General features: G+C 39.4%; 1 protein-coding gene across 1 annotated transcript; it reads left to right on the top strand.

Annotated features, from left to right (window-relative positions):
- Positions 1-11,226: 11,226 nt before the first annotated feature.
- NXPH2 (neurexophilin 2) lies at positions 11,227-35,198 on the top strand (the record flags this gene model as incomplete). The annotated part of the gene is made up of 3 exons (XM_079710696.1): positions 11,227-11,370; positions 12,606-12,683; positions 34,455-35,198. The coding sequence occupies 3 exons, from the start codon at positions 11,227-11,229 to the stop codon at positions 35,196-35,198; spliced, it is 966 nt and encodes a 321-aa protein (XP_079566822.1).
- Positions 35,199-72,089: the final 36,891 nt, after the last annotated feature.

Genomic DNA, 72,089 nt, shown 5'->3' on the forward strand with positions numbered 1-72,089 from the left:
CTGTACTTGAAGCACCGGCTATTCCCTGTCAAAGTCATCTGCCCCTCCAGCCGCAGTGTTGCTATGCTTCCATCGTTATTATTTTTTCCTCAGGTTAGTTTATTCAAGCAATGTGGGGATGAAGGTGGCAGAGTTGGAAGGTAACACAAGAAAAATTTTGAATCTCTTGTAATTCTGGTGGTGGACGCTGTGTGTGGGAACCAGGAGGTGATACGATCTATGGGCCAACGTTAGAGTTTTGCTCAAGTCAGGACTGAGTCTGGAACATACCAAAAGATAAAGAAACAGCCTCTAGAAAATGGTAAAGTAGTCTCAGTGTTGCGGAGAATTCTCCCTACATTCCTCCACGCTTGCCTTGCCCTACGCCAGAATAAGAGACCCCCCCACCCCGCCCCTGCACCTCGCCTCTCCAATCGTGGGCAGCCGGGAAGACACAGTCGCTACAAACAAAGCTAGCTCTGCGCATGCGCGGGGGCGACATTCACGTAGAAGTGAAATGCTCTGAAGTGAATTTCCCCAAATGCCCTAAGGCAGATTCTCTAAGCAGGCCAGAGCCCTCGGTTAAATGAAGCAAGTTTCTGTAGCATATGGATGACACTGCTTTTACAATTTATACTATAGGCCATGAACTCTTTGAAGGAAGGCTTCTTGTCTTATTCATCGCTGTACCTCTCTGAAATATTGAAGAACAATGTCTCATAATGTAAAAGCTATAGGGTTAGACAACCAGGGTCTCAAACCCAGATTCTGATCTCTCCAAGCTTCATTTTCCTCATCTGTACAATGAAGATAATACCCATCTGACCCAAAGACCCGAATCACCAGGCACATCATAAACACTCAGTGAATGGTCCTTTTAACCTCTCTCCTTGTGTGTAGTTCGTGCTCAAAAAATACTGCAGCTGCTCCCTAGGATGTGTTTTTTCTTCCTCTTGCTCATTCCTCTATCCTATCCTTCTTTTTATTCCTATTTCCTTTTTAAAACCCTTTCTGTTTTACTTATTTTGCCTTTTTTTTTTTTCCTTCTTTCTCACATATTTGTACCTTAAGTCTGAGAATTGTACTCAGTTCTGCCATCCAAAGGGCATTCCCTTGTCTGGCTGATGCCATTCCAGGCTAAAGATATCATTGACCTTTCTCTTAAAACAAGGAATAACCTACCCCACCCTGCTCCCACCGACTGGGCCAGCAGATTGCAAACCCTCCAGGGATTAGATTAGCTGCTGCACAGTTAAAATCCTCCCAACCTGAACAGGACTATTACCTGCTATGCTTCCGATTTGATAGCTTTTGTTTTTTCCCCAGAAGGTATTATCATGAATACTTTTACAATGGAGTCTATTTACCATATTTACAATTGTTCCTGCTTGCCTTTGTTGCTCTTCTTAAAATACAGCTCTCTCAATCTCTTTCAAACTGCCTTCTTTCGAGTGAGGGCCAAGGTAACTCTTGCTGGAGGCTCCAGGGGATGAGAACAGATGTGAAATTCTCCTGCAGTTCGAAGATATCAGTGCCACTGTGGTTCAACCACTGATATGAACCAACAGATAATTACAGTTTAAAATTAGTATTTTAATGAACCAGCCTTAGCAAATGTAAAGTGAAATCTCCCAGGCATTCAAGAAATGAGCAGGAGAGAGGACGTTAACTAAGAAGTCCTGCCAACGGATGGTCAGCAGATGCTGGTCTGATGGAGAGCTGAATAGTCCAGTTTTTACGTGCTGCACAAGGCAGGGAAAAGCCCATATTTAAAGGTGAAGAGAAACACCGAAAGAACAATGTCAAATTCTAATCAGTCATAGACCTGAGGCTTCAATCCAAGAACCTCAAATTAAATATCAGTGCAAAATATAGGGAAATAAATTCCTTATCCATTTAAACCTAATGTCAAGGTTCCCTTTTAGAAATTAATGGCATCATTAAATATTTATGTGGTCTGATACCCAGCAGTAATTGTTAGCAATATCATAAACTGTTTCAGCACAATAGAAATGCTAGAAACCAGGTATGAGTAGGTGAAAAGCTTGTTGAATTGTTACGGTTTATTTTTTAAGTGTTTGTAGTGCTAAATATATATTTTACTAAGGGCTTGGTTGTTATACAACTTATTCAATTAGAAGAAAAGTCTTAGGTTATGTTAAAATGGTTTGAATGCTGGATTAAAATGGACTATTAGATGCATCCCTGTGAGGGTAATAAAAGGAACTGGGCTCTGTTTATTTTCCAGGGCTCACTTGCTCGGGGAACTTGGATTAGTTGCTTAAACTCTCTGTACCCTGATAGCTCAGCTGCAAAATGAGGTTATTACAGTTTGCCTTACATGGCTTACTGGGAAATAGGGAAAACGGAATTCAGTGATGTCCTCAAACTGCACGGGCAGCGCAAGGACACAACCAGCACATGAATGGAACAATGTTTCATTATTACACAAGAGTGCACATGTTAGCACACATGCCTCAGTTTATATCTTAATATATTTTGGCCTCCTGCAGGATTTTGAATTCAAGGTTACTATTAACAAGAAAATAAACGTGAACATATTTCCACAGCTGGTGCTTTGCACCCCAGCAGGAGAGGGGCTGGGATCAGGTATGAGACTTGCTAACCCGAAGCTCTGACTCAGTCTAATCCCAGCAGAAAATACCCCTCTTGCTAGCATCTATCTCTCTCAGAAACTGGGCACAGCAAGATCTGCCCTCACTCTTACCCTACCGTGGCCTAGCTCCCTGAACCCACTTAGACCTTGAACCCTATTCATCTGTTCTCACTGCTCTTTCATGTTTTAATTTTCCACCAGCAATGTATAAGAGTTTTTGTTAATCCACATCTTTGCCACCATTTAGTACTGTCTTTTTAATTTTAGCCATTCTAGTGGGTAGGTAGTGCTATCTCATGTGGATTTCATTTTAATTTTCCTGATGACTAATGAGTATTTTATAATGAGCGTATTGGACATTTATATTTCTTTAGTGAAATATATCTTCTTTTGTTCACCTATTTTTTCCCATTTTAAAAAATTGTTTGTCTTCTTATTGTTGACTTGAATGAGTTCTTTACTATAATCTGGATACAACACGTGTAAGATAACTGTATTGTGAATATGTTTTCCCAGACTGTGGATTGTCTTTCATTTTCTCAACAGTGCCTTTCAAAGAGCAGATAGATAATGTTAATTTTGGTGACATACAATTTGATCAGTTTTTTTTCTTTTATGATTCCTGCTCTTTAAATCCTATCTATCTAAGAAAACTTTGCTTATGCCAAGGTCTTGAAAATCATTTCCTCTTGTAAAAAAATGTCTTATAGTTTTAAATTTTACATTTAGGTCTAAGATCCATTAGATCCAGCAATTAAATCTAGTGGATCTAATTATTATGTATAAGAGGTTCATTTGTTCCATGTGGATATCCAGATACTTCAGCACCATTTGTTGAAAAGACCACTGTTTTCCCATTTAATTAGTTTGGCACTTTGATCGAAAATCAATTGACCATCTATTTGTGAGTTTATTTCTGGGCACTTTCTTCTGTTCCATTGCTCTATTTGTCTCTCCATATATCAGTACTTTGGGGCATCCTTTTGTTTTAGGGTAAATTCCTAAAACATGGAATATTGGGTTTGAGGGTATCACAGTTCTTAAGGCTATAGATTCATGTGCCTAAATGTCTCTCTAGGAAGATTGCATCTGTTTATTTTTCCAGGCATTTTTCCAACCTTCAACATTGGTTGTTTCACTTAAAAAACTCCAACCTAACTTTTGGAAAATAGTATGTCATTATTTTTAAATGGATATTTGTGTGTTTATCACAATATTCATTGTCTATTTGTATGTCTTTTCCTGTGAATTATATGTCTTTATCCTTGTGTATGTTTTCATTGTGATTTTTACTCCTTTTTCTTAATGATATGTATTGATAAAATCTCTCTATATGATAAGGTTAGGAAGCTTTTTTCTACCATATTTATTCTAAATAATTTATCAATTTGTGTTTGCATTTTAATTTCATTAGTCAGAATTCCAATACCAAGAGATGTTTAACATTTATTATTTTATTTCTGAATGGACTTTAAAGTCATTTTTTATGTTCTCCAAAAAATCCTGTTTGAATTTTTAGATCAAATTACACAAAATATATACATTTATTTGAGTAGAAGTAATACCTTCACACTATCCATTCTTCCCAGTCAAGCACATTGTATGTCTCCATTTAATGTAGACTTCCTTTATTTCTCTTTGTAGAGTTCTGTAAATTTACTCACAGAAGTCCTAGGCCACCCCTACATACGTTAAATTTTATGTTGCTACCATGAACAGAATCTTTTTCAAATTGCATTCTAACACAGTTAGTACTAAAATATAGAAAACTATTTATCTTTGCTTATTAATCTCTTATCTAGTTACTATGCTGGACTAGTATCAATTTGGAATCTTTTTCATTTCATTTCCTTGGATTTCCTGTTTATCCAACTTATTTTTCTCAGCAGGTAATAATAATTTAGTCATTTCATTGCCAGGAGTTTTTCCAACTATTTTTCTTTATGCCTTATTGAATTGGCCAGAACTTCTGCAACAGTATTAAATAATAATGGTGATACATGATCTTATTAAAACCTCAAATATCATTTACAGACCATATAAAAGTATATTAAAAATGAAGGCAATTTTGAGACTGGAAGAAACATAAAGGTTGTCTAAGTGAATACTTAGTTGATTTATGAATTTCCTTATAACCTCAGATATTCTGCTTTAACATCTCAAGTGATGAAGACAGGGAAACTGACCACCTGTGTTAGTTTTCTAGGGCCACCATAACAAAGTACTACAAACTAGGGGGCTTAAAACAGCAGAAATTTATTCTGTAACAGTCTGCAGGCTACAAGTCCGTAATCAAGGTGTTGGCCAAGAGCATGCTCCCTTGGAAGCCTCTAAGGGAGGAGACTTCTTTGCCTCTTCCAGCTTCTGGTAACCATAGGTGTTCCTGACCTGGTGGCAGCAAAACTCCAATTCTGTCACCCTCTTCAGAGACTGTCTTTGTGTCTCTCTCTTCATGTGGTGTTTTACCTGTGTGTTTTTTCTTCTCTTAAAAAGACCCCATCATATTGGATTAGGGCCCACCCTAATGACCTCATCTTAACTTGATTACATCTGCAAAGACTCTATTTCCAAATAAAGTCACATTCACAGGTAGCAGGGGTTAGGACTTCGACATATCTTTCTGGGAGTACACAGCTCAACCCATTACACCATCATAGGAGCAGGCTGTTCTACTGATGGATAGTCCTCATGGTTAGAAATCACTTCCTTTTACCAACTACAGTCTGCTTACCTTCTGTCTCCATACTTATACCCAGGGCAAACCGTTAGAAATCTCACCTGGCTTCTATTGGACAGCCATTCAGATATACCAAAAAAGTTCTCATAGTTCACAATTTAGATATAGTCATATTTTGATGAAAAAACTCAAGAAACGGCCACAATTAAGGATCTGTAAAGTATATGGCAGCTCGCAGACATAGACCTTACCTTACATTTTTAGCCTGACCAAAGGCTCATAATAGAGACACTCTCACACCTTTGTAACGGTGAGTTTTGTCCTACAGCTTTTGGTAAAGAAGTAGGTGATCAACATTTCTTTTTTTTTTTTTTTTTTGCAGTGCGTGGGCCTCTCACTGTTGTGGCCTCTCCCATTGCGCGGAGCACAGGCTCCGGACGCGCAGGCTCAGCGGCCATGGCTCACAGGCCCAGCCACTCCGCGGCGTGTGGGATCCTCCCAGACCGGGGCATGAACCCCGTGTCCCCTGCATTGGCAGGCGGACTCTCAACCACTGCACCACCAGGGAAGCCCAACATTTCTATTTTTTAATCCTTCTTTTATTTTTATTTTTTCAACATCTTTATTGGAGTATAACTGCTTTACAATGGTGTGTTAGTTTCTGCTTTGTAACAAAGTGAATCAGCTATACATATACATGTATCCTCATATCTCCTCCCTCTTGCATCTCCCTCCCACCCTCCCTATCCCACCCATCGAGGTGGTCACAAAGCACTGAGCTGATCTCTCTGTGCCATGTGGCTGCTTCCCACTAGCTATCTATTTTACATTTGGTAGTGTATATATGTCCATGCCACTCTCTCACTTTGTCCCAGCTTACCCTTCCCCCTGCCCATGTCCTCAAGTCCATTCTCTACATCTGCATCTTTATTCCTGTCCTGCCCTTAGGGTCTTCAGAACAATTTTTTTTTTTAAGATTCCAGATATATGTGTTAGCATACGGTATTTGTTTTTCTCTTTCTGACTTACTTCACTCTGTATGACAGACTCTATGTCCATCCACCTCACTACAAATAACTCAATTTCGTTTCCTTTTATGGCTGAGTAATATTCCCTTGTATATATGTACCACATCTTCTTTATCCATTCATCTGTTGATGGACACTTAGGTTGCTTCCGTGTCCTGGCTACTGTAAATAGAGCTGCAATGAACATTGTGGTACCTGACTGCTTTTGAATTATGGTTTGCTCAGGGTATATGCCCAGTAGAATCCTCCTTTTAATTGACCATGGTGGAGAGAACAGATGGCCTCTCCTAAGTGTTTCAGCCATGTTGAGAGACAAAGCTTGAGAAGCATAAGTGAATTTATGAGGCAGAGCATGAAAAGAAATCAACCAAAGCTATTAAAAAAGGAGATAATATGGAAAACAGGCAAGCAGGGTGTTGTGTTATTAATCGTTAATTCCTTGTTGGAAATTTCTTAAAAAAAGAATATGCATGAAATGGAAATATAACTTATGTGCACTGTATAACAAGGAAAATGTTTTAATTTATTCAAAAAAGGCTTTCTTACAGTTCTGACAACTGACTTAAGAAATTACGCCTCTTCTGATCGCTTTCTCCTCTGCTATCCTTGACGTGATTCCTTTATAAACATTACAAATCTCCAAGTATTCTGAGACACCCACTCTTTAGAATTTTGTCGTATCAAGATGAGAAGTGAGATATATCTAAAGATCAAATAAGCTATGTATAAAAATGATGTCTGTTGTGAGTATATTATTACATAAATAAAACCCAACAATCATGAGTTTCACCTGCTTTCTATTAGCCTAGCTTAACAGTGCCTGCTTGATCATTTTTTTTCCTCTTTTGCTGTCCTTTCAGAATCAACCTTTAATAATTTTCTTCTGGGCAAAAAAGGTCCCCAAGTAAGACCCAAGACATAGGAAATCTTAGGCAAAGCAAAGCAGAGAGATGGTTACTTAGCATTGGAGGATAGTTGCTGAAGCTTCTCTTACACATATCTTGAATCTCACTGAAATCTACAAATTGACCAAAGCTCTGCAGTAGCTGCTGAGGAACCAGCACTGGTTCCTTGATGGTATAGACACGATCTTAGAATCTTGTGGAAGTCATCCCAGCAGTCTGGATGCAGGCGGTCGTGTCCAGGGGAGCCCAGGCATTGGGTCTGTAGTTTTTAAGAGCCTTCCTCAACGAGGACCATGAAAGGCAGAGTTTAGGCAGACCCCAGGGCTTTGGGTGGGATCCATAAATCAGAACAGCTTAGGGCTGAACCATCTGGCTCATGCTGCAAGTCACTCCACATACAGACAGCCTCATGTACAAGCTCTGTTTATGAAAAGTTCTGATTATCTCTTTAGTGGCTACTACTCTTCACCTCACAGAGTTACACATGCTCTCCATGTGTCAGTTACTGGCTGCATAAGAAACTACCCCCAATGTTGTGGACCAAAATTTAGACAGGGCTTAGTTGATTAATTCTCCTGCTCCAAGGGGCATTCACTGGCCTCACTTGGAGGTACTCAGCTGGCAGTTGAATTGATCTGAAGGGTTCAAGACGGCTCCACTCACACGCCCAGGGCCTTGGAAGGGTGGTCGGAAGTTTAGACTCAGCTGCGTTCCATGTAATTTCAGAGCCTCCACACAAGGTCTCTCCAGCAGAGTTCTTCAGCTTCTCACAGGGCTGCTCAGGTTCCAAGAGTTCATCTGTGAGAGTTACAACTTGGTCCCGAGAATGAGAAAAAGCTCTGCAGATGTAGAAAACACAGAGCGTGAGTAGACAAAGGGAGTTTGGGGAAAAGGGAACATTCAGGCAGAGAGCAGTATCTGCTTTCAGAATGAAGCTGGACTCAGGGAAACTCAGTAGCTGTCACGCATTCTGATAAAAGACTGTCAATTAGTACATGTCAATCACGTTCAATCTGTGCATGATAGAAGCTGGCACTTCATCTTCAGATGTGAGTGATCACATCTCCACTCTGCTTCCGTGTCTCCCTGTGGACTTAACGGTCTATAGCGATACTAGAAAGAGCACTCAACTGGAAATGTGGAGACCTCACTTCTAGGTATTTTTTCTTAATTTTAAGGATCTCAGTTTTTTAGCCTGTATAATTTTGCAGCTGTAGTATATTCACCTCATGAAAACTCAACAAGTATTTATTCAACACTTCCTACCAGTGATCTGACCCCTGCCTACTTCTCCACCATCACCTGTACCCATCCCCCCCACCCCCATTCCCACTAACCACCTTCATTTGATTCTTGGGATTCCCTGAGCTTTATCTGGTCTTTCACATGCTGGCCCTCTGCCCACAACACTCCTTCTGCACTGTTCCTACAGTGAGCTCAGTTCACTCTCTCTGTGTGAGTTTAAATGCCACCCCCTCATGCTACCCACTTTCAAGTGATTCACCCTATTCTCTCATGAATCTCCTCTTGCTTTTCCTCTCTGCACCCCCCACAGTTTGCATTTATTTTGTAAATGCATTTGTTTACACATGTTCTGTCCATCTCCTCCGCTCCACACTACACTCCATGAAGTGGGAGTTGTCACCGTCTCATCCACCATTGCAGCCCAGTGCCTGGAACGCAGGAGTGCCCCTCAAATATGTGCCAAATGGATGTGATGGGAGACTCAAAGTAACCTGCAATCCAGTGAGAGAAGGTAAAACAAGGCAGAGTGTTCACGTGCTGTTAGAGAACCCCGAGCAAAGTTGTCTGATGGTTTTCAAAGGGAATTGGAAGAAGATGACATAAGATTACTGCATGGGAGTGAGTGGAGTGCTGTTGGAAAGCCAGGAGGAGCAAAGCCAGAGGACTTTGGTCACCGTCTGAGGAGTCTGAGTTTTATTCTCAGTGCACTGGAATCTGCTGACGAGTTTGAGCAGTGGAGGGACACAGCCTGGTTGCCTAAAGTTCATTCTGGATGCTGTGCAGAGAGCCATGGAAGGGGCAAGATTGGACATGAGTTTCCTAAGTTGTCCAGGAGAGAGATCTCATTGTTGATGGAGAAGACAGGTAGACAGACTTAAAATAGATGTGGGAATAGACTATAGGAATTAGTGATGAATTAGCTGTGGAGGGCAGGAACAAGGGAAGACTCAGAATAACTGAGCTAGGATGAGTGACTAGTGGATGGAGAAGCACTAGATGAGAGATTCCATGGCCAAGGGAGGAGAATATGTTTACAGGAGGCAAATCAGAAAGGAAATCAGTGTAAGTGACCCTGTTATGGGCATGGCGGAGGATAAGTTTACATTTCAAGTTTCCCAGTCTCTGGATAACTTTGCTTTCTGACCGCTTCCACCCTCTGCCACCACTTCGAGCTACTTTCCGCACGTGCAGCCCCATCGATTCCACTGCAAGTTTGTAGCGAGGGGATGTCACCCACGTGGTCTGTATGCCCTAGATGCTCAATAAGCACCAAAGTGAACCGACTTTCATCAACAGATTGATTAGTTCTCAACACTTATTTGTACATGAAGACCTAGTGAATCACTGACTGCTCCCCCTTCCCCAGTAACACATTGAAAAGGTTTCACTTGTTATTAAGTATTCTGGCTTATTTGGTGGATTGTTAAATATGTCTACAAAAGCCAAGTGCAGTACAGTGAGGAATGGAATGTATGTGACTGCGGTTCAGAACACTTTCAGTCTGAAATCATCAGATCTCCCCACAACACCGTAACTTACTTGAATAACTTCTTCCTTCGTTCTTCACTTTGACATGGACACTCCTGGAAAAGCATCCTCTCTCCTTGGTACTTCGGTGGATGTTCTGCTAATTCTCCCCCAGGCCTGGAAAGACACCCTTCACAGGAATCTTTCTCCCCCTTTTCCTGTTTAACTAGGGTAGGCCATAGCACCCCTTTCCAGGTCCCTTCCTGAATCTGACTATGCCCCCCAACCAAGTCCAGGAACCCTTCTCTTCTGGATCCCAGAGGGTGGGATTATGCTTGAGTCTTCAAGGGCCAGGGTGACCTGGACGCCATCAGGAATAGTTTGTAGCATTCCACCTTTTTCCTTCCTCAAGCGTGGCTTTTCTCTCCAGGCTCTCTATGGAAACCACAGTCAGTTAAGCTTCACGTATTTGATCCCCAATAAATTAAAAATATTATATGGTCATTTGGGTACAAGCCAGGAATGACTTTGCAATACATAAAATCTCAGGGGAAGTTTAACCAAGTCATTCAGTCAATATTGAAATGATACTGGCACTTTATGGGAAGGGTTACACTTTTTCAGCAACATATGTTTACTAAGTATGTGTACTTTATTTTAGACCATGTGCTGGGCCTTGGGAATACAACAAAGAACAAGAAAATTGTCGCTGTCATTAAAGAATTCAGCCTAATGAAGGGAGACCAACGAGTTCAGGTGTCCAAGTCCATCAGATTGTCACAGATACTTTATGGAGGAAGTACTACCATGAGCTATTTTGAGGCAGATATGACTACAACAATCATCTGTTACTTCTGATTTCAAGTTTCATGTTTGTTTTAAGATCCTTATTGCACTCATTCATAAAGTTTACAATAATAGTTGTTACACAGTTGAACTTATGTATAATTGTGCATGTAAATGCCATTTGTGTCTCTTGTATTTATTGAGACTCTACAAAAGCTTTCTTTAGGAGGAAAAGGTTCCAGAGCTCTGAAAGTGTGAAAATACCATTCTGGGTAATAAGGAGATATTTAAAGGTTCACAATCAGATCTTAGAAAATTCACTGGACCAGATGCCTGATGGATATGGTTTGACAGGAAATAGTTGCAAGACAGAGCCTGGCCCACTGCCTGTGGTCCTGAACCAACTCCTAATCCCAGGACCATACTGTTTGACCTTTCCCAGGACTTCTGAACCAGGTGTGAAGAGACAGCCGGAGAGACAGAGGAGACTTTGATTTTGATCTGGTTTACAAGTGATTGCAGATGGCAAGAAAGAAGCCACAGCTGATCTTACCCAAGTATGAGATGACTGAACGAGAGTTCCCAGGATATATACCTGGCTGTGCCGGTAGTCAGCAAGGTACTTCTAGAAGTTCAGGGAGTTGTGCAGGCATAAACGTCAGCCCAGTAGGTCGGATGAGGAAGCGTTGCACTCCATTGAGTTATAACAGAGAGCACATAGCCTTCCCAATCCCCTTCTATCCTCATTGTTAACTGCTACTTCCACAACCATGAAGGCAGCATATTATGTTTTACAAAGTGCAAAACTGGTGGTGTATACTTTTCATGGTTCAATTAAAGTGAGGCTGTCTTTTAAAAAGGGAGATATACAGATCATGAACTTCAGAGAGAGTCTGGGCTGAAGGTGGAGGCCTGTGAATTAATATTAGCTTATAGGTATTAGATGAAGTCACAGGTATGAGGACCCCTTGAAAGTAACACCCTATAAATTAATTCTTTTAATAATTCCTACTAACTTTTTCAAATATTATTTTTAACATTTTTATTTAGGTTTCATTATTCTTTTTATGTCGAATCACTATAATTTTTTTTTAATTTTATTGGAGTATAGTTGATTTACAATGTTATGTTAGCTTCAGGTGTACAGCACAGTGATTCAGTTATATATACACATATATTCATTCTTTTTCGGAAGCTTTTCTCATATAGGTTATCACAGATTACTGAGTAGAGTTCCCTGTGCTATACAGTAGAGGTTTCATTATTCTTCCATCCAGTTATCATTACTTATTATTCAGTTCCATTCTCCCAACTTGTAACTCCTTACTCTCCATCTCCACTGTTTTTCTTACTTAACTCCTTTACCAACTACATTTTATTTAAGATTTAAAGCATTTTCCAAAGTGTCCTAAGAGTAAGGCCTAAAGAAATAAAAAGTTGTGAAAAGTCCAGGCTGTTCCACCCTGCCAGTCAGATTTACGTATTCAGTTTTTACTGGGCACTTACTGTGAATCAGGCACCGTGATGAATGCTGGAAACATAAAGGTGAGCAAGATATGGTAGCTGCCACCAAGGAGTTTACAAGAGGAAGAGTCAAGTAAAAAATAACTAATAATAATAATAAACAATATGACAAGTGCAGTGATCTAAACTTTCACAGTTTCCTCTAGGAGCCACATGGAGTCCCTTGATCCTAAGTCTGACCCAGCAATTAAGTCACCATCAAGTATCCCTATACAGTTGACCCTAGAACAGCACAGAGGTTAGGGTTGCCCACCCCCTGCAGTCAAAAATCTGGGTACATTCAGCCCTCCATATCCACAGTTCTGCATCCACAGATTCAACCAACCACAGATCGTGTAGTAGTGTAATGCGTAATTAGTGAAAAAATCTGCATATAGGTGGACCATGCAGTTCAGACCTATGTTGTTCAAGGGTCCACTGTATTAGGTTCTATGGAGAAGACAAGAAAGAAAGAGGTATAATTGAATCATGAAAATAAGACATTCACACGTGAATATAATTATTAAAATCAAATGGCAGTGTGTCAGAGTTCTTCAAAGGTACAGAACCAGTAGGATAGATGATAGATAGATAGATAGATAGATAGATAGATAGATAGATAGATAGATAGATAGATGATAGATAGATAGATAGACATGGGTGATAGAGAGAGAGAGAGAGAGATAATAGACAGATAGATAATCTAAAGAGCTGTATTTCAAAATATTGTTCTTGCAATTATGGGGGCTGGCAATTCTGACACCGTAGGACAGACCCCAGAAACTCTTGGGCAAAAGTCGATGCTGCAGTCTTGAGGCAGAATGTCTTCTTCCTCAGGGAAGAAGTTTTGCTTTTAAGACATTTCAACTAATTGGATAAGGCCCACTCACAACATCAAGAATAATCTACTTAGAGTCAAACTGTTTGCTCTGGAGAAAACACCAAAGGGTGTGACTGAACAACTTTTGCTGAAGATATTGGGTGTATGACACATGGATCCAATCAACCATCTCAGCATAAACAAGAAGCAGAGACACACTTATCCAGAAAAGATGCTTGGAGGGCGCTCTTAGTGATGGCTTGGACCCCAGTGAACTACACAGGAAACTGACAAGGTTTTAAGAATTTTATGCCATCAGAAACGTTGCCAGGGACTTCCCTGGCTGTCCAGTGATTAGGACTCTGCACTTCCACTGAAGGGGGCATGGGTTGGATCCCCAGTCAGGGAACTAAGATCCCACGTGCCACGCGGGGCAGTCAAAAAAAAAAGAAAGAAACTTTTCCAGCCTGGACTGAGGCACAGAGACGGGACAAAATAAAGAAAGAATGACTCTGAGGGCAGAGCCATGGATGCAAAGACCAGGGCTGACAATACCTCCTTGGGCTACGAGGGAGGGGCTGCTACCCCAGCTCACCCAGAGGACAGTGAGCTTGCTTCTTCCCAGAATGATCCATGATCCCAAATGATGGAACAGTAAAATGTCCTTCAAGATCTAAGGAGGAGGTCTAGGGGAAACTGACCCAGATTAGAATTTAGATTTTACTCTTAGTAATAGTAAGATTTTTTTCTTCTAGACCATTTGAATTATTATGTGACTGAATACAATGTATTTTCCTTAAAAACAATTAAAGTAATATATAAGATATATATTATTTATATTACATTTGGAGAACATATAAATAAATATTAAAATATTAGTAATTGTAAAGACTAATTTTCTTCAGCTTTCTTAGTTTCATTTTCTAGAGTAAATTTCATTTTGTACTTAGAAAAAATTTTTATTTATAAGGCAAATGTTATATTATTATTTATATTACATTGTTCAAGCTTTTTTGTGTGTCAGGTCCATTACAGTATTAGTGTGGAAAGAGCAGTGACTTGATACAAAAGACTTGATTTCTAGACTTATTGCTACTTCTCAATACTTAGACCTTGGACAAGTCTCTGAAGTCCTCTCAGGCTACAGAGACTCTGTAATTCTCAGCATAAATGTCAGGAATGATTAATGCAAAAATAATTTTGACATAGTTATCAGTTTCATATACACAAGCAATATGCATTGAGGTTTTTTTTATTATTAAATAGATGTTTTTTGTGTGTGGAAACTGACACTGATCTTACAAAACATACTTATGTTGGACCATCATAAAGCAGCACATTTATGTAGGATCCTGTAAAAATCCCCAATAGACTATGAATATTTACATTTAAGTGAAATATCATCTGTGTATCTAAAACCATTTGAAAAATTATTTTAAATTACTGAATGTAATGTTTGGTGAAAGATGTAATCAATAAATGCTGACATTTTTAACTGAAAAAAGAAAAATCAACTTACTGGCAAAGTTAACCACATCTACAAAATACCTTCACAGCAGCACCTGGTATTTGCACCTTGTGTTTGAATCCTGAGTACTAGAGCCTAGCCTAGTTGGCAATTAAAACTAACCCTCACAGGCAGTACGTGCTAATTGCTGGATTACTGGTACCTGAAGATTGAAATATCAAATGGATTTGATGGTAGAGTACAAAGCCATACACAGTACACCTCTCCTAACCCCTGTCTCCTGCCCTGTCCACCCACCAACCTGCCATGTTACCTCATCCTGCATTGAAACTCTGCCTAAACTGGCATAAAAAATACAGTATCTGCCATTTCCACTTCTCCTTTCACTGCTCTTCCCTCTGTTGCAAACTTTCCTTTTTAAATGCCAACTTTTAGGGGTCAAGACACAGATGCCTGTTGTCTTTCCCAGACCATTATATTTCAGAAGTATTTATGTGTTCCTGTCATGCAAAGCTCTTCTCTCTCATTGAAAACTTGGATGGGGCTTCTAAGGATGGGGGGTGAAAAGAGACAGTGCCACTTACCATGCTGAGTCACTTATTCCTTAACAGTGAAAGGACTGTTTCTATTAGATGATCAAAAGAATACCTTCTGTGACTTTGCAAAACGTGGGTTAAATGAGATTGCACTCTGACCCTGTTTTACTTGGGAAGTATAGCCATAACCTAACATTTAGCAGCCCTCTAACACAAGGCATCTTAAAATTTACCTCTAGTCTGTTCATAATTTGTTAAAGAGCCCCTTTTATGCAGCTTGCGAATACAAAATGAAGTCTGTTTTCTTTCACACCATTTCTTTTATTTTTTATTGAAATATAGTTGATTTACAATGTGTTAGTTTCAGGTATACAGCAAACTGATTCAGTTTTATATCTATCCATCTATCTATCTATCTATATATATATATATATATATATTCTTTTTCAGATTCTTTTCCCTTATAAGTTATTACAAAATGTTGAGTACAGTTCCCTGTGCTATACAGTAGGTCCTTGTTGGTTATCTTTTTTATATATAGTAGTGTGTGTCTGTTAATCCCAAACTCCTAATTTATCCCTCCCCCCAAACCTTTAGTAACCATAAGTTTGTTTTCTGCCTGTGGTTCTATTTCTGTTCTGTATATAAGTTCATTTGTATAATATTTTTTAGATTCCATATAAAAGTGATATCATATGATATTTGTCTTTCTCTGTCTAGCTTACTTCACTTAGTATCACACCATTTCTTTTAAATGTTTACAGAAATTATGGTATGTGCATGCACACATGCGTTTATACACGTGATATTTCTGTGTGTCAGAATGTGGGCTTGTGTGTGTGTGTGTGTAAGATTTTTTGCAGAGGTTGTGTCATCGATTTTCCAGATTACTGTCATCAAGATAAAATAAGAATTGCCATATTTAACCTTAGCAATAAAACTATGCCAAGCCTTGCAATCTAGCTTTTTGGCTCTTACTACTAAGATTTCTGTCTTCACATTTATGTTTCCTGTTAGTTCCTATATCAATTTAGAAAAATGTAAAGGGTAGCTATTAAAAGATATCTGGAAGGTAAAATGAATTTGCTACTCTCAGCAGAAAGGACGTCCATTGTTTAGCTTTCTTCTCCTAAGCAATCATTTGTTTTTCAACTTGCAAGATGAATTTTGAAACAATGCCACATGACGCCACAAAATATAAATAGGTACAATTAATACATTGATATATGTTTGATTCTGTCATTCTTCATTCCCTTTATGTCATTCTTCTTTTAATCTGGTGACAGTTCTGTAATGGAGCACCAGAAATATGACTTCAGGGCAAGCCATACTACTAATCATCAATATAGCATTGTAGGTTGTCCAGCAGATACATGTTCTCTTGTCAGCAGGGATGATACTCTGCAAAATTTCGACCCAGAGAAAATGCTTTCCAAAATTTGTTTACAAGCAAAAAATTTAATGGGATGCTAATTTCTATCATAACAGGGTTTTTCCTTTTTCTTCCTGCTGAGCAGGTCGTTGTTTCATTTTAACTGAAGGATACGGGACAGAATTGTTAGAGCAATCCAGTTATATAAGCTATATATATATGCAACATAAATGATGCCTTAGACCACGTTTCATTATTGGTTCTACAATTGTTCAGCTATAGTGGGATCTGCAGGCCACCTCTATGTTGTATAGCAGTGGTCACTTTGGGGGTCCCTGGCTTGAACTAATACTACCCCAGTGAAATAATTAATGTATTCTATCAAGAACAGCACTATAAACAAATCTATCAAACAAACCAGTTATTCTTCCGAACTGGCATTTAGCAATGACTGTCACTGTGAAAAAACATTAATAAATGCTTCCAGGATATCCAGGGGGGGCAAGCCAGCTGCCTTTAAAAATATTTGTACAGATCTGTATCAATTTATCTCTAGTAGCATATGCCAGTCCTGTTATCATGGAAAAGCCAATCCTCCCAGCTTGGTATAAATTCACAAGTTTGGAGCACTCAGCTCATTCTGCCTGATCCTGGAAAGTCATAATTATTTTTCCTTGATGGACAGAGGACTACATATTTTTGATGTACTATAAAATAGTTAAGGGTACAGCCTTCGTTGTTAATGGAAGGTGATCTATTCAATCTATGCGTGGTACATTATTTCTATTATTGCAAGCATTTCACAGAAAATCAGTATTGGCAATAAATATTTTATATTCAGTGTACACACCAAAAACTGAAAACATCCACTTGAGGTATAGACGCTATAATTACGAGAAAAAAATTCGGTTGTTTTGTTTTATCTTTTATTCATTTATTTATTTTCTTCAACATCTTTATTGGAGTATAATTGTGTTACACTGTGTTAGTTTCTGCTGTATAACAAAGTGAATCAGCTATACGTATAAATACACCCCCATTACCCTCCCTCTTGCATCTCCCTCCCACCCTCCCTAACCCACCCCTCTAGGAGGTCACAAAGCACCCAGCTAATCTCCCTGTGCTATGCAGCTGCTTCCCACTAGCTATCTATTTTACATTTGGTAGTGTATATATGTCCATGCCACTCTCTCACTTCATCCCAGCTTACCCTTTCCCCTCCCCGTGTCCTCAAGTCCTTTCTCTACAACAGCATCTTTATTCCTGTCCTGCCCTTAGGTTCTTCAAAACCTTTTTTTTTTTTTTTTAGATTCCAAATATATGTGTTAGCATACGGTATTTCTTTTTCTCTTTCTGACTTACTTCACTCTGTATGACAAACTCTACGTCCATCCACCTCACTATAAATAACTCAATTTCATTTCATTATATGACTGAGTAATATTCCATTGTATACATGTGCCACATCTTCTTTAACCATTCATCTGTCAATGGACACTTAGGTTGCATCCATATCCTGGCTATTGTAAATAGTGCTGCAATGAACATTGTGGTACATGACTCTTTTTGAATTATGGTTTTCTCAAGGTATATGCCCAGTAGTGGGATTGCTGGGTCATATGGTAGTTCTATTTTTAGTTTTTTAAGGAACCTCCATAGTGTTCTCCATAGTGGCTGTATCAATTTACATTCCCACCAACTGTTGAAGAGGGTGCCCCTTTCTCCACACCCTCTCCAGCACTGATTATTTGTACATTTTTTAGTGATGGCCATTCTGACTGGTGTGAGGTGATACATCACTGTTCTTTTGATGTGCATTTCTCTAATGATTAGTGATGTTGAGCATCCTTTCATGTGTTTGTTGGCAATCTGAATATATTCTTTGGAGAGATTTCTATTAAGGTCTTCTGCCCATTTTTAGATTGGGTTGTTTGGTTTATTGATATTGAACTACATAAGCTGCTTGTATATTTCAGATGTTAATCCTTTGTCAGTTGCTTCGTTTGCAAATATTTTCTCCCATTCTGAGGGTTGTCTTTTCATCTTGTTTATGGTTTCCTTTGCTGTGCAAAAGCTTTTAAGTTTCATTAAGTCCCATTTGTTTATTTTTGTTTTTATTTCCATTTCTCTAGGAGGTGGGTCAAAAAGGATATTGCTGTGATTTACATCATAGAGTGTTCCGCCAATGTTTTCCTCTAAGAGTTTTATAGTGTCTGGCCTTACATTTAGGTCTTTAATCCATTTTGAGTTTATTTTTTCTGCATGGTGTTAGGGAGTGTTCCAATTTCATTTCTTTACATGTAACTGTCCAGTTTTCCCAGCACCACTTATTGAAGAGGCTGTCTTTTCTCCATTGTATATTCTTGCCTCCTTTATCAAAGATAAGGTGACCATATATGTATGGGATTATCTCTGGGCTTTCTATCTTGTTCCATTGATCTATATTTCTGTTTGTGTGCCAGTACCATATGGTCTTGATTACTGTAGCTTTGTAGTATAATCTCAAGTAAGGGAGTCTAATTTCTCCAGCTCCACTTTGTTCCCTCAAGACTGCTTTGGCTATTCGGGGTGTTTTGTGTCTCCATACAGATTTTAATATTTTTTGTTCTAGTTCTGTAAAAAATGCCATTGGTAATTTGATAGGGATTGCGTTGAATCTGTAGATTGCTTTGGGTAGTATACTCATTTTCACAATATTGATTCTTGCAATCCAAGAACATGGTATATATCTCCATCTGTTGGTATCATCTTTAATTTCTTTCAACAGTGTCTTATAGTTTTCTGAATACAGGTCTTTAGGCTCCCTAGGTAAGTTTATTAATAGGTATTTTCTTCTTTTTGTTGCAATGGTAAATGGGAGTGTTTCCTTAATTTCTCTTTCAGATTTTTCATCATTTGTGTATAGGAATGCAAGAGATTTCTCTGCATTAATTTTGTATCCTGCAACTTTACCAAATTCATTGATTAACTCTAGTAGTTTTCTGGTGGCATCGTTAGGATTCTCTATGTATAGTATCATGTCATCTGCAAACAGTGACAGTTTTACTTCTTTTCCAATTTGTATCCCTTTAATTTATTTTTCTTCTCTGATTGCCGTGGCTAGGACTTCCAAAACTATGTTGAATAATAGTGGTGAGAGTGGACATCATTGTCTTTTTCCTGATGTTAGAGGAATGCTTTCAGTTTTTCACCATTGAGAATGATGTTTGCTGTGGGTTTGTCGTACATTGCCTTTATTATGTTGAGGTAGGTTGCCTCTATGCCCACTTTCTGGAGAGTTTTTATCATAAATGGGTGTTGAATTTTGTCAAAAGCTTTTTCTGCATCTATTGAGATGATCATATGGTTTTTATTCTTCAATTTGTTAATATGGCGTATCACATTGATTGATTTGCATATATTGAAGAATCCTTGCATTCCTGGAATAAATCCCACTTTATCATGGTGTCTGATCCTTTTAATGTGTTGTTGGATTCTGTTTGCTAGTATCTTGTTGAGGATTTTTGCATCTATACTCATCAGTGATATTGGTCTGTAATTTCCTTTTTTTGTAGTATATTTCTCTGGTTTTGGTATTAGGGTGATGGTGACCTCATAGAATGAGTTTGGGAGTGTTCCATCCTCTGCAATTTTTTGGAAGAGTTTTAGAAGGATGGGTGTTAGCTCTTCTCTAAATGTTTGATAGAATTCACCTGTGAAACCATCTGGTCCTGGACTTTTGTTTGTTGGAAGATTTTTAATCACAGTTTCAATTTCATTACTTGTGATTGGTCTGTTCATGTTTTCTATTTCTTCCTGGTTCAGTCTTGGAAGGTTATACCTTTCTAAGAATTTGTCCACTTCTTCCAGGTTGTCCATTTTATTGGCATAGAGCTGCTTGTAGTAGTCTCCTAGGATGCTTTGTGTTTCTGTGATGTCTGTTGTAACTTCTCCTTTTTCATTTCTAATTTTATTGATTTGAGTCCTCTTCTTCTTTTTCTTGATGAGCTTGGCTAATGGTTTATCAATTTTGTTTATTGTCTCAAAGAACCAGCTTTTAGTTTTATTGATCTTGCTATTGTTTTCTTTGTTTCTATTTCATTTATTTCTGCTCTGATCTTTTTGATTTCTTTCCTTCGTCTAACTTTGGATTTTGTTTGTTCTTCTTTCTCTAGTTCCCTTAGGTGTTAGGTTGAATTGTTTATTTGAGATTTTTCTTGTTTCTTGATGTAGGCTTGTATAGCTATAAACTTCCCTCTTAGAAGTGCTTTTGCTGCATCCTATAGGTTTTGGTTCGTCGTGTTTTCATTGTCATTTTTCTCTAGGTATTCTTTTATTTCCTCTTTGATTTCTTCAGTGATCTCTTCGTTAGTTAGTAACGTATTGTTTAGCCTCCATTTGTTTGTGTTTTTTACGTTTTTTTCCCTATAATTCATTTCTAATCTCATAGTGTTGTGTTCAGAAAAGATGCTTGATATGATTTCAGTTTTCTTAAATTTACTGAGGCTTGACTTGTGACCCAAGGTGTGATCTATCCTGGAGAATGTTCTGGGCACACTTGAGAAGAAAGTGTAATCTGCTGTTTTTGGATGGAATGTCCTATGAATATCAATTAAATCTATCTGGTCTATTGTGTCATTTAATGCTTGTGTTTCCTTATTTATTTTCATTTTGTATGATCTGTCCATTGGTGTAAGTGAGATGTTAAATTCCCCCACTATTACTGTGTTACTATTGATTTCCTCTTTTAGAGCTGTTAGCAGTTGCCTTATATATTGAGGTGCTCCTATGTTGGGTGCATATATATTTATAATTGTTATACCTTTTTCTTGGATTGATCCCTTCATCATTATGTAGTGTCCTTCCTTGTCTCTTGTAACATTCTTTATTTTAAAGTCTATTTTATCTGATATGAGTATTGCTACTCCAGCTTTCTTGTGATTTCCATTTGCATGGAATATCTTTTTCCATCCCCTCACTTTCAATCTGTATGTGTCCCTAGGTCTGAACTGGGTCTCTTGTTGACAGCATATATATGGGTCTTGTTTTTTTTTTTTTTTTTTTTGTGGTACGCGGGCCTCTTACTGTCGTGGCCTCTCCTGCTGCGGAGCACAGGCTCCAGACGCGCAGGCGCAATGGCCATGGCTCATGGGCCCAGCCGCTCCGCGGCATGTGGGATCCTCCCAGACCGGGGCACGAACCCCTGTCCCCTGCATAGGCAGGCGGACCCTCAACCACTGCGCCACCAGGGAAGCCCTGGGTCTTGTTTTTATGTCCATTCAGCAAGCCTTGTTCTTTTGGTTGGAGCATTTAATCCATTCATGTTTAAGGTAGTTATCGATATGCATGCTCCTGTTACCATTTTCTTAATTGTTTGGGGTTTGTTTTTGTAGGTCCTTTTCTTCTCTTGTGTTTCCCACTTAGAGAAGTTCCTTTAGCATTTGTTGTTGAGCTAGTTTGGTGGTGCTGAATTATCTTAGCTTTTGCTTGTCTGTAAAGTTTTTGATTTCTCCATCAAATCTGAATGAGATTCTTGCCGGGTAAAGAAATCTTTGTTGTAGGTTCTTCCCTTTCATCACTTTAAGTATATCATGCCACTCCCTTCTGGCTTGTAGAGTTTCTGCTGAGAAATCAGCTGTTAACCTTATGGGAGTTCCCTTGTATGTTATTTGTCATTTTTCCCTTGCTGCTTTCAGTAATTTTTCTTTTTCTTTAATTTGTCCCAAGTTTATTACTATGTGTTTCAGCATGTTTCTCCTTGGGTTTATACTGTATGGGACTCTCTGTGCTTCCCAGACTTAGGTGGCTATTTCCTTTCCCATGTTAATGAAGTTTTCGACTGTAATCTCTTCCAATATTTTTCTTGGGTCCTTTCTCTCTCTCTTCTCCTTCTGGGACCCCTATAATGCAAATGTTGTTGCATTTAATGTTGTCCCAGAAGTCTCTTAGGCTCTCTTCATTTCTTTTCATTCTTTTTTATTTATTCTTTTCCACAGCAGAGAATTCCACCATTCTGTTTTCCAGGTCACTTATCCATTCTTCTGCCTCAGTTATTCTGCTATTAATTCCTTCTAGAGAATTTTTAATTTCATTGATTGTGTTGTTCATCATTGGTTGTTTGCTCTTTAGTTCTTCTATGTCCTTGTTAAAAGTTTCTTGTATTTTCTCCATTCTATTTCCAAGATTTTGGATCATCTTTACTATCATTACTCTGAATTCTTTTTCAGGTAGACTGCCTATTTCCTCTTCATTTGTTTGGTCTGGTGGGTTTTTACCTTGCTCCCTCATCTGCTGTTTCTCTGTCTTCTCATTTTGCTTAACTTACTGTGTTTGGGGTCTCCTTTTCACAGGCTGCAGGTTCATAGTTCCCGTTGTTTTTGGTGTCTGCCCCCAATTGGCAAGGTTCGTTCAGTGGGTTGGGTAGGCTTCATAGTGGAGGGGACTGGTGCCTGTGTTCTGGTGGATGAAGCTGGATCTTGTCCTTCTGGTGGGCAGGACCAAGTCTGGTGGTGTGTTTTGATGTGTCTGTGAACTTATTATGATTTTACGCAGTCTGTCTGCTAATGGGTGGGGTTGTGTTCCTGTCTTACTAGTTGTTTGGCATAGGGTGTCCAACACTGGAGCTTGCTGGTCATTTGGTGGAGCTGGGTCTTGACGTTGAGATGGAGATCTCTGGGAGAGCTCTGGCTGATTGATAGTACGTGGGGCCGTGAGGTCTCTGGTGTTCCAGTGTCCTGAACTCTGCTCTCCCACCTCAGAGGCTCAGGCCTGACACCTGGCCGGAGCACCAAGACCCTGTCAGCCACATGGCTTAGAAGAAAAGGGAGAAGAAAAAAAGAAAGAAAGGGAAAAAAATGTTTTTAATTAAATAAAATAAAGTTATTAAAATAAAAAGTTAAAAAATATATTATTAAAATAAAAAATAAAAGTAATAAAAAAAGAGAGCAACGAAACCAATAAACAAAGCCACCAATGACAACAACTGCTAAAATCTAAACTAAGACAAACATATAAATCAGAAACTAGTCAGTCACATAGAGCAAACCCCAAGTCTATAGTTGCTCCCAACATCCACCACCTCAATTTTGGGATGAGTCATTGTCTCTTCAGGTATTCCACAGATGCAGGTACATCAAGTTGATTGTGGAGCTTTAATCCGCTGCTTCTGAGGCTGCTGGGAGAGATTTCCCTTTCTCTTCTTTGTTCCCACAGCTCCTGAGTTTCAGCTTTGGATTTGGCCCCACCTCTGCATGTAGGTCGCCCTCTGGCATCTGTTCTTTGCCCAGACAGGAGGGGGTTAAAGGAGCGGCTGTTTAGGGGGCTCTGGCTCACTCAGGCGTGGGGTAGGGGTATGGATGCAGGGCGAGCCTGCGGCAGCAGAGGCCAACATAACATTACAATAGCCTGAGGCGTGCCGTGCGTTCTACCCCGGACGTTGTCCCTGGATCACGGGACCCTAGCAGTGGCGGGCTGCACAGACTCCCAGGAGGGGAGGTGTGGGGAGTGACCTGTGCTTGCACACAGGTTTCTTGGCGGCTGCAGGAGCAGCCTTAGTGTCTCATGCCCGTCTCTTTGGTCTGCACTGATATCCGTGGCTCACGCCCGTCTCTGAAGCTCGTTTAGGTGGTGGTCTGAATCCCCTCTCCTTGTGCACCCTGAAACAATGGTCTCTTGACTCTTAGGCAGTTCCAGACTTTTTCCCGGACTCCCTCCCGGCTACACGTGGTGCACTAGCCCCCTTCAGGCTGTGTTCACGCTGCCAACCCCAGTCCTCTCCCTGGGATCTAAGCTCCGAAGCCCGAGCCTCAGCTCCCAGCCCTGCCCGCCCCGGAGGGTGAGCAGCAAGCCTCTCGGGCTGGTGAGTGCCGGTCAGCACCGATCCTCTGTGCGGGAATCTCTCCGCTCTGCCCTCCGCACCCCTGTTGCTGTGCTCTCCTCCATGGCTCCGAAGCTTCCTCCCCACCACCCCCTTCTCCGTCAGTGAAGGGCTTTCCTAGTGTGTGGAAACCTTTCCTCCTTCACAGCTCCTTCCCAGAGATGCAGGTCCCGTCCCTATTCTTTTGTCTCTGTTTTTTCTTTTTTCTTTTACCCTACCCAGGTACGTGGGGAGTTTCTTGCCTTTTGGGAGATCTGAGGTCTTCTACTAACGTTCAGTAGGTGTTCCGTAGGAGTTGTTCCACATGTAGATGTATTTCTGATGTATTTGTGGTGAGAAAGGTGATCTCCACGTCTTACTCCTCCATCATCTTGAAAGTCCTCTCTACCTTTCATTTAGAGCATTCATCAGTTCTTGTGAAAACCATAGACATTAGCCAGATTTGTTGCCTATTAGCATAAATTGACACACCTATAAACATAAAGGCAAACCTACATTATTTCAAAATATTGTTATTTACCCAGAACATACTTGGTTCATTATCAAGAAGCATTAATATATATTGTAATAATTATATAGGATAATAGAAAAGTGTTACACCACAGTTATGGCAAAGGTCTGACTGTCCTAGAACCCAAAAAAACATCTATTGTTACCTTCAACAGCTCTTAGGAGGTTTAAGGGTGAAACACAAAGCCTGCTAAGGTTGCCACCCCTAAGCACAAGACCTCCAAGTAAGGAATTTAGCACTGACTGAAACTTGGAGCCTATTTATTGTTAAAAGAAATGGACATGTACTTTAAATTATAAGACAAATAAGTTCTGAGCATCTAACATAGCATGGTGACTGTAATTGATAATACTGTATTGTATAATTGAAATTTACTAAGAACCCTATCTTAAGCGTTCTCACCAAAAAAAAGAAGAGAAAAAAGGTAGCTATGTGAAGGGATGGATGTGTTACTTAAATTACTTGACAGTAGGAATCCTCTCACAATGTAAGCATATATGAAATCATCATGTTGTACAGTTTAAATATATTACTATTTCGTTTGTCAATTATACCTCAATAAAGCTGGAAAAGAAAAGAAAAAATGAGTGTTTCACTAGGAAAAATATAACTGTTGTCTTATATTGTTATCACACTCTCATTAATAATTATAAGCAAATCAATATACGATTTGGAATAAGATGAAAAGAAATATAAATACCAAGATTGATTTATTTTCTTGTCACTGATTCATTCATTTTCAACAATCAACTAGTATATCTTGGGTTTCATTTCTCTATAAAGAATAAAGATTAATTTCTCAATTCTGTTCACCCCCTGCCCGTTGCCTCCCTTTATTAGGACTAGTGCTCCCTGCCTGATATATCTATCTGTTCATAGATAGATGATAGATAGATAGATATAGACATATATACACATATTTCCAGGCTCTTATGACAACTATACATCAGTGGGATGTTATTTATGATTATATATGTAATGCTCCTTTTCCCTAATCTTCTGCAAATCGCATGAAGACAGGCACTGCATCTGCCCTGTTTAGCAGTGTGTTCCCAGTGCCCAGAGCACAGATGCTGAACCTGGAAGGCATTTGATAGATACATGTTGAATCAGTGATTAAAAATGAATGCATTCAAAAGGTACATGCACCCCAACGTTCATTGCAGCACTATTTATAATAGCCAATACATTGCAACAACCTAAATGTCCATCGACAGATGAATGGATAAAGAAGATGTGGGACATATATGCAATAGAATACTACTCAGGCATAAAAAAGAATGAAATAACGCCATTTGCAGCAACATAAGTGGGCCTAGAGATTATCATACTAAGTGAAGTAAGTCAGACAGAGAAAGACAAATATCATATGATATCACTTACATGTGGAATCTAAAATATGACACAAATGAACTTATTTACAAAACAGACACAGACTCACAAACATAGAAAACAAACTTATGGTTACCAAAGAGGAACAGGGAGAGGGATAAATTAAGAACTTGGGGTTAACAGATACACACTACTATATGTAAAATAGATAAACAACAAGGTCTTATTGTATAGTACAGGGAACCATATTCAATATCTTGTAATAAACTTATAATGGAAAAGAATCTGAAAAATAATATGTATATATATGTATATATGTGTGTGTATGTATATATATATATATAACTGAATCACTTTGCTGTATACCTGAAACTAACACAGTATTATAAATCAACTATAATTTAATTTTTTAAAAAAAGAAAATAGGGCTTCCCTGGTGGCGCAGTGGTTGAGGGTCCACCTGCCGATGCAGGGGACGTGGGTTCGTGCCCCGGTCCGGGAGGATCCCGCGTGCCGCTGAGCGGCTGGGCCCGTGAGCCATGGCCGCTGAGCCTGTGCGTCCAGAGCCTGTGCTCCACAACGGGAGAGGCCACAACCGTGAGAGGCCCACATACCGCAAAAAAAAAAGAAAAAAAGAAAAGAAACGAACACATGCAGTTGTGACCAAGGTTTCCGGCCTCCCCACTTCTTCCCTGGACTACAGAACTCACCTCCTTACAGGTGTTCCTGCCCCTGGACCCACCTCACTCTAGCTCATTTCCTACCTCAGAGCCTCCTTCATCTCCTTGAAGTGCAACTCCAACCTTTCCTTTTCACCATTTAACTTTTGAGAAGACCAGGCTCGGGGGCACATGGCTTGCACAAGATGATGGGACCTAAGTGACAGTACCAGTTTTCCATCCCAGGGTTCCTGACTCCAACTCCTTCCAGGAAATCAAAGCATTACTGTTTCCATTGCTTGCTTTTTCCTGCTTTGGTTTTTAGCTGTTCTGATTGAGTTCATCGCCCCTGCATCTTTCATTCATTCCTTCACTCTTAGAACAATCTTTTACTTACGGAAATTCAGCCACAGACTTGATTGGGACACTCCAGTTTTTCTCTCAGTCCAATAATTTGCAAGTGCCATGTGGGAGTACCGTAGCACTCATAGGATTGCAGGCAAAGATAAAAATCAGTGGAGCCATAAACTTACTCCTGCAAAAATAAAGTGAGAATATTTCTAAACTGAGGTTTCCCACTTTCTTAAACAAGGTGTGTTAAGTTCATCCAGTCTCTTGAGCTGTATTTCGAAGCAGTGAGCTTGAAGAGCTAAGCTTCAACTTCTTAGGAAGTTGAAGCATCTCCTTCAACTTCCTGGTGCTGTATAAGTGAAGAATCAATAGGGGCTAAATAAACGTGTCAATTAGAATTGCTAAACCCCAGACTGGCACAGCAAGGCTGGTCTTGATATTTCATCCACAGGTGTTTCTTCAAATAACAAATAAAAAATAATACCTGTTAGGATAGAGCTACTTGAATTGATAATGGCATGCTATACATTGAATGGAATTTGAACCCCAGAAGCTCACATTTTAAATGCCCTTCATTTCCTTTCTATTACTTATGGGTGTAGACAAATCTCCTCCCCCTCTTCTTTCCCTGCCCCCCACAGTTTAGGACCCATCCCCACATGCAGCGACAGGGAAGAAGCAAAGCTATCACAATGAGGGACATATAGAAGATGGTTATCCCATAATTACGGCAAAGGTCTGACTGTCTCAGATGCCAAGGGAAAGCAAGTAGTGGTCATGGTCCTGCAGCACCCAACTTACTATGAATGTAGAAGTCTGCTTTGTGAGGCTGTCTTTCCTTAGCTCCATTCCCCCTGGTAAACAGACCTGCAAAGAAAGCCCCACATAAATGTTGATACTGACTCATTGGATGTACAGAGTCAAGTACGATGGAGCTCCAAAACTGAGAAAAGGGACATTTGAATCTAATATGTTAAGCAAGTAATTCCAACTCCATGTGAGATATTTGTAGACTAAGCTCTTCTTTATTGAGCTATCAATTAACAAAATGGGCCCCATTTTTAAGAAATAAATACTAAATAATATAAAATAGCAATAATAATAACTGATGATGACAGACATACTTATAGCACATAAGAGTGCCAGAATAATTTATGAATAGTGTAGGGTTTCCTAAACAACTCTGACGTTATTTGAGATAATTCAGTGATGTGGTAAAGGGTTATAAATTGAAATGCTTGAGAGTTCCTGACATTTTTTTAAAAATCAATCCGAAACCAAGTACCACTGAATTAAATGTAAATTAAACTAAGCTTATGATAACAAAAATGTACAAGCCTTGTGAAAATTATGAAAGCAAAACTTAAAAAAAAAAATCTTCCCTACCTAAGCCAGAGATTAACAACAACAGTGATTAAGTCACGTTGCTAGCATGTACCCTTGAGATGAAGTGACAAAAACGGCACCTTACTTCTGTATTCTTCCTCCCCAAGGCCCAGTCTAATCATGAGAAAAACATCAGACAAACTCAAATTGAAAGGCATTCTACAAAATGCCTAACCAGTGCTCTCTGAAACATTCAAGGTCATCAAAAACAAGGAATGACCAAGAAATGGTCACAGCCAAGACAAACCTAAAAATTCATGATGACCAAATGTCCTGTGGGACCCTAGATGGCATCCTGGAGCAGATAAAGGACATTAAGGAAAAACTAAGGAAATCTGAATAAAGTATGGACTTTAGTTAATAATATGGTATAAGCATTGGATCGTTAGTTGTGACAAGTGTAAGATGTTAACAATATAGGAAACTGGGTACAGGGTATCTGGTAACTCTTTGTACCACACAACTTTTCTGTAAACTAAAACTATTCTAAAATAAAATGTTTATTGAAAAATACATAACAAATATAGTTTAAAAAAAAGATCTTCTGGTATAGTATTTGCAAAGGAAGATGCTTTTTAGTTCATAAATTATTTCCATAATTTGTGACAGTTCTCACATCTGCTACTATAAAATTCATTGCACCCTCTCTGCCTCTTGGGAAAAAATGCATTTAATTATCAGCGAAATTCAACTCCAGCCTGTTATGATGAATGATTTGAACCTGTCAGCTTCTTTTCCCCCCTAAAAACAAAAGAACTGAAATGAAATACAGTCTTCTTCCTCTATTTCCTTCCTTCCACCTGCTTCATTTAATTGATGAAGGTTTGAGGTTTTATTAATCTTTTTGAGCTCCTCTCCAAGACGCAGAAAAAGCTAATATGATATCATTGTATCTAGCTAATGTGTGTGCTTTGTGAAATTGATACACCCTGCCAAGACATAAATTACTTAAGCTTTGATAAATGTGTTGAAATCAGGGAATGTTCAAACAGATAAAGCACAGCAATTCCTCTTTTTCTCCCTTTTTTAAACTCCATTTTGTGCATGCCGTTAAATGTTTTTGCATTATTATTGTAATATGGTGGGACAAAATATAGCAGTGATACTGATATTAGCATAGGAAGCCCCAGCAAGTACAAAAGTATTGGGGGATACAGCCTTGTGTTTTGCAGATAACATCTAACAACCTTGCCTTGGACAGAGTGGTTTGCCAACAGGCTCAGAACCACCTACGGTCCTCTCCCAGCAGGCTGTATCACCGAAATTGTCTATATAGGAATGAGGGCACCTGCCAGACACATTGTACTTTCAGATCCTTTGCTGACTCATTTTGTAGGTTGGAATCAAAGATCCACAAGCACATTTTGTTGGCAAAAAGAGCTCACCTGTCCCTGTGATATGAATATGACTCAGATGTCAGCGAGACTGGAAACACGAGGAAGCATTTGATTGATGCTCTGGGGTTGAGAAGGTCAATTTCTACTCGTTAATGTATCATATGGCACTGAACAAGTTGCTTGATTAACCACTAATCAGTTTCCTGGAGACTGGAGACCATATAATCCTTCGAAAACAATTCTTGGATAGGAGGCATGGGACTACACTTTGGACCATGCAAGAGCCAGCAGTCACTGAATGCCTTTTGCAAGAGATTGGGCTCAGTAATTTCTATCCATTCTTTTTCTTTTTTTTTGGCTGCGTCAGGTCTTAGTTGCAGCACATGGGATCTTTGTTGAGGCCTGCAGAATCTTTCCTTGCAGCACAGGCTCTGTAGTTTGCGGCACGCAGGCTCTCTCATTGAGGCGTGAAAGCTCAGTAGTTGTGGCACGAGGGCTTAGTTAGTTGCTCTGCATCATGTGGGATCCTAGTTCCCCAACCAGGGATAGAACCTGCATCCCCTGCAGTGGAAGGCAGATTCTTTACCACTAGGCCACCAGGGAAATCTCCATCCATTCTTTTATTTAGTCCTTACAATCAAACAGCAAAGGACATAAAGGTGAGAAAATTTGGGCTCACATCAAATACTTCAAGCTAAGGGGGTGATGAGGTCATCAGGCACCAAACCCTATGCTTTTTCCACCATGCTGCTTTCATATTGGGAGGTTATGGATGAGTGCAGGCAGGGTTGTGGTTGATCCAAACCCCAGTCATTCCTGGTTAGGTCTTTTGAGGTGAAGCATGAGCCCTGGGGACTTTGGTCACACAACTGTCTTTGTAGACCTGTTTAGGAGAGGGTGCCCTCTCAGCAGTGATGCATGCCTATAAGAAAATGTTTCAGGGAGAAGGCTGAACAAGTTACACCAAAGGGAGAGGAAGTTGGGAGAGGAGGTACAATTGTTGGCTTTTTAAGAGAACTAGAAGTATATTTACCCTTTTAATTATACTCTTCTACCAATACATCATCATCCAATAGTTTTTTTAAATTTGGGTTTAGATTTGGAAATCAGTACTTGTAAGAACCGTCCATGCATTTTAGAGTAAAAAACAGATGAAGTTATACACAGCTTTTCTCACCTTGTTTAATGTTATCAAAGCAAGTGACAAATGCGATGGTCTAGGGCAAAGCAAAAAAACAAAAAGATACATCCATCTACTTTTTTTGTCTAAGGAACTGTCAGTGACTGTTTTTCATCAGAACAGAGAACAAGTATAGATCTGTGCTTAATAGTTAAATTTGATTATTTTTATATAGGCCAACCTTAAAATCAAGGGCTCCTTGAGCAGGTTTGAACCTGAAGAGTATTGTGTTAGAATATATTTTTTAGGAATCAAATTTCATTTTAAGCTCTCATCTGGAGAATCTTTTCTGAAGAATTGAAGAGCCTTTCTAAAAGCAAATAATCATGTCTAATGTATCTGTTTGATAAGCTTAGGTTTTTTTTTTCTTACGCTCATATTTCTTTAGGATGAGTCACATATGTTTGGGTCAAGTTGCTACACCATGTTACTACAAAGAAAATCTTCAGTTTTTTAAAAGTCAATAAATGACTTTTTGAGTAATTATTATTGACTAATCTCAGAACCATCACATCAGAAGTCCAAGAGATAAGAGAAGGATCTCATAATGTCTATCTCATAAGGGGACCCATCATGTATTCTAAAATACGCTAATACCAGTTAACTTGAGACTCTACATGATTGAAGACTTCTTGTTGAACAATGGGTTCAATGTTCGTAGGTTTTCAATAACAGAAAAGGAAGGAGAAAAATCAGGCAAAGGACTAAATCAAGAAAAATGATCCAGGCAGAAAAAACTCAGGAAAATGTGTAATGTAAAACAAACATTTTAAGAAAAAAAGAGAGCATGTTTCTCCTGGTAGTGAAGAGTGTCGTCATACTTGTAAATGAAAAAATATTTTTGAATGGAAAATGGATCTTAATTCTGCTAATAAAGTATTCATCAGGAGCATGGTGTGTAAAAGTAAGAATTGAGATTTTGGGGGTTATTTTGAAAAAGCAAGCTAAAAGGGGAAATTTACCCTATGAAAGAGAGAAAGGAAGGCAGGAGCGAGGGAAGAAGTTAGGAAGTTGTACGAATAGGGGAGCTGAGATCAGGAAGTAAAGGAGAAGCTCTTGAGTACCAGCAATTCTCAGGAACAGTAGTTGTGACTGTGAGCAATGACCAAGCAAGGCACATCTCATGAAATTCCAGAAACAGGCAAAAAAATAGATAATAGACAGCAAGAATCATAATCAGAGAGAAGAGAAATTGGACCTTGATCAGCAAGGGGTTTCTTATCTGCCCATGTGTCCTTGAATGTCTCCCTGGAGAGAGAACAGGACAAGTCACTTGGACCAGGTTGCATCAGTTCCCAGGAAACTCAAGTCATATCTGGAGCCTTGTACTGACCTTCATGGGCTGTATGACCAGTTGATCTGAATGAGGTTTTGTGCACATTATAATTAAGAGTGTTCAAAGACAGAAAGCTAGTTACAGTATCAGAAATACCCAGAATGTTTTGAGCCAGAAATCCTGAGTAATGATCCCTCTTTCCCTGGTGAATATGCCAGCCCTTTAATGCCAGGAGAGAGAAAGAAGCATCAACTCAGGATGTGTAAGCCCCTAAGAAAAGGTAGTACGGATTTAGGTTTTCAAAACAGTAAGAACGTGCAGCATGCAGTTTGACAAACCTCAGTAATTTAAGTAAAGAGAAAAGAATTTCTAAAAATACCAGACCTGAGTGGGGGAAAGCCTTTGGGAAATTAATCAAAGGGACCAATACGTTATTATGTGCTCCCTCCCCACCAAAGCAAAAAAAGGAAAAATCTACACATATATTTAAGTCCTTGGACTTCTCCTCTAAAGTATTTGGGTACAAGCTATAGATGAAAACACTTCTCACAAAACTCTATTAGAACTTAAAACTTTTATGAATATATAAAATGTAACCTCATATTATTAAACTCTACCATGTAGTCAAGTGCAATATTAATAATCCAAGCTTTTTTTTCAAAATTGTATTGAAAGCAATAATTTTTGTAACAATCTGAGACTGGTTTTACCAGGTGCTTTGCCAAGTTTGAAAGGGTTGTGGAAACTACATAAACACAGCCCCACTTCTTTCTCATCCTTTTCATCTTGCTGACAGTTTTCCAGAGAATCATTACCAGAGTGGTTTGTGCCATTCGAGATAAGAGGCTATCTGTGTTTCCACTAGAAACCTCTATTTTCCAGACTTTATAACTCATCTGTAAATATTCACTCCAGGCAACAGTTTCATATATTATGATTCTGTCCCTCAAAATTCATATTGACTTAGCTAAATGATTTTTAGAAATCATGAGGACTCTTACACTACAAAAAGAATAAGAAAAATCAAATGCAAATAAAGTGCTATGTTTCAGTGGGTATGATTTGAATCAAAATACTGTGGAATCCATAAAACACATGCACATGACTCTTTCCTGGCAATCCTATCTTTCAGGGTATTATTCAGTTGTAACAAAATTTAATTTATCAACAATAGGTCTATTAATTAATTCAAAATGTACATTTCCAATTTATTTCTGTTTCTATAAAGGCAGCTAAATTTGAAATTATATTTTTTCAACTAAAACTTTTGTAGAACTTCCTATTCACTCTACTTTTTGTTACAGAATTTGAAGTCGAATTATATCAGAAGTTATGAAATTATATGTCATAAGCTTTGAATACAATAATACCCTTAGTATCTGCAAAAATATTTTAAGAGTCTTATCAATATCTTATATTCAGGTGGTTTCTAGCTCCATGATAGAAACCTCAGCATTCTAGAGTTGTTTTCTATCTAAAAAAAAAAATCTTACAAATTTAATGTTTTTATGAAATAAGAGACCAAAATATACTATTTCCCCCAGTCTGGGAAGATAGAATTGTAAAGATTAGGGAACAGAGACTAAAACCACATCAACCCATTAAAATGAAATACAATCACCCTTGATATCCATGGGGGATTTGTTTCAGGATCCCCTTGGATACCAAAATCCAGGGATGTTTAAGTCCCTTACATAAAATAGCTTAGTTTTTGCGTGTAACCTATGCACATCCTCTTGTATATTTTAAATCATCTCCAGATTACTTATAATACCTAATACAATGTAAATAGTTGCCAGAGTATGACAAATTCAAGTTTTGCTTTTTGGAAATCTCTGGCTGGGGGCTGGAGTGTTGGAGGGGGTTTTCATTTGTTTTTAACTTTAATTCAGTGTTGGTCGAATCCACTGGATTCAGAACCTGCAGATACAAAGAGCCAACTGTACTCTCTTCTTGATCTCATCATTTCCGTTTTTGTACTCATGGATTACATTGCTTGAATTAAATGGTCGTCTTGTTACACTGTGGAGACCAGCTGTGTGTGTGAAATGCTATTTAGCAGGAATTGAAATAAATTACAAGAATTAACCTGGTGCTTTGGCTTTGGTATGTGTGCACTCAAAGCCTAACCTAAAGTGTGTTTTTCTTTCTTCTTTTCGAACAGCTGTTTTGTGACAGTAAAAAGGTGGTGCATGCCACAGAAGGGCTGGATTGGGAAGACAAAGATGTTGCGGGGACACTGGTGGGAAACGTGGTACACTCAAGGATCATCAATCCTCTGCGCCTGTTTGTTAAACAGTCTCCAGTCCCCAAGCCCGGACACTTGGCGTATGCAGACAGCTTGGAAAACTTTTGGGATTGGCTGGCCAATATCACGGAGGTTCAGGAGCCCTTGGCAAGAACTAAACGGAGGCCAATAGTGAAAACGGGAAAATTTAAGAAAATGTTTGGATGGGGCGACTTCCATTCCAACATTAAAACTGTTAAGCTCAACCTCCTCATCACAGGGAAAATCGTTGACCATGGAAATGGAACCTTCAGTGTTTATTTCCGACATAATTCCACAGGCCTGGGCAATGTTTCAGTGAGTTTGGTACCCCCCTCCAAAGTGGTGGAATTTGAAGTTTCCCCACAGTCTACCTTGGAGACCAAGGAATCCAAATCTTTCAATTGTCGCATTGAGTATGAAAAAACAGATCGGGCGAAGAAGACTGCCCTGTGCAACTTCGACCCGTCCAAGATCTGCTACCAGGAGCAGACTCAGAGCCACGTTTCCTGGTTGTGTTCCAAGCCCTTCAAGGTCATTTGCATCTACATTGCCTTTTACAGTGTTGATTATAAACTTGTGCAAAAGGTCTGTCCTGACTACAATTACCATAGTGAGACTCCATACTTATCTTCTGGCTGAATCTTTCTACAGCCAATAGAAAGGAAGGACAAATATATATTCAATTAGAATGACCAAGAACCAAGCCCAGCTCTTCATGGTAAAGGATCCCTTTTGTTTCTGGCAGTGAACCTTCATTCCCTATAAGGTTTTCAAACTTGAAAGAAAAAGAAACATCTTTAAATGTGAATTGTGTTTGTTTTGATCATAAGTACCTGAATCTAAAGAGTAAAACTGTGTATGAAGCCATCGCTCTCACATAGGATGGCTAAGTCCTCCAGGTATTGTTGTTTCTCTAAGAGTCGATGGTAGCAACATGTAACAGGAAAGAACCAAATTATGCATGTGATAAACATTGCTCTTGAAATGAGCCTGCCTTTGAAGTATGTTTTGGAAGATTACCTTTAAAATAGCAGATTCAGTAAAGCAACTGAAAAGATTGTATTTGGTAGATGAATTGCATTTCTTACACTGAATTCTTTTTTTATTGCTGTCTTTTCTCCCACATCTGTGCTGTTACTGATATGAGAGATGAAGGGGTAAAATTTGTTTCAAAACTCACGTGTGAAGTTACAGTGCCACAGTGGAATGAAATACATTATTATCTGAGCTAGAATTGAGTGGAGTGGGGTTTAAGCACTTAGCCCTGATTTGGTCACCATCCTCAGGATTCTCACGTGAGTAGTAACATTAGTGTATTAAGAAAGCAAATCTGGATATATTGTAAGTCAGTTCAACAATAATGACGATCAGGATGTTTTTAGATTGTTTTGTCAAATTCAGTGCTGTGAGGTGGTCAAAAATATCATAAATCTGTATTCACACTTTAACCTCATTCTATTCATTTGGTAGTATGATTTTTATATACAGGTGTAGAACAACTCTTAAATTGAGAGAAAGTGATTGTTTCCTAGGCTAGAATGGGAAAGAAATTGGAATTGGAAGGAGGAAATTCCGGGATGATATATTCATTATTTCTAGCCTCTTAGATTAAGTTCTCCTTGCATTTAATTATTTACATGAGGGATCAAATTGTGGAAATAAAGAGTATATTTAAACACTGCTACTTATTATTAAGTGTTAATAACCAAGATGCATGATTCACCAGTCTTTTGAGATGACTTCCTAATAATGTTGCTTCACACCGTGTCCTCCTCATCTTCTCTGAGGGGGTCGACAGTCATCCTGTGTCATAGAACTGGATGGTCTTTGAATTAGCACAGAAAGACAGTCTGACTGACCAGTACAAAGGTTTCTAGAACCTGTAAGACTCATGGAATAGTTACTCTTTTTTATGATAGACGTTAACTTTTTTCCCCCTTCTTATCTGTAAAATATCAGTTAAAGTAAAACATGAAATTGAGGACTAAAGGAAGACCAGTCCTAACCAACAAAAATGCTCTTACTACATTGTTCAAAAAGCCAGCAGCACTCATCTCTATTTTGCATCTCCATTCCTTTCCTTTTCTTGGTGATATCTGCACAGTGTTTGGTTTTTGTCTCTTGTAAAAATTGTACTAGACTTAGTGTGTGGTAGTACAGGCTTGAAATTTTTGCTCTGAGTTCATCAGGCGCTTTTGTAATTTTGTGGTTGGTGTGAAATATTTTGAGACATCTTTTTATTTTCACCTAGAAACAAGATTAAAATACTATTTATTGTAAAATATGTGGGAACCATCTATGTATATAAACTTAGAATTTTCTGTGTACAGAGAAAGTATGTGTACGCATTTCTATGTAAATAAAAAGAATTTGCTAAATCTGTCACATGGCTTCAGGGTTGTTTTTTTTTTTAAGACTGTTCTTGTTTCTTTTCCTCACAGTGGTTTAGTGTGTGTGCGTGTGCATGTGTGTGTGTGTGTGTGTGTGTTTTATCAACTGAGCATTAAGATTTTTCCATATGTTCATATTAAACAGAACAGCTAGGCTATGGAGACTTTAAAGTAGAGTAAAAGAATAACTCATATAAACCACCTGACACATAGCTTGGCATCTAGTAAGAATTCTGTAAGTGTGAGCTGCCATTATGATTGTTATAATTATTATTACTAAAGAAATGCGATTTAAAACTATCTGATGTTCAAAAGTTGAGTGGTATAAACATTATATGCATGCAAAGAAAAAAAAGCTAAATCAGTCTACACGATTCTTAGATTTTAGCAGGATCTGTGGAATTAAAAAAAAAAGATAGAAAGAAAGTTCCCCAGGCATATTTTTAAATTGGCATAGAAAATATGCCACATATATTTTTTAGTCATCATTTCAAAGCCTACATAATTGTCATTAATGGTACTTGGCACAATACAAATCAGATCCCATTTAAACATGCAAATGCACCCATTTCCACAAAACCATTTTTGCCTTTGAGTACTGCAATTGAGGAAAAGGACATTCATGTAAGCTAATTTTATACCCAATCACAAGTTGTTCAAAATGTAAAGGAAAAGACCCTTTTACAAATGAAAATCAAACTAATAGATGCACACCTGAAAACAATATAATGTGTGTCAATTATGACTCAATAAAAAAATTCATTTAAAAAATAAAAAACCACTAGCAGAAATTTAATCTTCAAGGAGGTGTTAGTTATCTTCTCAGGATCTCTCTAGGCCAGCTGTTTAGGAGAAAGCAAACGAGTTTGAAGACCTTTTCACCCCTCAGCAGAAACAATCTTGTTACTCATCACCACACAGAATCAGAAAAGAGGTCATATTTCCATGACTCTGGTGTGATCATACCAGCTACAGGGTCTGTAAAATCTGGGGAAGGGAAATAAGAGGAAAAAACCTGTGGACACCATGTAACACAGCATAATCAGTAAAAAGGAAGCAACTTTCTTTCTTTCTACTGCTTGATACTTGGAATTTCAACACATTCTCATGATCTAGAATAACAAAGCAAGAGTGAGTATGGTTCTCTGGCATGGGTACTCATAAGAGAACCTGATTCATATCACATTATATTCTTTAATCTGCACTCTGCAACACTGTTCTTCTTTATATGAGGCAGATGTTACATGACCCACAATTGCTACACCTTAAACATTCCACAATTGGCTAATTCTTTCTCCATTCAAGACATGGTTCTGCTGAGTGGGAGCTGCCATTAAGGCTTAGAGAGTCCTGATACTCAAAGTGCAGTCAGTACATCAGCAGTACTACCTGTAAGTTTATTAGAAATACAGAATCTCAGGTCCTACCTCGGACACCCAGTTGGAGTTTTCATTTTAACAAGATACCCGTGTGACTTGTATTTACATTAAAGACTGAGAAGTACTTCCTTAGAAACTCTGATTTAGTAAATGGAATTAGTAAATTAGGAATTAAGGATCTACATCTTAAATAAGAACCCTAGGTTGTGCTGGTTCCAATAGGCTTCTAACAATACTTTTTAAAAATGTTGAAGGAAACAGACCCTTTTAAAAATGAAAATTAAACTAACAGATTGATAACCAAATAAAGAAAGTAATCAAACCAACATTAACATATAGAAGAGTAATATTTCAAAGAGAGTACAGCCTATACTATCTTCTGGTTCATCCCTCTCATTTGACAGACAAGTAAAACCAAGGCCCCATCAGAGTCAAGGACATGTCCAGTTAGTATGTGACAAAGCCAACTGAAATACAGGTCTCCTGACTCCTCGTCCCAGCTCTTGTGTTACAGAAGAAAGGTAAATTGAAGCAGATATTCAAAACAAAACAAAAATAATTGCTGTGAGTTTATTACAAGACGTGATCCAGAAGCCAAAACTGAACCTGAAAATGGCTGGAAATGCTCTCTTTCCAAAATCCTAAGGATAGTGATTTCTCTAACACAAAATTTTTTAAAGCTAAAACTCTGGAAAAATGAAGTCAGAATAAAACCATTATGTCCAAAGATGAGAGTCCTGGGATGTATTAGAGGTATGACTGGCTAAGAGTTAACAGCAGTTACTACATTTGACAGAATTTTCAACTGATTTTAACACCTGAGAATACATTTTCATAGAAATGGGTAAATTGTGTGGAATGCCTTAATTACCCAAGGGTCCAATTTTACTTCATAAAATAGAGGATGGAGTCATGCATTTTTACTTGCAGTAAAACTATAGTTAACCCCAAGTTAATTAATCAGAACATTCAATGAATGGAAATTTCATGTCTCCAACTGTCAGTGACAAATCACAGGCAAACAAGCTCTTGCTACAGATTTTTTTCTTCATAAAAATCTTGTAAAAAATATTCAAGGGTCATTTCATATTCACCTCATGTCCTACCCCATAATGCGATGTCTGGAACCCTGGGAACATACCCCGTTCTGCTTCACTGGTCGTCTTCCCTTTTTATCATGCTGCTCAGCTTCCCCATAAATAGCCCATAATCTCTTCTCAGAAAGAATGAGTTAACTGCGTCCGCTACAGCACTGGGCAAAGTGTCTGGTGTGTAGTAGGTACTTGGTCAATATCTGTCACTCGATTTTTAAAAAATCTCCAGCGAAAAAACAGTGATTATTCAAGACCCCCGCTACCCACCTAACATGAGTTACCTTATTTCCAACATGAAGACATTGCTCCAGCGGAATGCAATACCTGTTGAATGCTAGCTCCCAGAACCACAGAAGCTTAAAAGATGGAAACACTCTAGAATAGGTTTTGTTTATCAGATAAAGAATTGGTGACCTGATGAGGTTCAACAGCCTTTCTTTTTTTTTTTTTTTTTTTTAGCTATTTTTATTGTTCTTCCTGCCTGGATAAAGCCATTCTTTCTCTTCTTTATTCCTCCAAATCACTGATTTTCCATATTTGTGATAGAGACTGTCAGCTGTCCACCAGCTTGTGACCTCCTCCTCCTCCCATTGCAGTGGAAGGGTCAAGGGTATAGCTGGACCACTAGACTGCATGATCCTGCCTCTCCTGCAGTGAGGTATGGCCTGGTTGCTGGGCTACAACTAGTATAATGTGAGAGGAAGAGATGTGTAGACTTACCGTAAAAGCACATTCAGGCTTGCAAATGCTCTTTTCCCTTTGGCTGTCTCAGATAGATGACCTAAAGGACCTGAAATGCTGCCTAGAAAAGGGGGCAAAACAACTGTCCATCTGAGTGTCTTTCCAACCATGGAAGATAGCCACCCAGCTAACTAAAAGCCCACCCTGGACAGCTACAGAAGAAATAAACGTGTATATTATTTCTTAAGCCACTGAATTATTGGGATGGATTTGTTACTGCACCTTAGCATGAGCTTAACTAATACAAATATTGCATAAGATCTCCTCTATGTGCTCTAACACACTATAATCTCTATGTTAATTATTTCAATCTATGTTAGGCATTGCAGTAATAATTTCATACACACAACTTTCAGCTTGCCTTATTATTTATACTTCATGTGCTCTATCATCCAATTCATCAAAGCCAGAGATCACATTTTCCACTTTTTGGAATATCCTACTATGCCCAGATAAAGCTATTGCCCTTTTTATTTTTTAACATCTTTATTGGAGTATAATTGCTTTACAATGGTGTGTTAGTTTCTGCTGTATAACAAAGTGAATCAGCTATACATATACATATGTCCCCATATCACTTCCCTCTTGAGTCTCCCTCCCACCCTCCCTATCCCACTCTTCTCGGTGTACAAAAAGCACCCAGCTGATCTTCCTGTGCTATGCGGCTGCTTCCCACTAGCTATCTATTTTACATTTGGTAGTGTATATATGTCCATGCCACTCTCTCACTTCGTCCCAGCTTACCCTTCCCCCTCCCCATGTCCTCAAGTCCATTCTCTACGGATACGGGGCGAGCCTGTGGCGGCAAGGCCAGCGTGATGTTGCACCAGCTTGAGGCGGGCCATGCGTTCTCCCGGGGAAGTTGTCCCTGGATCATGGGACCCTGGCAGTGGCGGGCTGCACAGGCTCCCAGGAGAGGAGGTGGGGATAGTGACCTGTGCTCGGACACAGGCTTCTTGGTGGCTGCATCAGCCTTAGCATCTCATGCCCGTTTCTGGGGTCCGCACTGATATCCGTGGTTCACAACCGTCTCTGAAGCTCGTTTAGGCGGTTTAGGCGGTGCTCTGAATCCCCTCTCTTCGTGCACCCCAAAACAATGGTCTCTTGCCTCTTCGGCAGCTCCAGACATTTTCCCGGACTCCCTCCCGGCTGGCCGTGGTGCACTAGCCCCCTTCAGGCTGTGTTCACGCCGCCAACCCCAGTCCTCTCCCTGGGATCCGAACTCCGAAGCCCGAGCCTCAGCTCCCAGCCCCCGCCCGCCCCGGCGGGTGAGCAAACAAGCCTCTCGGGCTGGTGAGTGCCAGTCGGCACCGATCCTCTGTGCGAGAATCTCTCTGCTTTGCCCTCCGCACCCCTGTTGCTGCGCTCTCCTCCGAGACTCCGAAGCTTTCCCCCTCCGCCACCCGCAGTCTCCGCCCGCGAAGGGGCTTCTAGTGTGTGGAAACCTTTCCTCCTTCACGGCTCCCTCCCACTGGTGCAGGTCCCGTCCCTATTCTTTGTCTCTGTTTTTTCTTTTTTCTTTTGCCCTACCCAGGTACGTGGGGAGTTTCTTGACTTTTGGGAGGTCTGAGGTCTTCTGCCAGCATTCAGTAGGTGTTCTGTAAGAGCTGTTCCACGTGTAGATGTATTTCTGATGTATTTGTGGGGAGGAAGGACGTTCACCATCTTGAAGGTCCCCCTGCTATTGCCTTTTAAGTGATATGTATCTGATGTTATATTGTATTAAACTGTAACATTAGAAGTTATGTATTTTAAAATATTTGTTTTACAAATGACCCATAAACAAACAGAGTTGGAGAATTCTTAAAAGATAATAAAATAGAATTTAAGAATCATGCTAATTCTACTTCCCCTAATAAAATAGGGAAGAAGAGTATATGGGTTTTTTTCTGTCTTTATTTTTCATTAGTGACACACTTATGTGGATTCTTAATTCCAAAGGTATCAACATGATATACAATGCAAGTCCTCTCTCCCACCCCTTTTCTATTGCCACTCTGCTTCTCTCTCCAGAGGAAAACCATAGTATAAATGTCTTGTGTATCCTGGCAGAGATAAATGAATATGTTCTGAAGTGTTTTAAATGATTCAAAGTGTTTTCAGTTTCCCCAGATTCTCCCTTTTTTTTTTTTTTTTTTTTTTTTGCTGTACGCGGGCCTCTCACCGTTGTGGCCTCTCCCGTTGTGGAGCACAGGCTCCGATGCGCAGGCTCAGCGGCCATGGCTCACGGGCCCAGCCGCTCCGCGGCATGTGGGATCTTCCCAGACCGGGGCACGAACCCGTGTCCCCTGCATCGGCAGGCGGACTCTCAACCACTGCGCCACCAGGGAAGCCCAGATTCTCCCTTTTGCATGTATCTGTTTAGTTGAAGTGTTGTGATGTGTTCATTTGTTATTTTTTCTTTTTAAATTCAACAAACCACTTTCAAATGTCAAGTTTTTTTTTAATTTAAAAATATTACCCATAATCTCATCACCAATAAGTTAAATATATTTTCTTCTCATCTGTACCCATATATATGGATATGCGTGTACACATGCATATATATACAGTGTTTACGTAGTTGCAATACATATAGTATGGTAATGCAATAAATATACCATTATATCTTATGTGCAAAATTTTTGACTGGGATATAAAGACACTAACAACATTTCCTCAGTGTATGGCTCAATACATTCTCAAAAAATGGAATAACCCCAGGATTGTATGAGTAATGGATGCTCTCTACCTTCTCTCTTTCTTGTCATCCACACTATGACAAACAGAAGTCCCATGGAATTACTCTAGTCCCAGAAACATAAAACAATTTTGCAGAACTTTGTACGCCAAAGAGAAATTACAAATCTTAGTTAAGAGGATTAAGCTCACATCCCACTCCCAATAGGATCTGGGAAGCCAGCTCACTCTCAGAGCCCCTCTGGCACTAATGTGGTAAATGCAGCATATCTTTATCATAATCCCACTCCACTCACTTTCTGAAAGAACCATTCAAATCATAGTATAACAGAATCCTTTATAGGAAAAGGGAGCTAATGTTTATTGATGCTTACTATGGGTCTGACACCATCCTTGATACTTTTCAAATAAGTAAAGAATTTGTAGTTAATCTGACCTAGATTTGTGTCTTAAGTCTCCCATTTAATAGCTGTGTGAGTTTGAGAAACATACTCAACTTCTCTGATTTTTTCATCTTCAAAACGGAGTTAGAATACCCAACTCATAGCAGTGTTGAGATTATGAGCCATAAGGAATGATAAGAACCTTAAAGCAAAATACTCTTTTTATTATTTTCTTCTTACCAATTACCAATAATTTTAGACATTGAAGACACACCAAAGCCAGTGGAAATAATTAGATTTCATTGTTTTTGTTCAAAATCCCTCCCTCGAAAGTACCTGGTATATCAGTGAAAAAGTCCTTATTACAAGGCTTAAAGTGATATGTGGAGATAAACAGGTTGCTGTACCCTCAGGTGTCTTCAGAGAGATGTCTACTTAAGATGTTTTCTTAGGAAACTTCCACAAGCCTTTTACATAGCCTCATCCACCAGAGGGCAGACATCATAAGCAAGAAGAAATACAATCCTGCAGCCTGTGGAACAAAAACCACATTCACAGAAAGAGAGACAAGATGAAAAGGCAGAGAGAGGGCTATGTAACAGATGAAGGAAAAAGATAAAACCCCAGAAAAAAAAAACTAAATGAAGTGGAGATAGGCAACATTCCGAAAAAGAATTCAGAATACTGATAGTGAAGATGATCCAGGACCTCAGAAAAAGAATGGAGGCAAAGATAGAGAAGATGCAAGAAATGTTTAACAAAGACCTAGAACAATTAAAGAACAAACAAACAGAGATAAACAATAAAATAACTGAAATGAAAACTACACTAGAAGGAATCAATAGCAGAATAACTGAGGCAGGATAACGGATAAATGACCTGGAAGACAGAATGGTGGAATTCACTGCTGTGGAACAGAATAAAGAAAAAAGAATGAAAAGAAATGAAGACAGCCTAAGAGACTCCTGGGACAATATTAAACACAACAACATTCGCATTATAGGGGTCCCAGAAGGAGAAGAGAGAGAGAAAGTTCCCAAGAAAAATATTGGAAGAGATAATAGTCGAACTTCCCTAACATGGGAAAGGAAATAGCCATCCAAGTCCAGGAAGCCAGAGAGTCCTATACAGGATAAAACCAAGGAGAAACATGCTGAGACACATAGTAATCAAATTGGCAAATATTAAAGACAAAGAAAAATTATTGAAAGCAGCAAGGGAAAAATGACAAATAACATACAAAGGAACTCCCATAAGGTTAACAGCTGATTTCTCAGCAGAAACTCTACAAGCCAGAAGGGAGTGGCATGATATACCTAAAGTGATGAAAGGGAAGAAACTACAACAAAGATTACTCTACCCAGCAAGAATCTCATTCAGATTTGATGGAGAAATCAAAAGCTTTCCAGACAAGCAAAAGCTAAGATAATTCAGCACCACCAAACCAGCTCTACAACAAATGCTAAAGGAACTTCTCTAAGTGGGAAACACAAGAGAAGAAAAGGACCTACAAAAACAAACCCCAAACAATTAAGAAAATGATAACAGGAACATACATATCGATAATTACCTTAAACGTGAATGGATTAAATGCTCCAACCAAAACACACAGGCTTGCTGAATGGATACAAAAACAAGACCCATATATATGCTGTCAACAAGAGACCCAGTTCAGACCTAGGGACACATATAGACTGAAAGTGAGGGGAAGGAAAAAGATATTCCATGCAAATGGAAATCACAAGAAAGCTGGAGTAGCAATACTCATATCAGATAAAATAGACTTTAAAATAAAGAATGTTACAAGAGACAGTGAAGGACACTACATAATGATCAAGGGATCAATCCAAGAAAAAGATATAACAATTATAAATATATATGCACCCAACATAGGAGCACCTCAATATATAAGGCAACTGCTAACAGCTCTAAAAGAGGAAATCAATAGTAACACAGTAATAGTGGGGGAATTTAACATCTCACTTACACCAATGAACAGATCATCCAAACAGAAAATTAATAAGGAAACACAAGCATTAAATGACACAATAGACCAGATAGATTTAATTAATATTTATAGGACATTCCATCCAAAAGCAGCAGATCACACTTTCTTCTCAACTGGGCAGGGAACATTCTCCAGGATAGATCACATCTTGGGTCACACAACAAGCCTCAGTAGATTTAAGAAAATTGAAATCATATCAAGCATCTTTTCTGACCACAATGCTATGAGATTAGAAATGAATTACAGGGGAAAAAATGTAAAAAACACAAACACATGGAGGCTAAAAAGTACACTACTAAATAACCAAGAGATCACTGAAGAAATCAAAGAGGAAATCAAAAAATACCTAGAGACAAAAGACAATGAAAACACAACGATCCAAAACCTATGGGATGCAGCAAAAGCAGTTCTAAGAGGGAAGTTTATAGCTATACAAGCCTACCTCAAGAAACAAGAAAAATCTCATATATACAATCTAACCTTACACCTAAAGGAACCAGAGAAAGAAGAACAAACAAAACCCAAAGTTAGCAGAAGGAAAGAAATCATAAAGATCAGAGCAGAAATAAATGAAATAGAAACAAAGAAAACAATAACAAAGATCAATAAAACTAAAAACCGGTTCTTTGAGAAGATAAACAAAATTGATAAACCAGTGGCCAGTCTCATCAGGAAAAAGAGGGAGGGACTCAAATCAATAAAATTACAAATGAAAAAGGAGAAGTTACAACAGACACCGCAGAAATACAAAGCACCTTAAGAGACTACTACAAGCAACACTATGCCAATAAAATGGACAACCTGGAAGAAGTGGACAAATTCTTAGAAAGGTATAACCTTCCAAGACTGAACCAGAAAGAAATAGAAAATATGAACAGACTAATCACAAGTAATAAAATTGAAACTGTGATTAAACATTTTCCAACAAACAAAAGTCCAGGGCCAGATGGCTTCACAGGTGAATTCTATCAAACATTTAGAGAAGAGATAACACCCATCCTTCTAAAACTCTTCCAAAAAATTGCAGAGGAAGGAATACTCCCATACTCATTCTATGAGGCCACTATTACCCTGATACCAAAACCAGACAAAGATACTACAAAAAAAGAAAAGTACAGACCAATATCACTGATGAATATAGATGCAAAAATCCTCAACAAGATACTAGCAAACAGAATCCAACAACACATTAAAAGGATCAGACACCATGATAAAGTGGGATTTATTCCAGGGATGCAAGGATTCTACAATATATGCAAATCAATCAATGTGATACACCATATTAACAAATTGAAGAATAAAAACCATATGATCATCTCAATAGATGCAGAAAAAGCTTTTGACAAAATTCAACACCCATTTATGATAAAAACTCTCCAGAAAGTAGGCATAGAGGGAACCTACCTCAACATAATAAAGGCCATATATGACAAACCCACAGCAAACGTCATTCTCAGTGGTGAAAAACTGAAAGCATTCCTCTAATATCAGGAAAAAGACAACAATGTCCACTCTCACCACTATTATTCAACATAGTTTTGGAAGTCCTAGCCATGGCAATCAGAGTAGAAAAAGAAATTAAAGGAATACAAATTGGAAAAGAAGAAGTAAAATTGTCACTGTTTGCAGATGACATGATACTATACATAAAGAATCCTAATGATGCCACCAGAAAACTACTAGAGCTAATCAAGGAATTTGGTAAAGTTGCAGGATACAAGTTAATGCACAGAAATCTCTTGCATTCCTATATACTAATGATGAAAAATCTGAAAGAGAAATTAAGGAAACACTCCCATTTACCACTGCAACAAAAAGAATAAATTACCCAGGAATAAACTTACCTAGGGAGAATAAAGACCTCTATGCAGAAAACTATAAGACACTGTTGAAAGAAATTAAAGATGATACCAACAGATGGAGAGATATACCACATTTTTGGATTGGAAGAATCAATATTGTGAAAATGACTCTACTACCCAAAGCAATCTACAGATTCAATGCAATCCCTATCAAATTACCAATGGCATTTTTTATGCAACTAAAACAAAAAATATTAAAATTTGTATGTAGACACAAAAAACTCCGAATAGCCAAAGCAGTCTTGAGGGAAAAAAATGGAGCTGGAGGAATCAGACTCCCTGACTTCAGACTATACTATAAAGCTACAGTAATCAAGATAATATGGTACTGGCACACAAACAGAAATATAGATCAATGGAACAGGATAGAAATCCCAGCGATAAACCCTCACACCTATGGACAGCTAATCTATGACAAAGGAGGCAAGGATATACAATGGGGAAAAGACAATCTGTTCAATAAGTGGTGCTGGGAGAACTGGACAGCTACATATAAAAGAATGAAATTAGAACACTCCCTGACACCATACACAAAAATAAAATCAAAATGGATTAGAGACCTAAATGTAAGACCAGGCACTATAAAAAACTCTTAGAGGAAAACATAGGAAGAACACGCTTTGACATAAATCACAGCAATATATTTTTTGATCCACCTCTTAGAGAAATGGAAATGAAAACAAAAATAAACAAATGGACCTAATGAAACTTAAAAGCTTTTGCACAGCAAAGGAAACCATAAACTAGATGAAAAGACAACCCTCAGAATGGGAGAAAGTATTTGCAAATGAATCATCAGACAAAGGATTAATCTCCAAAATATATAAATAGCTCATGCAGCTCAATATTAAAAAAACAAACAACCCAATCCTAAAATGAGCAGAAGACCTAAATAGACATTTCTCCAAAGAAGACATACAGATGGCCAAGAAGCACATGAAAAGCTGCTCAACATCACTAATTATTAGAGAAATGCAAATCAAAACCACAGTGAGGTATCACCTCACACCAGTTAGAATGGCCATCATCAGAAAATCTACAAACAACAAATGATGGAGAGGATGTGGAGAAAAGGGAACCCTCTTGCACTGTTGGTGGGAATGTAAATTGATACAGCCATGATGGAGAACAGTATGGGGGTTCCTTAAAGAAGTAAAAATAGAATTACCATATGACCCAGCAATTCCACTACTGGGCATTCACCCAGAGAAAACCATAATTTAAAAAGACACATACACCCCAATGTTCACTGCAGCACTATTTACAATAGCCAGGTCATGGAAGCAACCTAAATGCCCATCAACAGATGAATGGATAAAGATGTGGCACATATATACAGTGGAATATTACTCAGCCATAAAAAGGAACAAAACTGGGTCATTTGTAGAGATGTGGATGCATCTAGAGACTATCCTACAGAGTGAAGTAAGTCAGAAAGAGAAAAACAAATATTGTATATTAACGCATATATGTGGAACCTAGAAAATGGTACAGATGAACTGGTTTGCAGGGCAGAAATTGAGACACGGAAGTAGAGAAATAACGTATGGACACCAAGGTTGGAAGTGGTAGGTGGGGGTGGTGTTGTGATGAACTGGGCATTTGGGATTGACATGTATACACTGATGTGTATAAAATGGATGACTAATAAGAAAATAAATAAATAAATAAATAAAAATATATATACACATATATATATAAAGATGTTTTCTTTATTTGGGAGAAGGTGAATATTTGGACATAGTGTCTTGCATAGAGAAAATCAAAGATTTTAAAAACAAGGGACAATTGACTTCTTATTAAAAAGCCCAGATTTCTTTTAAGTAGAGAATAGATATTGCACTAAACAAAAAGGTAAAGCAAAAGTAAATTAATTTTACTTAGTTATAAATGCTGTTTAACAAAATAATGATGACAAAGGAAAATCTATCACCAAAACAATATCTGTGTATAGTGAGGACTTAATGGATGGTCTTGCCACCCCCATTGTCTCCTATCAATTTTACTTTGGCAGAATCGATGTAGTGACATTGCTGGATCCCAGCAGCTATTTTGTGCAATGTGACCTTGCCGGTTGGATTCCTTCAATAGCACTGGGAATGAGCATCTCTTACACACTGAGCCAGCCAGAAGTTTTCTCTGGGAATGTCAAGGTAAGACCAAGAGACACTTAGGGACTGTTGGCCATGATGTTTCCAACGTGTAGGTAAAGAAACAAATGAAACTATCCTACAGAAAAAGAAAGAGAGAAGCAAACAGAAAGCAGCAGAGATGAGAAACAGCAAGCATGCAAGTCTCTCATTCCGGTTCATTCCCAGGAGCTGGCTGCAATCCCCGTCTTTGGGTTCAGAGAGACTACTCTAGGTATCATTTTAATAATTTTTTTTTCCTATAGATAGTTGTATTAGCTAGAGTCATAGCAGGAAATAAAGGTCACCCAGATTGTCCGAGAATCCTGTGGAAGAAGTAAATGTTCCCGCTTATTTGACTTTAGGCTTGGCCATGTTACATGCTTTGGCCACTTGGAAGTGAGTAGACTTGACTTTTGCCCTATGCAAGCAGAAGCTTTATGTGTAATTGTGGGGTTTGGGTTGGTTCACTTTCTTGAGTTTCTGCCCTCTGTCATGAAAACATCATATCCTTCCAGCCTGGGATTTAAATTGAGAAGACACTTGGAATTTGAGCCACAACCGACTCATACCCCTCATGTTACAGGAGCCAAAAACAAGTGTCCATTGTTTTAAGCTACTGAGACTTTGCGGTTGTTTGTTGCCGCAATAAAAACTGACAAATACAGTGAGGCACCCATAGATGAGCAATAGCTAGAGGCCATCGGTACCTTAAGTTAAAGAAATAAAGGAAAAAATAGTATACTGAGAGCCAGTGAGAGCTGCAGGAGTGAGCAAAGCCTAGGGGAAGCTGTGGTCCAGGGAATGGAGCCACAGCTCAAAGAACAGCAGAGGAAAGAAATGAATATCCAGGTCTCTCCCCCCTCTTACCTTCATTCGTATTTGACAGCACTTCCCACTGTCAAAGCCAACCAGAAGTCAATCAACACGATGGTCCACGTGAATGAGCCCAGAGGGCTCAGCATCCCAGAACATCGACCAACGCAATGGCAGACACTAGCCATTAGCCATAATGGCAGTGAATGGATGGAGAATGGGAAAGACAAGTGTAGAATAACTCCAAAATAACTCAAACATATTTATGTTTCATGCAACCAAGAGACCTACAAATGTAAAAGATAAATTTTACTTACACAAACAATTAGTGAGAGATACATAATGATTTGAGATCATTCTCTCAATAGAAAAGAACATTGAGACCATAGGTTACTAGTAGGCTATAAGCTACTTTATTGAGAGGAAATAACTTGATGGGAAGAGGAATCACATTTTATTTAAGCTGATTCTATGGTACCTGATATTGTACTACATAATTTTATACATTACATAAGGACTTGATCAGGACAATGACAGTGATAATAGATTTGCTTCTCTTCCAGCATGAATTTAGAGAGTGTATTTCTATTTTCCTGATTATGCAATGTAGAAAAAAGGAAAACTATACTGTAGTTCTCAAAGATTTTAGGTAACAAAAAACTGAGGGTGTTATGTTGCAAAAGACAATCCTGAGTTGTGGGATTCTACAAGTGATTTATTCTGCTACATCATGGGAAAATAAATGCTCTTTCCAACTGACTGAGACTCTTTTCATTTGTCAACTATTGATCCCCTCCCACAACCTCTCTACTTAGTGCCATGATTCTTCTTGAGGTTAAACCAATGAAGCCCAGTCCCATTTATTTCTTCCTACTTTATGCTGTGGTATCACCATGATAACATCAGAGCAGCCAGCCACTCATCTTCAGTTAGTAGCTCTGTGGCAGACACTAGCTAAAAGGAAGCTTTTAGAGGTTGTCTAGGTATTTCCTTTCAGAACCTAATAATATAAATTAAACCCTGAAAGGAACTACAGAATGCATATTTTTAAGAATTATTTCCTTTCAATTTTATAAGTATCTACATCTGCAGTGCCCCTTTGTTTGCATTCTAAGGAGAGAGCAAGAAGGAAAGTCATAACAGGTATTAGCACCTTCTATATTAGGTAGGAGGTGGGCAGGTTCCAAGAGAGATAATGAAGGGAATGGACCAAGTTGAAGGTCAAAGAAAAATCCGCCGTGACTCCTAAATGCTCCTGATAATTTATTCCTATGATCCACGGACGACGTTCCTCTAACTTTTAGTCCCTCAAATCTTGCTGAAGAACTTTTTGCTCCCAAAGGATTTTTATTTATTGTTTCTAATTCATTAATCACTACTCCCTATTTCTGAGCTATTGTGCAAAGATGCTCATCTCCCCCTTAAGTCCTCCCATTAGGGAATTTCCTGGCAGTCCAGTGGTCAGGACTCCGAGCTTCCAATGCAGAGGGCGATGGTTTGATCCCTGGACGGGAACGCATGCAGAGCAGCGCGGCCAAAAAAAAATAAGTCCTCCCATTAAATTGACATGGTTCTGAACACACCAGGGATCTAGACTCCTCCACAAACACTTAGACTACCCAAACACTAGCTTATATTGTGGAAGTGAGAGGCCAAAAGGAAACATCTGTGTCTGTCTAAATAATTTTTGTTGATTCCTTTAGATAGATCAGTAATTTTGTCATTTGAGGGACATTATCATTTGAATTGTACTGACTTTCGTTTTAGACTGAAAGCTACATAATTAAAAAAAATGTTTCTAAGCTTCTTTTCTAGTCTATGAAATATTAATAGCTGCTCATGTGCCCTCAGGGATGCTTGACCAATATTATTAAAAGTACCAGGAGATCAGTCTCTCTATTTATTTACTTACGCTTCATCTTGTCCAAGAAATTATTTAAGGTGGCTTAGAGGGAAAGTTTTTTTAATACAAAATGCTATAGATCAATGATGACAAATGGCTTTTATGCTACATGAAACTTTATTGTTTGGTAGTGGAGGCCCAGAAAATGGTGTTGAAAAGGATTTGCAGCCTGCTTTGCTTCTCACTACGAATAAGTGACATAACAGATTAGCAATGTCTGCCATGAGTGTGGGAGGGGAAAACAGCAGATATACCATCATAGTTTTTTTAGGTAAAAACTGAAACCTAAGTTTTAAATGAAAATATAAGTGAATAATCATGTAGTGGAGAAGGTTTTCCCAAGTATGACACTAAGGCAGAAACTAAAAAGACAAAAGACTGATAAATTTGATCATGGAATTTTTTAAATACCAAAAGAAACCACACAAAAAATTTTTTAAATGAAAAACTGGAAAAGATTTGGCAATACTCATTAAATAAGGTGGTTTCGTACCCTTTAAATCAAAAGAGCTCTTCTAGATTAATAACCAAAATATGGTCTTCACAATTAAATAGGGGCAGAGAACGTATCAGCTCCACCTAAAAAAAACCCAGCTTAGAATGGTTTAAGCAAATAAAGGTTTTGTTGTTTTCATGTAAAATAAGTCTGGAGGTAAGCAGGGAAATCTAGGGCTGTTATGAAAGCATCATGATGTAATCTTGCCAACAGGGACCAGGCTCTTCCTGCTGTGCCATCCCTAGCAGGTGGCTTTTCTCCCCTCCTTACCACACAGTGAAAAGGTTTGCATCAATGCAGTCTTATATCAGGCAGGAGGGAAAGGAAAGACAGGGGGCAAAGCCAAAACAATGAAACAGGCTGGTTTATCTACCCCATGTTAAAGGGCTTTCCCCGAAGCCCCTCCCAGTGACATCCACGTCACATTCCCTAGGACTCCACAATCCCAGCTGTGAGACAGGCTGAGGAAACAGTTTTTGGTATTGTTTGGGATCCTCAACATTTTCTTCCACAAAACATGGTTACAAGAGTTTGAACCTGAGATTCATTCTAAGGAGGAGGAAACCCAACAGCTATCCTTCCCCAAACACTCAGTAAAGCCCTTATCGATTGATTGCCAGTTTTCATCGATGAAAATAACTTTCATTGAAGTTATTTTCTGATGTACTCTACAAAATGAACCACTTCCAAAATGTATGCTGAGGGAAATACATGAAGTTATTTCACATAAAGCATTCTTATTTATTGAGGATGTTTACCAAAAATAACAACTTCATTTAGGAAAAAAGTTATAGCCTTTTTCCTGCAAAAATCAGGAAGAAGTTTTTGTTCAGGTCTTTTCTAACTCAATATAATAAAATCCTATCTGCTGCAAATAAAAGAATAGTCATCTTTCTGTTCCCTGTAGTAAAGGTTGGGGGGAAAGCAGGCAAGATGCAAGATGTGATTAACTCATTCATAAATAGTATGAATGTGTAAGAAACAAGTGAAAGAGAAAACATTTCAAAACACATGCTAGGGTTGCCCAACTGGAAATGTTTAACTCTTTCATCCCCAAACCTTCCCACCCGACTTTCATGGAGATCTTGTCTACGTATCAATATAGAGGGTTCCATGCTGAGTGTGAGCACTTTAGTCCAAGGACACGTCAATAAAACCTCAACTCATCAAATATTATTACATGATTTTCTATGAGGTGGTAATAAATATAACATGGTCTATGGCAGAATAACTGTGTCCAGAGACCATGTGTTTCTTAATAGATGTTGCCTTGAGGTGCAACCTTAGTGACATGATATCTGGCCAGGGTACAGTGTGGACACAATAATAAATAGCAGGTCTATAATTTGTGTTAAAAAAAAGCACTCTCCTTTTGACTAGATTGTCCACTTGCTCAGATCATGGATCTCTTCTTCATTGTTCTTATTCATCATTCTTCCCTAGCACTTAGCAAAGTGCCCGACCCCTAGTATGCCCAGTAATTTGTGTTTAATTCACTTGACAATGAGGAGACTACCTTCTGGGTCCCTCCATTTGGGGCCATATTGTGGAACTAGTAAAGTCCACCCTTAGGTGATATACTTATCAGTCAATATTCCAGCAGGAAACAAAAGACACCTAGAAGAGGTATTCTGAAAAAAATTTAATGAGGGACTTATTTACAGAGGTATTGCAAGGATTGAGGAACTACCAAGGGGTGTTGAGACCCCCAGGGAAGGCAGCAGTGGGAATTCCCTACTACTCCCAAGCCTGAAGGGAAGGAAGGAAACAGGAAAAAAATCACAAGAACAACAAAAACCAAAACCAGTGAATTGGAGCTACTACCGAAGAAAGTATGTTCAACAAGAGCTGAGCCATGAAGGGATGAAGACTCAACAGAATTTCAGTCTGGAGCAGGGATGGAGCTGAGGAAGAAATACCCCAACATTTCTCTCCTCCCACCTTCCAATCTCCTGTTGGTGATTCCACTGACCAACTCAACCATAAGCCAAAGAGCAATGGAGAACACACAGTACAACATGTAGAGGTCAGATTTCCGTGGCACAAAGCAGAGCAAAGAAAGGCAGAGAACGGATTGGTTTGGAAAAGGCAGCAGCAAATGAAGATGGACCAGCACAGGGGGAATATGGTTTCCCTTGAGGCATGTTATTTGGAGTGTGAGAGACCATTTCTGAGACTCAATCAGAAAGAATGAGCAGATAAACAGGATTTGTAAATATGGGAGAAATGAGCCTCTCAAGTATGTATGGTTTTCTGAACATTACTCATCAGGACCGTGTTTTACCATCTCACTCTTTTTTCACTTAAAAAAGAACTACTAAACTTAGGTTCTCCACAAGGTTTTAGTCTGCATTTTGAAGAGAAGTTTATAACGTGCTTTAAGTTTTGCAAGACCGTTTATGACTAATTCTTATAAACTATACTTTGGTTTTGCTTGGTTGTGAGGAGAGGAAAAATAGTCTCCCCCTTACCCTTCTAGGTTTTTGGCTGATACCACCCCCCCCCCCATAATAAAAGAGAGAGTAACAGGAGAAAAGCAAATTTAATTGAATTTTGTATGTATGGGGACCCCAAAGATATGAGACTCAAAGAGGTGACCAAAGCAGGCAGGTTTTATACGTTTTTAGACAAAGAATGATAAATTCATGAAGAATTGATAAGACAAAGAAGTTTGAGCATAGGGTAGTAAATTACTGAGGAAGTAACAAAGGTTTTTTTTTTTTTTTTTTTTTTTGCGGTACGCAGGCCTCTCACTGTTGTGGCCTCTCCCGTTGCGGAGCACAGGCTCTGGACGCTCAGGCTCAGTGGCCATGGCTCACGGGCCCAGCCGCTCCGCGGCATGTGGGATCTTCCCGGAACGGGGCACGAACCTGTGTCCCCTGCATCGGCAGGCAGACTCTCAACCGCTGCGCCACCAGGGAAGCCCCACGAAGTTTGTTTATACAGCCTTCTCGGACCTGAATTCCCTGTCTCTGGTGATAAGGATGTCTCTCTAACCCCTGGTACAGGGAGGGTACGTTTCACATGAGAGATTTATCTCTCATTTATTCTTGCACCTGATGTTTCTTAAGTAACTTTAATTCAAAATAATCAATATGTCAAAGTGGTATATTTTGGGGTGGCCTCCCCTGAACCTCATCAGTTGGATTGTTTGTTTTTGTTTTGCTTTAACTTTTCAGCTACAAGGCCTTCTTAGGAAAAATCAAGCAATAGGATATTGGAACCATGTTTGTTGAGACATATTTTATTAGATAGGTAAAATCAGTTTTAAGTGATTTTCAATATTCAGTTCCTTCAAAAGAAAGAAAACCTCTACCTCTACATGCCTAAATCCAAGTGTTATATTGTCCTTAAGTCTGAAAGCCTTTGAATCCATCATATTCAACAGCATCTTGCCCTTCTCAGGCCTGTGGGCTCCCCAAATTTCTGGAACGGCTATATTCAGGACTAAAACAAAAGGGGCCTCTCCCCTGAACTCCAGACCCATACACCCCTCTGTCTATTTGACATCTCCATGTGGATGCCACAGGCATCTCAACCCTAACTAATCCAAACTCAATCTCTTAATCTTCAACCAAAGTTGGCTCCCCCCCACAGGCTTCCATCATCTTTCCCGTTACTCATCCCCAAAACCTTGGAGTCATAATTGGCTGTGCTTTTTCTCGTACCTCATATCCAACCCAATTGCAGGTCCTGTTGGAACTGCCACTTAAGTTGCCTGCCCTCTTCTAAACCGCATCACCGCTGGAATGGATTATTGCCTCCTAACTGGCTTGCCTCCATCTCTTCAGGCTCCTGACATAGTATATTCTCAAGCAGCAGGCAGAGTAACCCTTCAAAATGTAAGTCAGGTCATACTACCCTTTTGCCCACAATTTTGCAAGACCCACCTTCTCATTCAGAGAAAAGCCAAAGTCCCTCCAATCAGCCCTCATCATCTGACTTTGCTATTTCTTCTCTCACCTTGTTTCCTTCGGCTTCACCACATTGCAGGCACACTTGCCTCCTCCGGTCCTACTAACTCAGCAGGCATGTTCATGCCTTAAGACACTGGCCCTCTGGCCGACTCTGTGAGGGGTTCTGCCCGAGAGCCACGTGGCAATCTTCTTCCACCTCCATCAGGTCTCAGCTCAAATATCCGCTCATCAAATGAGGCTTTCCCTAACCACCCTATTTCAACTACCCATCCCTTACTCTCTTCCTTTCCTGCTCTGTTATTCTCCATAGCATGCATCTCCATCAACATTCTATATATCTTTACTTTCATTTTTCTTTTCTTTTCATCACGCTTTCCCCACTCCCAAGAATAAAGCTTCAAGGTGATGGGAGATTTTCCCAGCTAGCTGTGTGCCTGGCACATAGTATGTACTCGATAAGTAATTATTAGATGAATGAAAGATGGAATGAATGGTAGAATAATGTTGTAGTAGAGATGTGGATAAACTTTTTTTCTATACCTATTATTTGACTTCTCACATTCTGTTCAATAAAAACTTTTGGATTTTTTTTTCATTTAAATCAGCATATCTCTCTCTAAAATTACGTTGCATTAGGAAGTGAACTTCTCATTCCTCAGTTTCTCTAGATTGGAGATCAGCACATTTTTTCTTAAAAGTCAAGTAGTAAATATTTTTAGCTTGCAGGCCAAAGGGTCTCTGTCACAACTACTCAACTTTCCCTCTGTATTGCTAAAGCTGCCCTGGATACAATACTAGACAAAAGGGCGTGACTGGGAGCCAGTGAAACTCTATTTACAAAAGCAGCTGTGAAACAGATTTGGCTCTTGGGCTGTGGTTTGTCAACCCCTGCTCTAGATGAAATCCCAACAGATTTGTTACTAATCCTGGGGTATAGATTACCACAAATCACCAGCTCTGCCAAAAGCTACCAATGCTTGAATACACTCAACAGAGTAGAATCTGAGCAGAAACCAACCTGATTCTTGCTTTCACTCCCTTCCAGCCTGCTCTATGAGCTATGTTTTCTTTTCTCTCCCCTGGACACAATCTCAGACTGATCCTATAGCTTTTTCAGTCTCTCTCAGATTAAAAAAAAGTTTCTGCTCCCTTTGAGATAGCATAAAGTCCACTACAACATTTTAACCACATAACTACGTGACCTGTCCAAATTCTCCCATTCCTTCAGGGCCTTACTCTTCCCTTAGTCTCTCTGATCGTTTCAGCCTATGGCACCCTTTCAGCCTCTACTCCACCCCAGCTTCAGTGTAGTCTCTGGTCTGCATGTTAATTTTGTTAACATATCCTGCCATACAGTTTCACGTTTTGTACCTTTTCTCTCTAATTACAAGCAGACCTCAGAGATACTGCAGGTTCAGTCTCAGACCATGGCAATCAATCAAGCATCGCAATAAAGCAAGTCACACAAATATTTTTGTTTCCCAGTGCACATAAAAGTTATGTTTACACTGTACTGTAGTCCATTAATTGTGCAATAGCATTATATCTAAAAAAATATTGATACATGCCTCAATTAAAAAATACTTTACTGTTAAAAAATGCTAACCATCATCAGAGCCCTCAGTGAGTTGTAATCTTTCTGCAACAGTAACATCAAAGATCACTGATAAGAGATCACCGTAGCAAATAAAATAATGAAAAAGTTTGAAATACTGAGAAAATTACCAAAATATGACACAGAGACAGAAAGTGAGCAAATGCTCTTGAAAAAAATGGCCCATAGACTTGCTCAAAGCAGTTGCCACAAATTGAATGTTTGTAAAAAATGCAATATTTGTGAAGCACAATAAAACAAGGTACACCTGTATTATAGTAAGTTCTAAATACTGTAGACATCAGACTGAGGAGTCTCCCCACCTCCCCATGTTCCTTGAATGGGAAAGTTTCATTGATTTTACTCCCAAATCATCCACTCACCATGCCATGGTACAACCATCACCTGCTCCTGTGTGCACAGACCTGGGCCCTAAGTAATGACCTCATTCCCTCTTGGCCACCCTCCTTTAATTTATTCTCCACTCTACAGAGAGAATCATCTATCTACTTCAAAATGTAAATCTGATCCTCTCTCCAGACCCACCCAGTCTTTGCTCCCCCAAACTCCCTTTAAAACCTTTACTGACTTGCCATTTGCTCTGAGAATTAAGACACTCCTCTTGACTTAAAAGATAACACACTGCTATAATTAAAATGGGTAACCAACAAGGACCTACTGTAGAGCTCAGGGAACTCTGCTCAATGTTATGTAACTACCTAAATGGGACAAGAATTTGAAGAAGAATAGATATGTATATGTATAACTGAATCACTTCGTTGTACACCTGAAACTAACACAATATTGTTAATCAACTATGCTACAATATAAAATAAAAAGTTTAAAAAAAAGATAACATTGGCCTGATCTGACCCTCCCAACTTTCCCAGGCTTGTGTGGTACCCACTCCTCCCCTCATCCACGCTGGCTATACTTAGTTCCTTGTCTCTACCTCTCCTTCCCACCAGAGTTCTTTCACAGGCTCCAACATCTGCCCACATGCTCCCTTCTCTGCACTTCCCTCCATCAACTCACATTAAACCTTCCTCCATCCATTTAATTGTCATCTCCCCCTATTACTTGACTTTAAAAAACATGTTGAGGAATACATTATGTACAAAAATAGCAAATTAATTCTGTGTGTTTCAGTTTCGTCTACTGCTATTTTCACTTAATTATATCAGGTAAGGTGTTTTCATGTGTAAGTAACCAAAACTCCAGATCAGACTGGCTTAAACCATCAAAGACATTTCTTTATTCCTGCAATAGAAAATTCCCAAAGTAGGGCTTTTTTCAGGAATCCAACTCCCTTTCTCTGCTGTTCTGTCCCCTCTGCCATTCACAGGTGTTGGCTTCATTCTCAGGCTCGCTTCATTGTTTGTAGCAGCAAAAATGACCATTTCAGTTGCAGACTTTGATCCCATATACCACAGCAGCCAGAAGGGAATCGAGAGAAGACTTCCCTCTGAATCTTTAAGCAGAAGCCCGTAGTTTCATTCCCAAGCCCCACCCAGGGGAGGTGGTTCTCCCTAGCGACAGATCGGGTGAGCTGATGAACTTGACCCCATGAGAGCTCAGCCTGGAGCTGACAGTTGGGGAAGGTAGGGTCTATTCTCCCCAAACTCCACAGCTGCTCCACCAAGGGAAGGGGTAACTTTATAAATGGAAGGTCAGGCTACTTTTGCAGAAGGAGCAAAGAACTGAATGCTTGGAAAACCAAGTCCTACTGTATCTGTAATAATAAACGGTAACATCTCCCTGCCTCATTTAATTGTGGGCTAAAACATTGCATTTAAAGTCCTCAAAGTCACTATGGTGTAATGTTCCATCTCATGAACCCATGAATATGCCACCCTAACTTATTAGCCAAAGAAGTCATTTCTAGTGTTTTGAAATATTGTTTCAGTGATTATTCTCCCTTGTCTTCCTCTGTGAGGTTCATCTTTCTTTTCAAAGTAGGCACTTTATTTAGCTATTATAAATAGCTATTATAAATAATACTGAGATAAACATGGTTTTGTGCATAAGTATTTTCCTACCTCTCTGATTATTTCCTTAGGATAAATTCATAAAGATGCAATCAATGGGTCAAAGACCAAGGATGTTGAAATATAAATTGTCCTCCAGGCAGATTGTACCAATTTGGACTGTACAGCAGAACCTCAGGGTGTGATTGTGCTGATTTCCTAACATTCTGGCTAATTAACCCAAGCCCCGCCCCCACCCCCACCCACCAAGTGTCAAGTTCTGTCACCTACATACATGTCTTTGTTTCTTTTGTATACTCAGCCTGGCTAATGTTACTCCCCTTCCAATGCTTATGAGCTTGTCTTGAAAACATTTCCTCACCAATCTCTGCCAGCTCCTCTTTGTTCTATGTTTCTATCATACTTCTGGCATCCCACCAAATGTAATACATTGCAATGATTTGTTCACTTGTCTGTCCCTTAAACTAGGCAGTGAATTATTTGAGGAAAAGGACTATATATTTATTTATTTTTAATTTTTATTTTATATTGGAACATAGTTGATTAATAACGTTGCATTAGCTTCAGGAGTACAGCAAAGTGATTCAGTTATACATATACACATATCTGTCCCTTTTCCAATATTTTCCCATTTAGGTTATTAAAGAATATTGAGCAGCGTTTCCTGTGCTATACAGTAGGTCCTTTTTGGTTCTCTACTTTAAAATATAGCAGGGTGTACATGTCAATCAAAAGGACAATTAATAAATAGTGATTTTTAATATTAATATTCAACCCTGTAACCTCAGCATTTAGCACCATCTGGAATACAGGACGTACTCAGACTGTGTTTCAAATTGAAGAAACCTGGAAGCCAACTATCCTCGTGGTGCGATCTAAGCATGAGCCATCAATTCCCATAGCTCTGTCGTTCCATTCAGCCTGGTCCAAGTAGTGTGAGTCACTTAGGGCTGGCCCAGCTCTGGAGCAGAGTGTTTCTCTCCAAAGTACCACAGGGCTTGGCTGGATATCGGAGGTGGCCAGCCCCTTCTTTAGGTGTTGCTGCTAGCCTGTCTTTGGGGTGCTAAAAGCAGCAAGTGATCATCAGATCAGGGAGATGGGCACCTGGGGTTGACAGAGCTCTAGACCAGATGTCACTCCACCCTCTTTCCCCCAGGACCTGTTCACATCCATCAGTAGGACTGGTGCATGTTTTGTTACTCAGAAAAGAGGGGGAAATCTGAATGTTAGAAGGCTGGGAAGTAGATGAGGAAGACCTGAGTGGGTGCTAAGAAACTAGGAGCAGAAAACAATTGCCCCCCATTTGGCCAATAAACTTTATTAGAGTCTCTGTGACAAAATGGAAGGACCAGAAAGAGACAGAACTGTTTTTGTTGGTGTGATTGTTTGTTATTTGATGAAAGTATTGGGGAGACATCAGGGCATGAGTGAAAGCCAGAAGCTGATGGAAACCCTGTACCCCTGAGCTCAAGCTGAGTGGCCTTGGGGCCAAGTGGTGGAAAGAGGCAGAGAAGTGCCTTCCCTTTATTGGTTCCAAGCTGTTGGCTAGCGTGCTTGGTGGAGCTGGAGGTGTGATGGGAGGAACCAATGTGTCCTGGGTCAGATTTTCAGCTGGTGTAGTCAGGAGATTGAGCAAATAAGTAAATACAGGGAGAACAATGAGAGCCAGGTTTTCCACAGTCAGATAAGGGAGTTACGATTAGGAAAATGGGAGTACTAATCACTTTATAGCGCTGGACTGGACTGAACTGGCCTGTAATAGAAAGACAAGGGAGGTAGGTAGGTAGGTAGATAGATGATAGATGGATTAAACAGGTATAGGTATATATGTGTGCATCCATACATTGATTGATACATTCAGAGACTCTAGAAGCAACAACACTCTAAAGGCTGCTCTTGCTTTCTTAATGCCATTTTCCATTAAAAGGAACCTGGGCTTCTTGAAGAAATGGTTCTCTCCAGGACTGGGGCAAGAAAAATACATAACGAAACTAACACCTTTTATGCTAGAAATGAAGGAAACGCTGAAGAGTGATGAAGGAGACATCAGAAGGGCACACGAATAAGGACAATTGGAGTATAAAAATAATAATTGTAACATATTGTAACCCCTTGAGGAAAATGGAAAGCCATGAGTACATGCTGATACAAATGAATCAAAAAATGGAGGAGAAGGGAAAGTTCCACCCTACAATAGATTGCCAATTCATAAATCTAGAAGGGGTGATGGAATTAGAAAATCTCCATCTGACATTGCCTGGTTCAGCCTCTGTGGTAAACAGAAACAGCAGATAGATGAGTTGTTCTCCCTCTCTTCTTTGGCGAGATTCACCTTTCTCTTGACTATATGCACCTTATTTATCATTCTGGATATTTTTTGGTAAGTCCCATCTCTTTTCCCACCATCTACCTTTATTTTTCAGTCCCTGAATTTGACCTCTTCGCATTTTAGTTAAATGGGATCTGCCCCTTGAGGCTCTTCTACCCTTTTCCACCATGTCCATCATTTCTATCTTGGGTCTGGCCTGTCGTACCTTCCCTCACCCCCAACTGCAACCCAAATCTGGAGCTCTCAGACAGGGGCAAAACCAGATTAACTTCTGCTTCGTGATATAAGGAAAATGGATGGAGTTTTCCCTTCTCTTTCTTCCAACAGCTCATCCTAATTTCCCCACTCAATCTGAGATGTGTTTCTTGCCACATTACTATGGTATTGGTGACTTCTGAGGATTCTCCCAGTCCTTTCCTAGTTGAAATAATACAAGTGTTATCAAATACTCTATCCTTTCCATAGAATGTATTCTGCACCTACTAGAAGGGTGAAGAGTGGATATGGAAGGGAAAACATTATCCTGCACACTTTGTTTCCCTCCCTTTTTTTCTTTCATCTTATTAATTCCTTTTTTTCTCCTTCAGCACAGGGATTATTACTTTGATTATAAGACAGATGAAGAAGCAGTGGGCAAGCAGCTGCCAAATCTAGATGGTAGTCTAATTCTGCCAGCACAAATTATATGATCTGACATGAGCAACTTAATCATTTGAGCCTTAGTTTCTTCACTGAAAAGATGAGGGTTTAATCGAATAACTTCTTAGAGCCTTTTAATTCCTGAGTCCATGAGTCTATGATTTGAGCTTTAAATATTGGAGTGCTCTTGGACATGGTCCTCAAAATTCTTTTCTCTGCTGACACTTGGTGATATCAAGAAGTCTCTTGGTTTCATATACCAACACCCTGACAACTCCAAACTTTATATCTCCAGCCCCAATCTCTCCTTTCCTCCCACCATGAGCTTCCCATCTCCAACTGCCCACCTGATATCTTCACTGGCTGTTCAGTAGGCATTACAGATGTAATGTCTAGAAGAGAATTCTTCATTTATGTCTGCTTCTCCTTCTCCAGGCTTCCTCATCTCAGTGAATGCACGATCTATTACCTAGATTCTCAGACAAAAATATTTAGCAAACTTCATTGATTCCTCTATTTCTTATACTCTCCACATCCAATTTAACAACTCCTGTTTGCTTCTCCATCAAAAATATATTCAGTCAGACCAACTTTCAGCACTTTACCACAGCCATAACCTACTCTCAGCTATGATTATCACTCCCATAGCCTTTCTTGTCCCTTACTTTGTAGTCTCTAGGGAGCTTTCAAGTTCTTTTTTAATATTGAAATCCAAGCATATCACTCCCTTGTTTGAAATCCTCCGGTAGCATCCCAATATACTCAGGAAAATAATACATAGTCCTTACTATGACCCAAAGGTCTTACCTACCCTAGCACTTGCTCACCTTTAATCCTTCAGCAGCAGTCATTCTGGCTTTTGTATATTCTTCATATATGGTGGGACGAGATTAGCTAGCTGCTTCCCAAACCTGGATCTCTTCCTCCTGGATACAGAGATAAGTTACCTTTCTCAGCCTCCCATGCCATTAGCAGTGGCATATAACTAAGTTCTGACCAGTGGAATAAGAAGAGATAAGTGACACGTACCATTTCCAGACCTAGCTTGTAAAATCCTCCCACATAATCTATTTCCCTCATCTGCCAATGGGATGCAGACAATCTGGCAGAGGACTCAGGCCCCTAGAGGGTAGTAAAGCCACCAAAGGGAAGGATCCTGGATTCCTGAAGCAATTCATGAAAGTACATCCCCTAAAACCATACTAGCCTCTGCTATGAGCAAGAACTAAGCCTATTTTATATTAAACCACTGAGTTTCCATGGTGGGAGTGAATGGTATTTATTAAAGCATAATCCTCTCCTAACTAAATCATGTACTGAACTTCTTCCTATGTCACTTACTTCCTTTGTTTGAAACCTTTCTGTATTCATATGGCCTGCTCATTAGACCTTACTTAAATGTCATCTACTCCAAAAGGCCTTCCTTCTCTGATTACTCCTCTAAAATAATCTAGCCCCTCTCCATCACTGTCTATCATCCCCTTGCCTTACACTATTTTCCTTCAAAGTATATATCATCAGCTAATGCAGGTATATATTTAATTATTATTTGTTTATTGTCTTCTCACACAAAAATATAGGCTCCATTAGGACAGTGCCAGCAGTTTCTTTCTTTTTCTCATTTTTGTATATTTTATGCTAGATCAGTGCCTAGTATGTAGTAGGAGCTCTATCAATACTTGAATGAATGAATGAATTTTCGCTGCTCTTTAGCAGCATGGCCCTGTTTCTGCTGCTGCTGTCACCACAAATCCAGTTTCCTCTCACACACCTCATTTTCAGAAACACAGCAGCACCCATCTTATCACTCTCCCATCAGTTAAGCTTTCGTTTTCCTTATCTTAACAGCTCCAAATGAGGCAGCACGCCTCCTGAAGGGTGATATGCTGTTATGGCTTCAAAAGCTGAGAGAAGTGAAAAAACAAAGGCAAATTCCAACAAGGAGAATCTAAACCAGTCTTGGAGGCTGATGGTAAGGGCTAAGAACACAGCACCTCCATGGACCTGGACCAAGACTGGTCCACCACAAGTGGGTGCCTCCCAGCCCCTGCTTTCATGCAGAACTTTCCAGGCTGCTGGAACTTCCAATCCTCCTCTCCTCTCTTGCTCCTTGGTAGGCTTTGGACCAGGACACTTTTGGAAAGAACGTTGGTATGGTTAGGAGTCAGACAGCCTCAGGTTCAAAGCCAGGACCTAATCCCATCAGGTTTACCATTCAAGGTGGAGTCACATTCATTAATTCAACAGTACTTACTGAGTGCTTTCTCTGTGCCATTCTATACTAAATGATGGAAAAACAGCCATAAGATAGATGTATATAAAGAATCTTGGGCAAGATACTTAGCCTCTCTGAGGCTCAGTTTCTCTGGCTACAAAATGGGCAAGAAACCAGTTTCATTTCATCTTTAAGAACTAAATATGACAGCATGTGAAAGGAATTGGTACATGTTATTTCTTCATTTTCATTAATTGATGGCCTCAAATATTTTTTTTAATTTAACTTAATGGATAATCTTTTCTATAAGCATAAACAAAATAATACATACATGCTTTCCTACAAGTTCAATAAATTTAAAAAAAGATAGGTGTACAGAATGCTACTTCAAGGAGTTTATAATCTAGTAGGAAAGACAGGCATAATTTCACAATTCCTTGGTTACAACTGTGACAAACTCCCTGACAGAGAAGCCACTTGTTGTATGATGTTTCACATCAATCTATAGTCTGTGGGCTCAGGATACATTTTCAAACTGTAACTGGACTGAAATTTAGAAGATGAGAAATTAACTAATCACAGCTGGGCAATAAGGCAGAAGGACGATGGGAGTGTGCCAGTGGAGCTGAGAAGTCACCTGGAGTATGATCAACGTTGCACAAGCCTGAGTGTCCAGTACCCAGCGAGCAGAGTGGAAACTGATGAAGTGAGGCAAGGGCAAGATGGTACCCAACCCTGAGAGTCAAGGTTGGGACCTCGGTGTTATGCTAAGAACAATGGTATATCATTGCAATATTTAAGCAAGGGAGGGAGGCCAGGGCATAATCAGTTCTGCATTTTGTTAATGATTACTCAGGTTTCTGAGAATGGATTGTCAGAGGAATAGGCATAGGAAAAGGGAGTCAACTAGGTAGTAAGCTATTGCAAGTTCTAAGTGAAAAATAATGATTCCTTGGACAAGATTGTTAACAATAAAGATGGAGAGAAGCAGATGGACTTGAGAGATATTTAGAAGGCAAAATCGATAAGACGTTGTGATGGATTGGATCTAGGCAACGAAGGAGTGGGGTGCACCCTGCAAGACTCCTAGGGTTCTAATTTGAGCAGCTGGAAAGATGCTGCTGCTGTTCACTGAGATAGGATTCACTGGAAGAAAGGCAGGCAGAGGAGGAAGATCATAATTGTGATTTTGGACACTGTGAATTTGCAGTGACAAAGTCGGAGCCCATGAGTGCAATGATGAGGACGTTACTATCCTAAAGAGTGATTATGAAACCTGGCTCAGGACCCAGCAGACGAAACGCTCAGCTTTCTTTTCTCACACCCAGCCTTCCTTCGTTAATTCATTCAACATGTGCCAAGCACTCTTCTAGATCCATGGGTGAACCCACAAAGTCCCTGCTCTCGTGGAGTTTACTTTCTAAAAGCGTAGACAGATGATAAAACACACAGACTGTGTTCTAGCTAAACAGCAGGGAGATGAAAAGAGTAGGGTGAAGAGGCGAGATGGGGCTCTGTTTCATGTAGAATGGCCAAGGAAGTCTCTCTGGGGCAGTGACGTTTAAGCACAGCCCTGAGTGGAGTGAGAAGGATGGCCATAAAGATGGTGATGGGGAAGTGGGTGCAGGCAGAGGGACCAAAAATCATAAAGACCCTGAGTTGCATTCGATTGGCTTGTTCTAGGAGTGGCGCAAAGACCTATGTGGCTGGAACCCAGTGAGCGTGGTAGGAATTGATACTAAAGGTGTGGCCAGAGCTAGACCACATGAGGGGAGGAGTTGGCTTGTACTCTGTCAAAGTGAGATGGAAGACACTGGAGGATTGTGAGTTGGAGAGTGACAAGAGGTATGTCCTAGAGCGCAGAATGTTTCAGCCTATGTCAGGAGGCAGAAGCCTTCAACAGAATCAATGCTCTCTTCTAGTTCTACTTCAATTCAGTGAATGAATATAGAACAGCTGTAGAATTCAATTAAGTTTTTTCAAATGACATTTACGGAGCATTTACTATGATGCTCTTCCAGGCCCTTTCACAGGTGATAAGTGGTTCAAGAGCAGCCTCCTTTCATGATACCTTTGCTGGAGATGGTGTTCATGACAACTAGGAAGTGGATGGATTTTATTACCCTTATTTTACAGATGATGAAACTGAGGTTCAGAGAAGTTAAGTATCTTACATAAAGTCACACAGCCGATAAATGGTAGTGTCAGGATTCACCACATGGAGTTGGGCTTCCCAACTCCAAGTCCACACGGCCTCCATGGCTCCATGACAGGCTGTCCATGACCTGATTCTACCCCTGAGTGTGTTGTGTATTGAAAAGAATGGATCTGAAAACAAACAGGCAGATGACCAGTGTCCAAGTATGTTCACATTTCAAAACAAAGTGCATCACTAACAAAGAATGAAGAGGAATATTTTCAAGCAGAGAAGGGGAAAGAACCCTCCAAGCAGAAAGAACAGCAAAGTGTACATACTGTTTAAAGACCATGATATTGGTTCCCCATCCTAACTTCACTTCAGAATCATATCAGATGTGTGTGTGTCTGTGTGTGCACGTGTCCACACATATACATATGTACTGTGGCTCTACTTAAGACCAATTAAGTTACTATGTTTTAAATGACCCCGGGTCTATTCTGCTATGAAGTCAGGATTGAAAAATACTGAATTATATATTGGTTGTCAAACTATGGCCCACATCTCTGGCCTCCTCCTTCTTTATTGGGACACCTATGGGTCGGGGCTGGTGAATGCATACACTAAGTAGTAACCAGGTGATTCCAATGCAAGAAGCATCTTAATCACAGCTCAATAAATGGTAACAATGGTCAGATTTGCCAGAGGGAGCCATTTCGCCTGCAGGCAGGAAAAGTGTACAAGGTAGCACAGGTGTTTAGAAGAAGAGGCTGCCAAAAGTCAGCTTGAGTGGAAAAAGCCATGACTCAGCAGAGCTCAGCAGGATCTTCAAGGGCCTTCTGACTTCTAATCCGCCCAGTCAAAAAAAAAAAAAAAAAAAAGGAATTCAAAAAAGAAAAGTACTGCCTCTTTTCAGCGTTTCCATTTTCCAAGTGGTTTCTAAGTGCTTTTAATATTGAGGGGAATAACTCGGACTTTTTTTTTTTTTTACAGTGCACAACTAATTACCAGACATACCCATCCTGCAAGCATTTAATGCCTACATAAAACATGGGGCCATAATGAAGATAATTGAAAGTATGACTTTCATCAATATTTAATTAGCATTTGGTGCTAACTCATTATTTTGGTACAATTAATTTGACATCTTGCTATATGTCCTGAACAGATTTCAATCCAGAGGGCTGTTTTATTGGCAAGACATGTGTAACACTACACGTGCCCCTATCCAGAGGAAACAATATGAAATATGAGGGAGATGACTGACAGTTTAATCTAGTTCTGAACAGCAGAGCCTAATATATTAAAACCAAATAAGCATGTTTACATAGCAAGGCAAATCCAGGGCTAATGAAAATCCTGGCCTTGCACAAAAGTCAGGGACAGATCCCCACTGCCTAGCACAACTCTCGGGGTATCGGCTGTTGTACTGGTGTGGGGAAACATTCAGAGCTGGGTACGTGCAAGTAGGAAGTTTATCAACTCACACACTTGTTCAGTCGAAGAAGCTCAATGTATTATCCTGCTAGAGGCAAGAGATTCTGCAGCAGGAGAAGAGCAAAGAAGTCAAAGCGAGGATCCTGGGACCTGGGTTTCTAGCAGGTCCCATGATTTAATCACATGTTAGCCTTTAAGCAAGTCATTGCCCAGCCAGCCCTATGGCTCAGTTTATATATGTGTGGAAATGATAAATATGCCCCATTAAACCTGCGTCTCTTCAACTGTCGGTGGTAAAGGACCAGTTTTGTGTCTTACATTTTGTTTTGTTTTTGTAATTTTCCATTGGTTGTGAATTGATAATCCTTTAAAATACAAGAAAAAAACCCCCACAAAACAACAAAAATACAAAAACAGTAACACTATTCTGGGCACTGATGAGATGAAAGAGCAAATAAAACACAAACAAGTTTCCTGAGTCCATAAACCTTATATTCCAGTGCGAAGAAAAAAAACTAGTAAATAAGTAAACCAATAAAGAAAATGGTAATTTGGGATAGTGACAGGAGACATGGGGAAAAGAAATCAGGTAACAAGTCAGAGAGAGATAGGGAATGATGGGCTGCTTTTAACTGGGTGGTCCCTGAAAGGAGATCTCTGAGTCAAGGATCTGAGGCCCAAGATCTGATGGGAGGAAGAGCCTGGAGGGCCTAGGTCTTGGGGAGGAGTGCTCCAGGCATCTTTACATGCCAGGCACTAGGATAGATACCAGAGTTGCAGAGATTGATGTGATACAGCCCCTGCCTATGAAAAGGTCATTTTCTAATTAATACTCATAAATAATTGGAACATTTTAATGTAAGAGAATCTGGGTATTTTATTGCCCTTTTGATGTGACTACTTGTTAAAAAAAATTATTAACAGATAATACCTTTATTGAGTACCTACTGCGCACAAGGGTTTCTTCCAAGCAATTTTCATATGCTCATAGAAACCCTATAAAGCAGGTTTGATGATGATTATTACTATATTATTGTTAGTGAACAATAAATAAAAAGGCACAGAGTAGGTAATTTCCAAAAATCACAGTTAGCAAGTGAGAGAAGCAGAAATGAAATCCCAATAGTCTAAGGCCAGACCCAGCACTCCTGACCTTTTGTAGTATACTGAAATTACTTCTTACTCTGTTACTGTGTCAGTAAATATATCCTTCCTACATGGAGTTCAGAAGGTTTATATGTTTTTTAAAAAGAAGGTTATCTTTTCATTTTGGATCGATAAGTATTTTTTCTATGCCAATATTCAATTTAACAATTTGCAAAATGGAAAGCCATAGATTCCTCATTAAAATAATTTATAACTTGAAAAAAAGAATAGGTAAAATAAAATAAAAAGATATGCAAAGTAAAGCCTCAATATTTTATTATTAGATTCAATAGATGTAAAATTACTCTTTTCAAATACCATATGATATCACTTACATGTGAAATCTATAGATGATACTACTTAGAAGCCACACCATTTTTCTTTCTTTTCTTTTCTTTTTCTTTTTCTTTTTTTTTTTTTTTTTTGGCCATGCCATGCAGCATATGAGATCTTAGTTCCCTGACCAGGGATTGAACCAGTGCCCCCTGCATTGAGAGCATGAAGTCTTAACCGCTGGACTGCCAGGGAAGTCCCTTTATATGTGGAATCTAAAATATGATACAAATAAACTTACTTACAGAAGAGAAACAGACTCACAGACATAGAAAACAAATTTATGGTCACCAAAGGGGAAAAGGGGTGGGGGAGGGATAAATTAGGAGTTTGGGATTAGCAGATACAAACTACTATATATAAAATAGATAAACAACAAGGTCCTACTGTATAGCACAAGGAACTATATTCAATAGGCCATAATAAACCATAATGGAAAAGAATATGAAAAGGACAAAAAAAATTAATCTTTTGAATTGTTGTACTCCTGGGCTTCCCTGGTGGCTCAGTGGTTAAGAATCCGCCTGCCAATGCAGGGGACATGGGTTCAATCCCTGGTCCGGGAAGGTCCCACATGCCACGGAGCAACTAAGCCCGTGTGCCACAACTACTGAGCCTGCGCTCTAGAGCCCATGAGCCACAAATACTGAGCCCACGCAGCACAACTACTGAAGCTGGCGCGCCTAGAGCCCTGTGCTCTGCAACAAGAGAAGCCACCGCAATGAGAAACCCATGCACTGCAACGAAGAGCAGCCCCTGCTCACCACAACTAGAGAAAGCCTGGGTGCAGCAACGAAGACCCAATGCAGCCAAAAATTAAAAAAAAAAAAAATTGCTGTACTCTTATTCTCAATTTTTGTAATTATCTTATATGGATCATCAAACATTCACAAACCACACTTGAGGGCCACTGCTTTGGACTTCTCTCAGGGTTGTGAGAACTAGTGAATGAAATGGATTTTAAAGTAATTTGAAGATTGACTGAACAGCAAGCTACTTCTGAGGTAAGAAGGCAGCAGTCACATTTGGATATAGGGAGGAGATGTACTTTTCTTATGATCTAAGTGGGAAACAACATTGATCCCCAATTTCTTTTTCTGTTTTTGGCCACGCCCTGCAGCATACGGGATCCTAGTTCCCCGACCAGGTATCGAACCCATGCCCCCTGCAGTGGAAGGGTGGTGTCCCAACCACTGGACTGCCAGGGAAGTCCCTGATCCTCAGTTTTGAGTCAGTCTCCTCTCTGAGGTTTCCTGAGGCTCATATTCAAGAATAACACAATTAATTTATGTTTAGTCCTGCTATAAACAGAAAGTTTATGAACTAAGTGAACTAATTGGTGTGCCAATAGTATGTATGATATATTAAAACTTGAAAAGCAGAGAGAAATCTGCTTTACGAAGCACTGCATCACTGTGAACATCTCTGGGCCTCTCTGTAGAACACATGAGTCCCCTCTCCCCACCCCAGGTAAGGAAGCTCCAGTATTTACGTCTAGGCCCCATTGTCATTGGCTCCTGAGATCTCTAACTCCCTGGCACTTCTCTGCCTCTTGCTCAGGCCAAGAGAAAGATGTTAAGCAGAGAATTGTAGGTGCTTGCAGTAGAGTGCTGATCAACCACCTGCACTGAAAAGGTGAGTGCTGGGGCACATGGTAAGGGCACCTACAGCATCTACTACAACCTTGAAGGATGAGCACATCTACCAAAGGCACGTAAAACAAAGTCACTGTCTTTACAGAGCAAAGCGGGAAGCTGGTATTGTACAGTGGACAGTTCCTGGAGTTTGGATTTGAAGGGAGCATACTTGAATGTTATCTCCAGACCTTACTTGTTATGTATATCAGACAAATCTCTTAATGTCTTTGCTTCATCCATATGTTTCCTCATCTGTGGAATGACTAGAATAATAGTAA

This window comes from Hyperoodon ampullatus (assembly GCF_949752795.1).
Source record: "Hyperoodon ampullatus genome assembly, chromosome: 8".
Classification (NCBI taxonomy): Eukaryota; Metazoa; Chordata; class Mammalia; order Artiodactyla; family Ziphiidae; genus Hyperoodon; species Hyperoodon ampullatus.